The sequence below is a fragment of the Leptosomus discolor genome, chromosome 1, assembly GCF_034619465.1.
Source record: "Leptosomus discolor isolate bLepDis1 chromosome 1, bLepDis1.hap2, whole genome shotgun sequence".
Lineage (NCBI taxonomy): Eukaryota > Metazoa > Chordata > Aves > Leptosomiformes > Leptosomidae > Leptosomus > Leptosomus discolor.
Window position 1 is genome coordinate 116,661,627 of NC_141391.1, and position 71,507 is coordinate 116,733,133.

The 71,507-nt window shown below is 47.3% G+C and overlaps 3 protein-coding genes across 4 annotated transcripts; 1 reads left to right on the forward strand and 2 right to left on the reverse strand.

Moving 5' to 3' along the window:
* The first annotated feature begins 12,524 nt into the window (after positions 1-12,524).
* ACP6 (acid phosphatase 6, lysophosphatidic) lies at positions 12,525-20,374 on the forward strand. Its single transcript, XM_086463007.1, has 10 exons — positions 12,525-12,719; positions 13,554-13,682; positions 13,776-13,906; positions 14,559-14,638; positions 15,417-15,504; positions 17,060-17,192; positions 17,936-18,036; positions 19,411-19,506; positions 19,704-19,869; positions 20,208-20,374. Exons 1-10 carry the CDS (start codon positions 12,525-12,527, stop codon positions 20,343-20,345), a joined length of 1,257 nt encoding a protein of 418 aa, XP_086319133.1. The 3' UTR covers positions 20,346-20,374.
* A 6,956-nt stretch (positions 20,375-27,330) lies between these two features.
* Positions 27,331-38,711, reverse strand: BCL9 (BCL9 transcription coactivator). 2 transcript variants are annotated; one of them, XM_086463023.1, is made up of 7 exons: positions 38,659-38,711; positions 36,746-37,059; positions 35,638-35,827; positions 34,689-34,788; positions 32,019-34,248; positions 29,817-30,077; positions 27,331-28,448 (listed from the first exon to the last, which is right to left on the reverse strand). In XM_086463023.1, exons 1-7 carry the CDS (start codon positions 38,709-38,711, stop codon positions 27,331-27,333), a joined length of 4,266 nt encoding a protein of 1,421 aa, XP_086319149.1. The 2 variants fall into 2 exon arrangements, with proteins under 2 accessions (XP_086319149.1, XP_086319142.1); XM_086463016.1 differs by having other exon boundaries at positions 36,746-37,062.
* Positions 38,712-38,761: 50 nt separating this feature from the next.
* LOC147416267 (uncharacterized) lies at positions 38,762-38,953 on the reverse strand. Its single transcript, XM_086475435.1, has one exon. The coding sequence runs from the start codon at positions 38,951-38,953 to the stop codon at positions 38,762-38,764; it is 192 nt and encodes a 63-aa protein (XP_086331561.1).
* Positions 38,954-71,507: the final 32,554 nt, after the last annotated feature.

Here is a 71,507-nt window from a genome sequence, read left to right on the forward strand (position 1 = left end):
TCTTAATAACAGATTAGGCACTTCTTTTTTTCTTTCAGTTCTATATTACAAACTCCATTCAGCTGGCCTGTGACAAGCTCCTGTGAGGCAACAGCCCAACTGCAGCATTTGCAGGAGCAAGACGAAGCCCCCTGCAGACCACTGCTATTTTTTGAGAGGACATCTCCATCTCTTGAGGCTGGATCACAGCAGGAAAGTGTTCAGGGATTATTCTGAGCTGGGCTTTGTGACTCACTATTCATATGCAAGAGCTGCTCTTTATCATAAGCTTCCTTTAGACAGGAAGGGCCAGGACAGATGCGGCCAAGCTACAGATGAAAATGAATTGTTAGGGACCCACAAGAGAGTTAAATTTTCTGGTTCATGTCGGACATGAACCTAACCTTAAAAAGGCAGGTCGGCAATGGTCAGCTATATGACAATATAAAGAAAGCAAAGACACATCAAGCGATTTTTCTAGAAACTGGATATAGGTTGCTAGGACATGACATTTTTAACAGCAGCCCCAGCAAAACCTGACACACTCATATTCAGTTACATACAGGGTTTCACTAGAAATCACATTAGCCACCAGCTCCTACCCTTAAAAGGAATCAGATTAGCAGGGAGAGGCAAGCCTGGGGTCAGAAACTTGCTGCTATTTGTTTGGGTTTGTTTTTTAAGTAAATGCTGTGCCAGCTCTTCAGCCTGGGAACGAAGTTTGAGGTTGAAAAGTGCTGCTGACAGAACCGGTTTGATGGGTGCCAGGCTATGGGCAAGACGTTTCAGAAACAAGTACCTAAAATTAGCCATTGCCAAATCACACAGTCCAATGAAGCCCTGTTCAGTTCCCGCCTTGCTTTTCTTCCACTTCGGACCAGATTCAAGAAAACACTTTGGTACATATGTATAGCAGAAATTGCCATCACCTTCACTGCATAACATGAACTGTCAACCCAAAACCATATGTGGCTTGTAACTGGTATTCCACAGGAAAAAAAGGTCTTTTTTCCATTCATTTTCCCCTCACAGATCATGAGAACTCTTTTCTCACCATTTTTACCCCTGAAATTAGGGTTTGCATTATTTCGTCGCTCCCCTCTGTGGTCTTGTATTTTCTTAGGATACAATTATACTTTCCCCTCCATATTTCTAGTTTCTCCAGATACTTTTCATTTCTGGCATTTCCAGATAAATGCCAAAGTTGAGGACCTTCTGAAAAGTTCATTAAAGTGCCCGGCTCTAAATCAACAATAAAGACATTCATTAAATGAAAGAGAACTCAGAATAATCTTCAGTGATTCCTGATGGGTATCTCTGACCACACAAGCACATCACGGCTCCCAGCACAGTGAGGTACCTGAGAGCTTGAGAATATCCTCAGAAGCACACACGCTGAGATACTGCAGCCTTCTTCCTCTCCCAGTGCACACCTGGGAGTGAGGTGAACCGCCTGCTTCCTATGGCGCAAATATTCTGTAGCTGGTCAAATCAGGGCTGCCACCACCCCTGTGTGTATTTCTAAGCAAGCAGCCAGGCTGTGGTGCACATCCATATTGTCTCAGACCCAGAAACACAGACACAGCCGGGCCTGGCTGCACTGTACTTGGCACACAATGCCAGCTCCAATGTTACCCCCAGCATCGCTGCACCATAGACCGGCCTGCAATGGGAGTCTACAGCTTGCTCTACTTCGCTCACCAAGACAAAGTTAAGAAGCAAATACTTGCAATGGGGACAACACTTCTGACAACCGATTGCTCTTCTAACAGAAACACTCCTATAATGGGAATTATTATTTTAATCAACAGTTGGAAAGCACAGTCTAGGGATGAGGTAATTTCTAATTACTGCATGGGGTTTAAAAAGGTATGCACTGGTACTAACAAAAGTTACTAACCCCATCGGAAATTATTGGTTAAGGTCCTCTCCCCTACACTAAGCAGACAGTCAGACCAGCCACCTCAGCATCAAAACCTACAAATCTGTGAAAAATTCACTGCGGTCAATACACTGCAGTTCATAATGATTATTTTTTGTCCACAGTGCTGCTGTTTGCTTCAATTCATTTAGCAATATTCATTGGCTCCCTACTTCAAATTAGGGTAATTGAGAGCAAGAGAACATGTAATACAGTTTTTTCCTAAGGGAGACGTGCCCCATTCCCTTCTCTGATTCATTTGTCGACTCTGTTGACTCGCAGTCATCTTTTACCAGGAATCTTGCTTCAGAAATGCCAAACGCATCATGAAAAATGTTGTGCTGTCCCTTTCTTACAGTCTCACTGTCACTGAAGATTTGAAACCATACATTTCTCTCCCAATTCATTCTATTATCTTACAAGGGAAGGAAGCACCTGGGCCGGAGCAACTGCCAGTATCAACACAGGTTGGGAGAAGACATGCTAGAGAGCAGTTCTGTGGAAAAAGACTTCGGGGTACTGGTGGATGAAAAGCTGGACATGAGCCACCAGTGCGCAACTGCAGCCCAGAAAGCCAATCACATCCTGGGCTGCATCAAAGAGGCGATTCTGCCCCTCTACTCTGCCCCAGTGAGACCCCACCTGGAGTGCTGCATCCAGCTCTGGAGCCCCCAACACAAGAAGGACATGGACCTGTTGGACCATGTCCAGAGGAGGGCATGAAAATGATTAGAGGGCTTGAGCACCTCCCCTATGAAGACATGCTGAGAGAGCTGGAGTTGTTCAGCCTGGGGAAGAGAAGGCTCTAGGGAGACCTTATAGCGGCCTTCCAGTACCTGAAAGTGGCCTATAAGAAGGCGGGGGAAGAACTGTTCACAAGGGTCAGTAGCGACTGGATGAGGGGTAATGGTTTTAAGCTAGAAAAGGGTAGATTTAGTTTGGACATTAAGAAAAAGTTCTTTAATATCAGGGTGGTGGATCATTGGAACAAGTTGCCCAGAGAGGCAGAGGAAGCCCATCCCTGGAGACATTCAAGGTCAGGCTTGATGGGGCTTGGAGCAACCTGACCTGGTTAGAGATGTCCCTGCTTATTGTGGGGGGGTTGGACTAGATGATCTTTAGAGGTCCCTTCCAACCCAATACATTCTGTGATTCTATGACATTAAACTCTGATGCCAAGACTGTTTTGCCTCTGACCCTTTTTCATGGCTGAAACCACAGACACTAAAGCCCTAGAAAAACTCATGTGTGTCCACAATACTTAAAATAGATACTAAAAAACAGTCTTATGACAAAACTGATGCTAACCATACCATTGTCTGGGATACTCCAAACTCTTCCTCTCAAGGAATGTCAGTCACTCGGATTAAATGACTCTCAATTGAGACATGAGAACTGGCAGCAGCATAAATACTCACGGAGCACTGGCTGGTACAGCTGACAGCCAGATGGGATCAGAACAGCAACAAAACACAGCACTGAGTCCGGACAAGCATCTAAGGCACCAGCCTGAAACTTTGGAGAGTGCCCTCACGTTCCTACTCCAGCAAGTTTTGTGTCTGACAACAGGCAAGTCACTCGAGCTCTTCTTTGCCTGAAATTCCCATCTGGAATATGAAAATAGTGGCCCCAGCCTCCTGCTAAGGAGGTGCTGAGATACTACAGGAATGCAATGCCCCAAGACAGACAAGAGATTGACAGGGGAACCATAATAATAATAATAATAATAAACTCCACCCTTTTGTGTCCAAAGGAAAATCAGTTGCAGAGGAAGACAAATCAGGATTAAAAAAAGCTCAAAATCTGTGTCTGGAGCTACAGTAAAACACAGATATGGCACTGTGTGTGTGTACCCATGCAACATGTACAAAAGCAACAAAGGACTATTTCCATTTTGTAATAGCAGTGTTTTTGCAACCACGAGGGTCCAGAGCTGTCAGGCAAGACCTGAAGGAAAGGTCATATCCATCATTCAAACAGCTACTAATATAGTTTGAAAAACAGCTGAGCTCTTGCATATACAAAGCCTTCTGCATGTACTTTGCTACCTCACAGCCTTCCTGGTGAGGCAGGGAATAAGCGTTATTCCCATCTGCCAAAAGATAATCTGAGTTTGAATGGCCTACTGAACACTGCATGTGAAATTACACTGACTTTGATTCAGCTCAGGTTCCCAGTGCTCCCTCTGCAATTCTCATTGTGTGTCAGGACACAGTTTCGAGTTCATTACCTTCATGTTTTGAACTAGCACCTACCATCTGCATACAAACGTACTATTTGCAGCTAACATTTCAACAGCTTTCAAAAACTGTGAAAACTCTCAGAAGAGACACAGCTTGGTCCTTCCAGTACTGCTGCATGACTCGGGTTCCTGTGTGCTGTTCTCTGTTTTGCCATGGGTTCACAGCATCACCAGGGCACATCATTAAATCTCCTCACAACACTGTCTCTCCTGGGTGTGCACTACAAATCACAATGATGCGTGTACAACTTCACTGGGGAACGGTACAGATTAACGACTGTGAGCTCCTTTGCATTGCATGGATGGAAGACTCTACAGGCTTATGAACCATGAAGTTAATAAGGGATAACTATGTATTTCTTCATTAAAATGATCAGCTCCTGATTTGTACTAGATTTCTCTTGCTGATGCACATAATAGCAATATACACATCCTTCATTTATGAATGTAAAAAAACCCCATGGTATCTCATCTCTCTGCAAGTTTGTGACACAAGGAGCATTCACTCTATAATTCTGCAACTGGTATCACACCAGATCTGGAGACTGCCCAGCCTCTGCCATAATTTAGCTGGTTTTGTGCTTCCACATAGCTCATAGTGGTGGGGAGCTAACTGCTGTTGGGTCCCTACTGATTTACATCATTCAGTGTCTGTGTCTGATATGCACAATAGTTTTTCCATTTGACCATATGAAACATATTAAAGAGACATGCCACACATTTGCAATTAGGCACCGAAAAATAAAGTGACAAGACTCAACATCTGCTTTGAAAAAGCTCTGGTTTAGGCCAACAAAACTGATTTTCACAAACCTGTGGGGAAAATGCAGTTTTTAAAAAAGGGGTTTTTTTCCCAGGATACAAGAGCTGCAGGACCAAGAATAGAAGGATGAGTTATAAGCCTTTCAAAGCAGAGATTTATCATGGAAATTCTGACAACCGTCAATGTGAGCAATGCCGCCAGGCACCACTCACAATCCACAGCATCTTTCAAACCTGTCGGGGATTTTTAGAAAGGGCTAAAAATAAATGCAGAAATGCAGCAATATACACACACGCACACACACACATATATATATTATTGTTCAAAAAAGAACAGGTGGTCCTGCCAGCAGTGTAAACACAGATGACTTGAAAACAGCTAACAAATGCCCAGCTAAGCAGCCTTTCCTAGCCATAGAAGTAGCACATTCAGAGCTCTCCTTGAGTTCTCCCAATCTGAAAGCCATAGTCAACTGGGATCCTGACTCTCTGTCATGACAAGGCCTGAGGACTTTCAAGCGTCTTGATCTCCTTCACCCGACATATTCACACAATTCCACCCTTCTGACCTCCTGCGGATTATTGCCCTTCTGAAAATAACACACATGGAACAGCTGGTGGGGCCAGAAATGTCTTGAATGTAAATAGCACAGGTCCCTGAGACAAGGTTCAGGTCCCCTCTTCTGGCTCCCCATCACTTATCTGACCCCTATCCTCCTATAAGAAAGAGGAATATATACTGAAGGGGAAAAAGGATGAGGGCACTATGGACAGCCCAGAAGGACTCAAACAGCAAGCCTGGATGACTGCATGTTGAAACCCATCAAGTCTACCACCTGCTGGGAAGGCAAAGAAGAAAACTGGAAGCAGTTCTAGAGTCTCAACATTTATCCTAAGCCTGCAGCAAAATAAAAGGGTAACATTTTATCCCGTATCCCAGTTATGTCTCCTCAGCCTACCACTGGAAGAAGACTGAGGTCACAGGTTGTATCACACATAAATCCTACTGCTTGGTCACTTCTGTGTGAGTATGAAAGCAGAACAAAACAACTTAACTAGGAACCCACTGTAAGGCTTGACACGATCTCTTTGTAGCCCTTCTCCCCATGGCACCTAGTAAAGGAGATGGTGCAAGTGTAAATCACTGTTGCTTTTCTCTTTCTTATCATCCTGAACCACTTTGTGCAATATATGTTCACAAAAAGCAAAGGAGGTGGTAAAGATTAAAAATGCCAAATGGTTAAATGCTGCCACAGGGGAGCACATCTGCCACCACGTCAGAGCACCAAGCCCCAGGATGCACCATCTCAGCCGCAGTGAAAGGCTGGCAGCTCTCCCACCGCACCCAGACAGCTCCACCATACAGACACGGAGGGTCTACCTGATGTGGCTGGAAACAGCTTATCCAGCTTGCTTCTGGAGGCTCCTACTTTTCTCAGCCTTCATCTGCACAGGAAAAACACTTTTTCAAAGTTGAAGAGAAAACTGGCCTGCTGTTAAAACAGAGAGGCGCATAATTGAGTCGGCATGATGCCACAGACTACCAACTGCAGCAGATGGCTGTAGGCATCATCCAGTTTAGGATGACAAAGTTCGAACAAAAGAAAAACAGAAGGCAGGGAGCGCATCTTCTGTGCTGGCTTATAGGGCGGGGGATGAACCTTCATACAATCGGTATGTCGCTCAGCACACAGCCAGCTTCCAGCTTTCCTGCTGCCACAATGACAAAATGCCCAAGCCGGTAATTTAAAAGGAAAAGAGAGGGAAAATTATGTGGTCCCAGGCAAAAGGGACATGAAACAACTGACTCTCTGATACCCTGTTTCTAAAATTCACAGAAGAAAATCTCTGAAAATGTTCTCATGATGCCAACCCTAAATCCCACAACTCTGACTTCCAGGACTATCCCACAGAACCTGCAGGAATTCAGAAATAAAATTATGACCTGCAAGTATCGACACACACCATTTCATTGCTGGAAGGTAAACTGTGATGTGAAAGCATGCAGAAAAGGAGATGAGATGCGTAGATCTGTACATGGCACCATGAATGGTGCCTTGCAGGGAGGGCTTGGTCTGCAGTGGCATTTAGGAGTTATTTTTGCCAATTCCACCCCAAAGGATCACAGAAATTCAGAGTGGAAACATTCCTTCCATTTCCCCAGGCGCCTTGCTCACAACGCAGCTGGCTACAAAGTTCACGACAGCTAGACTGGAGTAGGCGAGAGCAATACAGCTCCACATGAAGCAATACAGCACACTCGAACAATTTATAAATAAATTTCTGCTCTTTGTGAATGCAATACAGCTTACGTGCCCAGACTGACTAGTTTATAATAGCCACTGTGGTCACCAGTCCTTGCAGGACAGAGAGACAGCAGCAGCAGCTCTACAGTTGGGAATAGTGAAAGCTCTTTCAGCCACAGGGTAAAGCAGCCTGTGATTCTGAACATGAATACTGCATGTTGCAAGAGTGGAGACCTGCCAGTTACAATACCTGAGATTTCAGTAGCCATAGTCACTTCAAGGAACCAGAGAGAAAGCACCTTAATTGTACACATAGCACCAGTCATGGGAACATTTTGGGATGGAAGTGGCATCTGGAAGGGTAGGAAAATACTTTGTGCCAGAGCAGAGCAGCAGATACTCCACCCAGAAGTGGCTCTGGCAAGCAAAGCACCTGGCCATTAAGACATATTCCATGCAACCCATGCAGTTCACGGAGCTGCCCCAAAACAGGCACATGCCCCACAAGACCAGGACAGGGAGACGTCATGCTTGGCACGAGCTGCTCATGGCTCAGTTTGGGCAGTCACACCAGCCTGGTTATGCCACCTTCCTGCAGCAGCCAGCATCACTGCCAGGTTCCCAGCGCAGCTGCAGCCTGTGTTGTATCAAGCTGCAGGAAAATGATTCCAGCCCGCTCCTCTTGCTGAGCAAAAAGCGCTTGGGAAGGAACCAAAGAAGTCAAGGCAATATAATTCTATTTTCTGACCCCTACCATTCAAGGGGGAAAAAAACCCCCACTTACCAAAGGGGTATCCAAATGCTATTTGTGTCTCTACCATGCAGACATCTTATGGTAAATCTCTGATTTACACCACAAAGAGCTATAGCCCTTTGTTCAGGGAGAAGGTGTTCACCTAATCCAAGAAACAATAAAACACTGGAACTCATCAGGCTAAACTGTTTCTTTGGTGGGTATTTTTTAAACATTATTTAATTTCAATCCATGTCGTGGGATAAAAACCGAATCATGACAGTTGGTCACACACTTGATCAACGTATCAGCCACACAATGACTGCGTGGCTTGATCAAACTACAAAACTCACTATGATTCAGTTTCCTCTTCAAGAAAATGAGGATGTCAATGCAAACTTACCATACAGGAGTGTTCTGAGGTGTGACACATTCATGAAGCACTACAAAAAGGAAAAGGATAGCAATAGGAATATTTCGCAAAGGTAGTAATCATTGTAATTTGGTTATATTCCAACAAGGAGGAAATTTGCACTCTGCTTTCAGAGTGGAAGGTTTCCTGAAACTTCCTTGTTCGTTAGAGTTCATTAACTTCCCTCAGCAGAATAAAACTCACCCACAGTGGCCATTGGATTAGCCTTCTGCTCCCCGTCTGGTCACAAAAAGCAACAGAAGAGTAAAAATAACAGGTCATTTGAAAATGTTTCTATAAAGATGATACATCTTAGAATAAATTTCTACACAGTTGGACAAAGAAAAAAAAAAGGGCAATACCATTTGCTAAAAAATTGACAGCCGCCTGCTATTTTGGAGAGCTCTCCTCTAATTGCATGCACCTGCTGTGGCATGGTGTATTCTAAAATATATCTCAACAGTAATGCTGCTTGGCAGCAGCCAAGTTCCCCCGGGAGGGACTCCGCAGTCCCAGTCCTCACGACTTCACAGGAACCAGGGTTTTCTTCCAAGGTAACGTTTGAATGGAAATTTAAATAAATTCACTGTGAGTCTCTTTCCTTGTTCCACCTCTGCTCATTTCTATCACATCACCTCTCACTCTCCCTCCTTCCCTCCCTCCCCTTAACTACATTTTCCTATTCCCTCTGCCCCCAGCATCCTTGCCCCCCTCACCCTCCTACAAGATTTAGGTTTGATTCCTCCATTTGTTATTTTCTTGTCTTCTGAAATATTTTTTCCTTCTCTCCCTGCTCTTGTCATGCCTCTGTGTCTCACATGCTTAAGCTTAAGCTCAGAAAACTGAGGTAACCCTTTCAGAACAGCACCACTTTAAGAGATACGAGGAGATCACCAAATCATCTGCACATCCTGGTGGCTGTGCCGACCTCTCACCACCTGCAGTGGCTCCTCCCTCTAGCCTTTGTGCAGGTCACCATCCTCTCCCTCCTATTGCTCCTTCACCCTTGTCCTGCTCCCTGTGACTGCTCTGGTGCCTCCTGCCACCACGCCTCCAACCAGAGGTCCTGTAAGCTCTGCTCGAATCAATGCTTGGTATTGCTCCTAAGAGACAGATAAAGGCATCCTCAGAATTGGCACTCAAAGGACTTGGTTTCTATGCCTGGGTCTTCCTCCCAGTACAAGGCAAATTATTCAGCTGTCCTTGCCACAGATTTCTATCTGTAATGTGGTATTTGCTCTCCAGAATGGTTTGAGGATACTTGCCTTTAAAGTCTGTGAAGCACTGAGCTGCTCTGGTGACAGGGGCCATAGATGAGTTTCCAGCAGCTTCCCTTGGGAGCAGGAGATCCCGAGTCTGCCAAGTGGACATTTACAGGCACGTGCATTCAGCCTGCACTGAGCTTCTTTCTCAGCCTAGATATCAGCTTGGCACCTGTGCCACATGTACACACACGGGGCTCCTCTTTCTCTCAGGGGAGACCTCACAGGAAACAATCTTGCCTCTCTTTTCAGGATTTCTTTAATCGCCTGCAGCAGAAAAAACAGAAAGCGGGACAGTTGGGAACCAGGGAGAGGTAGATGGGATGGGAGGGTATGCTGGGGATGGTGACACTGCCCTCTCCTCCTGACTGTCCCAGCTGGCCCCAGACAGCACAGGCAGCCTACAGGCTGCCTGCACTTGCTGTAGGTGCTGAGCTTTTGCATTCAATGGGGCCAAGAATAGGGTCTCTGCTGGCATAGAGGGCTGCTGATGCCAGGCCAGCAACCGTGACGTCAGCGCTAGCATTAAGTGTTAGATGTGGCTTTCTGATGTTCAACCTCTGCATCACCCATGGCGTGCCATTGGCAACAGACCAAAGGAAAAGCAGCAAGAAGCATACAGACACCAGAGATCTCAGAGTCTAGGCAGGCAACAGACCTGCATGTTTTAGACCAAGCAGAAAATCGAAGTCTTAGAAACAGAGGCAAGACCCTCCCCAGAGGAAGTGATGCACCGGATTAGGGCGGCAACAAAGTACAGAAGGGATTCTTTTACCCTCGTAACAAACTGCAGGCACTTTACGAGGCTCCAGAGACACCACGGCCTCACTGCAGCAATCTCCACTCAGTAGCTTTCCTGAAGATCTCACTTACTGTTGACTCTCTCTTTGGCCCAGTCCCCACAGCATTTTTCTGGTGCGCTACCTTTCAAAGACCATGATCCACCAGTTCCAGCATTTCAGGGAGTACTCCAGCTCCCAACAGGCAATGCCTACTTCTAAATGGGAAAATCGGAGGGGGGATGGTGAGTGCAGGTCAGCAATTGTCTACGGACAAGATAAAGAACCGACCTTTACAGACAGTAAAATAACTGATAGCTTCCATCAACATGCCAAATCTCTGTAAAACTTCCCCTGATCTCCTTGGAGAGTTTTAAAATGTTGACACCCTGAAAGAGTAAAGAAAAACAGAGGCGGGGAAGTCAGAAGACAAGGATAACCAGGAAAAGGGGGGCACCAAGAACCATCAGCACAAGTAGGAAAAAAGGGGGGGATAAAAGAGGTCCTGAGTAAAGTAGAGATCCAAATCTGCAGGAAAAGGAGTGCTGGAGCCTGTAACATACATAAGGAGGCATGATTGCAGACAAAGAGGAACACAGGAATCCCTAATAAATATAAGTCAAGCGGATGTGGCCTAAGGAACAAGCAAACTGCTTATTCCCTGATAAAAATATTACTTACGCCAGTCACGTCACCACCAAATCTTGAACCAGAAGGTTCACAGGAATCAAGAAGACATAAACCTGTTGATTGCTTTATGTCTAAGAAAGGTTTTATGAATGCACAGCTCTCTAGTTTTCACATATATCAAAGTTATCAGCTACTATGCTAAGAAGATGCCAAATAGCATTGAAGTGTTAATTTGTACAGACTCACTGGTCCTCCATATCACTGCCAGGAAAGTAGAAGCAATGGTTTGAAGAGACAAGCAATGGAACATGTACCTCCAGGCACTGGACTCACATTCACCCTGAGAGAGTTTCACCAAGTGCTGCCGGGGAATGCCAAGAGGCAGCTTCAATCTTACAAGCAACCCTGCACCCCTCCAGGTAACACCGGGTTACCTACATGGCAGGGCTATGCCTTCACCCACCTCACTGCTGCAGCTTATCTCCAGCCTTGGCATTGCTAGCGCTGTGCTGGCTCCCAAAGCCGTGGTGGGAATGAGAGGCCAGACAAGACTTGGGCAATGCCTACTGCTCCCTTTCCAGGGTGGGAAGGGCATCCAGGCTGAAAAAGACCTTGTTCAGCAAACTCACAGTGGGAAAAGCCCACATTTAAACACGGCCAACAAACGAATTGTCATTGCCACATTTAGCACCAACTGCAAACCTTTGCTGGCGAGGTTAACGCGATGACCGAGTACAGGCAGGGAGAGAAACAAGGCGCAGGGGCAAGGAGCAGAGCTGTCCCCTCCCTCGGCGAAATGCTGCTGTTAACACGCGAACTGGAAGGAACTACGAGGGGATTTCTGCCGCTGCTCATGCTACACCCACACGGGCCGCTCCAAAACCAAAGCGCTGAGCGCGGGGCGGCCGCTCCGTGGGAGATTTGAGCCGAACGCAACGCCCTCCCCTCTCCGAAACTTCCTTCCTCGTCAATGGCCCTTAACAGGAGGGCACAAGCAACCAGACGGGGAGGAACTCGGGGGCTCTCCTCTCTGTGCCAAATCCAACCCAACGATAAGCACCAGCGCGGGCTCTTCCACCTCAACGGCCGCTCCGAGCGGCCAAGCGCGCCCTCAGAGCCAGAAGAAACCCAGCCCAGGATTTCTCTCTCCCGGGAAGCCGCACACCTGCACCCAGTGAGTCAGCCCGCAGGGAGCGGCCACCCGGCCGCTTCCCCTCGGGAAAAGCACAAACAAAGACAGAGAGAAGAGGAAGAGGCGGCGACGGCAACGCTGCCCCCCTTCCTCACCCGCACCGGGGGCGGCGACTGCCGGGCGGCCCCGAGGCGGAGACGCCGCAGGTCCCACCTGTGCCGCCGGGCCGGGGCCGCACGCAGCCCAGCCCCACACGGCCTGCCCGGGAAGCCCGCCCCGCGGCGCGGTGCCCGCTGGGAGCTGTAGTCCGCTGCCGGACGCTGGCAGCTACCCGGAGCCAGCGAAGGACCCCGCTTCCCATCGGCCCCCGCGCCCCCGGCCGGCGCGGAGCTGCCGCCGGGTGCCGGCAGCGTCCGCGCTGCCGCCATGGGCTGGGCGACCCGCCTGGGCCTCCTGGGCGGACTGGTCCTGTGGGCGCAGCGGCGGCGGGCAGCGGCTGCCGGCGCCCAGGATGGAGGCGGCGGCAGCAAGGAGCGGCGGGACCTGGAGCTGAAGTTGGTGCAGGTGGTCTTTCGGCACGGGGCGCGCACCCCGCTGCGGCCCCTCCCGGGGGCAGCGCCGGTGAGGAACAGCGGGACGGGCGCGGGGCCCGGCCGGGCCGGGGGAGCAGCGGACGGGGCTGCGGTTGGCGCCCGCACCCCGGGCCGGCGGGGTGCGCGCTGCTGCCTCGCTGCCGTCAGCCTGTAAATGTTTTAGTTGTTTTTTTTCCCTTCCCAAGGTACTACCGAGAGTAAATTTAAGGAAAACGTGGGAATTCGGGAGTTAAAGTGGAAGGGCGACAGCAGGGTCCCCCTGTTAGCGGGAGGGGTGATGGCGGAGGGAGCAGCCTCCGCTGCGGCTGCAGAGAGCGCTCAAGGGAAGGAGGCGGGGATCCGGGCGCCCCGGGGCTGGCAGCAGCGGTAGCACAAGTTACAGCAGCTCCCCGGGGCTCACGCCTGGCGCCGAGCCTTCCCCTGCAGCGCTACCCGCTGCCGCCGGTACTCGGCAAGCGTGCGCCTGCTTGCCTCGGCGTTACGGGGATGGATCCGTCTCCGCACAGCCTCCGAGGCTGCCTCTTCAGCTGGCGGATTGTTGGTTCTGGTAGTTTGCTAAAGGAGCTTTTTGGTGTGTAACAAATAGCAGCCACAGAGATTTCCTACAGACTCTTCTCCTGTAAGGGGAGGGAAGCAATTATTGCATTTCATGCACATCGCCTGTGCACAGCACAGAGCGGATTGGCAAATCCAAGGTGTAGCAGTGCCGTCACTTCTGTAGGTGCTGTAAGAAGGGATGGGTTCTCTTTGGCTCTGGGATGGGGTGTTGGCAAGGCAGCACGCAATAACAGCACAGCATTGGTTTAATGCTCTTGAAGGTCCTCGTTTTCCACTGAAGTGCTGTTTGTTTGTTTTGCAACAGGTGGAATGGCATCCCACTCTTTTAGATGTACCTCCTCAGACTAAGTTTGATTACATGGTGACTGACCTAAATGGAGGACCTCGGCCTCCCTCACCCTATGAGGAGCAATACAAAAAGACCACATTCAAGGTGAGGCTGTATTTCATGGTGGCTTCACGTTCACTCTGTAGACTTGTTTATTTCCATATTCCACTGGAGCCCCTGCCTTTTCTTTGCACTTAGGGTGGTGCAATTGCAGGACAGCTGACAACAGTAGGGATGCAGCAGATGTTTGCCCTGGGGGAAAGGCTGAGGAGAAGCTATGTGGAAGAAGCCAACTTTCTCTCACCAACATTTAAGCCTGCTGAGGTCTTGTGAGTCTCTCAGTTCCCTCCTGAACCTTCCCTTGCTTCCTCCCTCCTAACAAGTAGTCCTGTGCTAGGGAAACTTTCTGACCAGCATACCCTTCTCCACACTGTAGCAGACTGCTGACCCCTGGGCCTGCCTCTTTGCTCAGTCTACAGAGCCCAGTACTAGGACTCACTCGTGACACAAAGCGCACGATTCCCCAGCAGTCGTGACAGTCAGGCCAGGGACAAATGTATCTCCCCTAGGTCTAGCCACAGACAGTGGTATTGTCCACTTTTACGGTGAGTGAAGAGAAACGGGCATTTCTGGATCAGAGTCTAACTCCCTGTAGATTAAATACGTAAAGTTCAGTGGAATGAAGTGCAGCCCTACTGCTCCTCACATCAGTAATGCCGTGAGTGTCTGATATAATTTTTATCTCATCCTAAAACACAGAAATGCCAAATTGTTATCTCCACTGAAGGGAAGTTAAAGGACAGTTCAGCTATAGGTGTCTATTTTAGATAGCTATAGCGAGGCAAGATGCATCCCACCACGTGTTTCCAAAGCCATGGTGAAAGCAGAACCCTCATCAGTTCCCGCAAGTCCTCCCCAGCTGCAGCCGCATCCATGTGAAGGAGAAAGTGCTGCCTCATGAACTTGCTCTCTCTCTTTCAGCATCCGTTCCACTAATATATTCCGGAATCTGGAGTCCACACGATGCCTGCTAGCTGGGCTGTACCAACAGCAGAAAGAAGGTTGGGGAGACTTCTGACCAGTGCCTTTCCTTCCTCAGTCTTCCCTAGATGCACACACCTCACACATCCTAACTCTCTCTGGCTCCTAGTTGTTACTTCTTCCCTGGTTCTTTGCACTTGGCCTTTCTTTCCTTCTTTCTTCCCCTGTACTCTCCCAGTTCTGTATGTTCTTCATCAAGCTGAGCTTGGATCTGTTGCCATGAATGCTGCAATTTCAGACCTCCTGAGGAGGTTAGCATTGACCCAGTTCAGAGTCAAGAGGGCAAAAAGTTGCAGGTCCAATGTTCACAAGATGCACATTTGAAAAAAGTTGCTCAGAGAAAACCCAAGTCTCTGGGCCAAGATCCTCTACAAGTTCAGTATCTAGAGTAACTTTCAGCTGTATTCTTCAGTTGACAACTACTTATACGTCCTAGAAATACGTTCAGGGTTTTGAAGATCTCACCTCTGCTCCCTCTGTATTCAGTTCCAGTAGAAGTGACTTGCCAGACCTCCTTACACCTCATGACACAGAGACTAATTTTTGGCACATACAAACACTAGAAAGGATGAAGACACAACTAGAAAGCTTTACAAGGTGCACAGCAGACATCCCTGGGGAATTAAACGCTGTGTGCACAGAAACAAGCACCGTGGGTTGTGTTGCAGGTGATAGCTCAGGGGGAATTGCTAGTTGACAACAATGGACTTGAGCGCAAAAGACTGTGGGAGTGATTAAAGCAATCTAAAGACAGACAGATGTGCTAGTGATCACAGAAGCTTGCTTCTTGTTCCACAGGATCTGTTGTCATTGTCACTGATGAAGCAAGCTCTGAAATCCTCTACCCCAATTACCACAACTGCCAGCGCCTGAAATGCTTGAGCAGGTAATTGCCAGCCGTACCTCCCCCTATGATTCCACTGCTGTTTCGTTTCAGCAGTAGTAATTGAATACAGCACGTTTTCTTCGCGTTTCCCAATTTCTTCCCCTGCCACTTACTGTTCTTTGGGAATGGTTAGCTAGTTGCATAAAATATGCAGTGAGCAGAGTCATATACCAAGCAGTGGCACCAGAAGAAAAAAAATAGAGACTTAAGACCACTTTAATTTAGCCTGTGTCTAGCAAACACTCATTACTAGCTCATGTATGGCATTGCCGCAGGGCAGAATTAATGTCATCTACATCCCTTAACAAGCCTTTCAAGTGTGAACACATTGGGCCTCTCTTCATATTCAGCTTCTGGTTTGGGGGTTATTACAACATCCCTGTCACATTTACACCTTGAAGAAACTGAACTATACTCAGCCTTGACACATTTAACAAAGACTAATGAAGTAAAATAAGGAACATCCTACATAGAAAGAACACTCATGTTTACAGAGTCAGGTACTCTAAATGCCTGTGCCAGGTTGGGCATGGGCTGGAAACTGAACAAGAGAGGCAAGTGTATTACAGTTTAGTTGGATTATACATTAGCGTATTTTTGTCCAAAATTCAAGACTTAGCAAAATTCATTTGCAAAAGCTCATGTTTAATGCTTGACTCTGCAGGCAAAGGATTGTTCTTGACAGTGGTGAGGTGACAGCCCATAGAAGCAGTACATTCAGCCTCTTCTGGTAACACCAACTGTCCAAAAGGAGTAAACTGCTGCTCCCTGCCTCCCAGCCCACCAGTGAGCACATTTTGTGACCACATCATGGTGAATTTTTTTTAAGCTGCAGTAAGCAGCACTGCCGCAGCTTACAGGCTACCTATGCCAGACCTTCTAGCACATTTGATTTCAAATAGAAACTAGAGCTGTTCCTAAAAAAAAAAACAAAAAAACAACAAAAAGCAAACTTTTCCCACATCTTCCCCAACAGAACAGGGTCAGAGAAAACAAAACCCATGTGACATATTTTGCTTGAAGTACAGGGCCAGCATGGATATTCTCAGCTAAACTTGTAAAAATAAAATTTAAAACAGTGTAAAGAAGCTTCTAACAAAGTGAGAGGCAAATTTAAGCTACAAGTGAGTATCTAGGTGTTTCCCTTTTCCCGCACCATACAGCAATCAGTTCAAAGCTTCTACCCTTTCTTCTTTCAACAGGCAGTTAAAGGCTACTCCCTGAAGACACAGACTCGTACTGTTCCAGTACGACCAGATCTGTTAACTGATACACAGCCCTTGCTTATGGGAACTACTTCTGAGGTGTTCACGTCTCATTTTTCTTAATTTGTTCCCCCGGCTCTGTGAGAGCAGATAACCAGCTCTGATCCTTGACATCTAGACAGTGTCTATCCACTCCCAAATTAGGAATCCCTCAGTATCCTGTGGTGCCTCTTCTCTACCCCTCACTGATGTGAGACAACTCCACTGGGCTGGGGTCACAAAAAAAACCCAGAAGATAGAAAGTCTGATGTCTGAAAAGTTTTTGTTTTGTTTTCTTAATTCCATGACAGGCATAAGTTGAAGAATGCTCTGCAACAGCCAGGTATCTATGATGACTTGAAAACAATTAAGGAGAAGATGGCAATTGATGGTGATAAGTCTGTGGATTTTTTTCTCCTCCTTGATAACATTAGTGCTGAGCAGGTGAGCTGAGCAGTTCTGTTGCACTGTCACAGAACGAAACATCCCTTTACCATGCGTATGGAGGAAACTGCAGAGTGCCAACACCTGCTGATACTAGTGGGTACCCCAGTACCTTTCTATGCAATCCAGAAAGTTTACAGAAATAGCGTGGCCTTTTTTGAAAAGCAAGACGTGGAGTCAGCCTTGCTCTAGGACGGATGAAGACTCATCACCAGTATTTTTATGTTATTACCTTGAAATCCAGTATCTCTTTCAAGTGCAGTGAAGCAGAGCCAAGAGAGTAGTTGGGCTTTGCTTACCCCGTTACAAAGCACTTTCCCTTTTTTTGGCAGTCAGCACCTAACAGAGTCATCTTAATCCTGGTTCCAGCATACTACCCGTGAGCCAGATTGCTTTTGTTACTGGAAGGGAGCTGGACATATTTGTACTGCCCTTAGTACCTCTGTTTTGCTGGAGCTAATGGTAATTGGTCTGGCTGTTGGCCTAATAGCTCAAGGTGTTGTGCTCCCTTCACATAGAAATGCATCCTCAAGAACAAACATCCATCCTTTTGGTACACGAAGCAAGTCTGCATGTTTAGAACCATCCTAGAACTCCTCACATGAGTTGTACCACAGTGCAATACTGTAGTACAAACGCTGTGACATGAACAGATGTTTTCTGTGGGCAGTCACCCCTGTGTCTTCAGGCTGGGTTCAGAAAGGGCCAGACCTGTATTGTTACGCTACATCTTCTCCTTCCAGGTGCACAATTTGCCAAGCTGCCCTGTGCTGAAGGACTTTCAGGAGACTGTTGAGCGTCGATCTGTTGACTCGCTGCTTTTTCTTCTAGAAGATGGTTCAAGGTGATTGCCTGTATCCATAGCCTTAGGGGTCGTCTTAGGTTTACCCAGGGTGGATGAGCTACACTGTGGCAGATGGAAGTCCTTTCTGATCTGCTGCATTCCCCCACCTGAGGCTACTGCCCCCTCATGAGGTTTGTGCCTCGGCCATCTCAGTGTAAAGTCCAGTGCCTTGAGTCAGGAACATGAGCTAGGAAAAGAGCCCACACTGAGGAGGTAAATATATGGGCTTACATCCTCTTTTGCTGGCAGTTGTGGAGAGAGTAGTCTCTGAAGAACAGTAGTAAGCCACTGATGTAGGCAGTGAACACCTCACTTGCCACAGTTGTTTAAGGGAACCCTGTGCCAAAGGCAAAAAGCAGAAGAGAATAGGAGATGCTTCCAGCCTGAACGCTGAGGCTGCACAGGCAAGGCTGCCCAGGCAAGGCTGCCCTTGCAGGTGCACAACTACAACCTGAATTCTAACCTGGGAAGTTTATCCCAGGGATGGCACCTGCACAGCTAGGCTGAGAAGTGTTGGTGCTAGTGGAAAAGGTGATGCCAGGCCCTGCCCACATGTAACTACTTGCAAAAGAATCTGCTGCTACATGCAGTTAATTACCCCCTCCACAGTTGCGTGGAAAGGTGGCTGAGTTGCTAGCCTAGCAGACGGTTTCCTTTCGGATTCATTCGCAGCTGCCATATTCACCAGCTCTTCTCAGGTGGTGGTATAGGATTGCCTTCTCTGTTAGAGCAGTTGCCCTTAGCCTTTCCTTTAACTTGTATTAGGGCTCTGAGGTACCGAAAGACTGATTTCTCCCACTCCCACAACACCTGGGAGAGCCACAGTCACGCTCATCCTCCATTTCCACTGATGTATTCATTAGGTAGATGGGAGTTTCTTCACACTAGAAGTCATCTAAAGATCTCCTCTTTATTGAGCACAGGGATAAAAACTAAATGTTAAATACAGTCACCACCTTCCTGATCCCACTCCTCCCCTTCCTGACAAAGACCCCAACCACTTCAGTTGCTGTTTTGCAGTCAACTAGTCATCTTCCCTAGCTGAAAACTCTGCATCCAAAAATCACAACTAGGGAAACAAAATAGCATAGAGAACATCAAGGAGTGTCTAGATTTCCCTTTATGTGGGCCACACCTCATGAGACTGCTTGTTAACACCTCTCCCCTCAAGCCCTGCACACACATTAGAATCTCTGTGGTGACTATGCAACTGCTGAAATAAAAAGTAACCATAAGAATTCCATTTAATAGTTCTTAGCTACACTCAATACTGTAATCAATTTGTAAGAGAAAAGCAGGTTCCCAGGTGTTTGCTTGACATTATTTAATTGATAGTTTGAAAAGTAGTAAGATTTATTTCTGCTTCTTTTATAGAGAAGTTCTTCAGATGAGTGTTGGTCTCCTTTTCTACACCTTACAGAAGAACATTACAGAAGCAGTAGATCCCTCATCTCCAGCTGAAAAGGCCAGGTACAGGGCAGATGTCTTCCTCTAATCATTATAAATTCTGACTTGCTGTCAGTGTGAAAAGCTGGTTCAGAAAAAAGTTGAATGTGTGGGGTAAAGATGAGTGCTCATCTGCTAGAAAGAGCATGAGTGCTACTGACTATCCACAGAGGAACACAGCTAACATTTTAGGTTTGTTTTTTTTCTTCCATTTTTATTAGAAAGCTCATTCTCTATGCTTCTCATGATGTTACCCTTATTCCTCTCCTGGTGGCTCTGGGCACCTTCGATCGCAAGTGGCCACCTTATGCTGCAGATGTGACCCTGGAACTGTATCAGCACCGGCAGTCCAAAGAGTGGTTTGTTCGCATGTCTTACCATGGAGAGGTAAGATCCCAGAGGAAACCCATCTTATAAACCTTGGGCTTTTGGTTTTGCCACACATGCATGTAAAGCTGTGAAACAAGACTTGTTCCAAGCACACCATCAAGCCAGATAACAGAGCAAGGCACCTAGAGCATATCCATGGTAGCCAAGGTATCTTTTCTGTTGAGCTGGGCATTGGTCTAAGTGTGGCTTTAGGCAAAGACTTTGAACCCCTGACTCTCTGTGTCTTTGCCTCAACTAGCATATTTGCCTGCTGCAGACTGCATCAGCAAAAAAAAAAAAAAAAAAAGGCTTTGGCAATGCACGAGATCTGTGATTTTGTCTCTTTGCCTTTGCAGGAGCAAGTGGTGAAAGGATGTAGAGGTCTCTGCCCACTTGAAGAATTTCTGGAAGTTCTTTCACAGTACTCAGTCAGTCCAGAGCAGTACAACCACCTGTGCTCCCAAATGGAGGGGAATGAGCAAACTGACTCGTGATTAAGTTGTCTTAAATTAAAATTAGTTTATTGTCACAATCTTTGGCTATTTTTCTTTATATTCCTGCCAGCCTTCCCTATTCTAAAGGTATTTTAGATGAGGGGACTTTTCCCTACCAGACACAGGGTGGCACAGTGTCACTTTTCACTGTTAGCAGCAAGATGAAAGAAGCTGCGTAGCAGAATGGCTCGAGTTCACTTCTGAGGTAGCCACACAAAAGCACAGAGAGGCTGAAAACAGCAAGGGAGAGAACAGACCTTTTTAAAATTGCCCTGCTGCTTCAGAAATAGGAGAGAAAACATACCTGTTCCTCATATGCTGGGACTGTGGAATGAAACCCAGCTTGCTCTGCGCTATCAGACTTGAGAGCTTTGACATAACGATTGCTTTTATGTATGGCAAACTGCAGAAGCCACTGTGCCTTTCCCTTCCTTTTGTCATGTTGGAGGGTTGCTCTGTAGACAGATGAACCTCCCAAATTGCATAGCATTTAGCTGCTCCATCTTCTTGAAGGCGTTTTTGTGCACACAAAACCTCTCCAAAGGGACAGAAAGCCTCCAAACCTCTTCCCTGCACTCCTGTAATTACAGAAATGCTGCTGCAAACATGCAAAACAACCACAGTGGGCCCACAAGAACATGCACTCTCGGTGAGCTTTGCTTAATGTGCTTTAAACAAGGAAGTCCAGGGTGCTGCTATGGACTTCAGCTTTGGGCAGTGTTGCACCTATTTTGCACTTGCTGAAACAGGAATATGCCAGCATAGCCAACAGCAGTACTTCTAGCTAGGATGATGTAAGACAGTACTAAGGATCACTATGTTGCCAAAATCCCCATTTTTCAATCAGTAAATAAAACCTGAATCCTGACCTACTTCCTTTGGGATATGTAAAGGCTAAAATAGGGGGACCACTTATTAAAATGGCCCTGCAGTTTTGGTTCTGTGTTACCCCTTCTCATGTAGCGAAAAGGGACTGCGGTGCTGTTAATGTAAGTCACTGACAGATATGTGACCGGAGGCACTACAGTACCATCTCCCTGAGAAGCGTGGGCTGGATTTACCTCTACTCTTTCATTAGCTTGCCCCCACCACAATTACACGTTGACACCATGCACAGTGAACAGAATAATTTGAACACTAAATACATTGCTGGAGGTCTCACTGAACTGCTATTAGAAGCTGTCAAAAACGCAAACAAAACATTTGTTATTTTCCGCCAAGTTTTTATACAGCCTAAAAACATAATGCCATTATATAAAAATCAATGGCCTACCCTTGCTGAAGAACAGCGTGTTCTGCTCTAATCAAGTGCTCTCTTATGCACGGTATAAAGTATTTTGAGAATGGCAATGGAAACATTAGGGATATGATTGCAAGTTATTTGTGAGGCATGGACTACTTCGGAAAAGGGTATCAAAGAACAGTATCAGAAGCTTTGGCCATACCAGTAGACAAAGGGGGAACTCACGTACCTTCTCTTCAACAAGAGTTAGGAGCACCTCCCAGCAAAACTCACCAGCGACCAGGTTAAAAACTGCAACACCGTCAAGACCCACAGATCTCGGCAGCGTGAGCTGTCCTAGTGCACGTAAGATTGTTTAAGGGCACCGCGTTCACACCAAACCATATCACTCTAGGCAGGGTAACATACATTTCAGTAACAGCAGAAGGCCCCAGAAAAACAGGCCAGCTTCTTGGCCATGGCTAGGAAGAAGTCCCTGCTGGAAACAGGTTACTTTATCACTGTCTCTTTAGGGGTTTCTGCAGTGCCCTCCGTGACCCGCTCCAGCCTTACCCCTGCCCTCGGCATGGAAGCAGTTGGGCCATACGTTGGTCTCATCCCACTGACCAACTCCATGGTAGTCATGGCCCACAGTATGAAGGACGAGTTATTTCTGAACAGCACCAGCATAAATAATGATTTCAGAAGAGGATTAGTGGGCCTGCAGAAGAGTTTTAAGACCAAAGGACACAGGTAAGTGAGAAGTGCTGAACTGCAAACACAGCATGGAAGAGCTGAGGCATTTCTGAACATGGAACAAAAATTTCCAGAAATTAACAATTTCCCAAGGAACCAGTGCATTTACATGAATAGGCAGAGTCTTTGCAAGAACTGGGAAAGACACAAATCCCAGGGGACAGAAAAAGAAATCCAAAACCTTCTGACCCTGGGCTGTTAATGAGAACTGCTGACATGAGCAGCTCAGGTTCCCTCAAACTTGAGCTGGAGCTGCTAACCCAAGTTAGTCTGCCTCCCTTGCTATTTTAGTCCAATGCAGTTAACGCAGGTTGGTTAACTTAAACCTAAATGACTTTTTTTTTTTTTCATTTTTTCATTGCAAACTTATCCTCATATAGTATGTTTCATTTAAAGCAACATTAGTATAGTAGGTAATTGGCAAGAAAGATGTCAACTTAAATTTAGGGGTTTGTTTTCTCCTCATGTAAAACATCCTCTTTTAAAGTTTCCAGTATCCCAGACAAAACAGCATCCCTTTTCTTTCCTGACTCATGCTCCGACTCAAAAACAATTGTAAGCTTAATACCTGAACACATAACGAATCATGAGGACCTACATCTCTCAGCACAAGATGTTTGCTGGTTAGAAGTCAAAAGGACATCAAGAGGACAGTCAGACTGGTATATTTGTCAATAAATCCAGCATCATAAAGCTAGCAGTGTGGGTTTGGGTCTTTTTAAGGCCTGAAGAATACTCCTGAAAATGCACTTTAACCTTAAGCAGAAAGAGCATGATAAAGCTAGGTGTTACACATCTACCACAACAAACAGCATTAACAGAAATGATTGGAAACAACGTGGACTGGCCAAAACCTGAAAAACCTTTCAATTAGAGGTCACCTCGCCAGAAAGATGACAGAGCACATATGCAAGACAACTTACCTTTTTTAGGTTAAGAATTACCTCCAAGCGATACAGCTTAGTGCTCTCTACTAAATACAGGCCTACATAAAAACATGGATCGTTTCTCCTTGAGAAGTATCAAAATAGGGAACAAGTTTCAGCCAACAGCCTGCCAAGGCTGCACAAGGAAAGCATTCACCATCACAAGTGCAGAAGAGCACCACCAATGAAAGGTAGCCTTTTCTGCTACCAGCATGAAAACTAGCATAGTAGATGGTCAGCATACCAAGCACTGCAAAATTAAGCCCTGTGTGTACACCATATTTGTAATAGCCTCAACACTCTGGCACAACAAATACTGCGTTTCAACAGTCTAAGAAGCGTGTTTAGGATTCACACTTACCCTGAGGAAGAGTTGGGCACCCACATCTACTCCAAGTCAGGATACATGTATTGTACCAGAAGCACCACCAGCATTCAAATCCCATCCAAGACTGATGCAGATAAATCCCCACATACTGTCTTCCGAAATGTTACCCATTAGATACCACTAGGAGGTCAGGACTAAACTCATAAGGCTGGCTACTTGCCTGTCATGTTCTTTGGTAGATTAGCTAGCCCATGATACAGGTACAAAGCTCGAGTTTATTTGGACAGTGCTTAAAACTGCCTGTGTACTTCACAGATGACCTGTTTGCAACAGTCTACTACTTTAAAACAAGCAGATTTCAAATATTTTAAACTTTTGATTTAGCAGGCATATTACTTTGCGTTTCAGAAGTTCACCATCTGCTGGGTTTACCTTTTAAGTCTCTCCGCACTCCGGCTGCGCAGCCATCTGGGATGAGATAATTTGAACAGCAGACTGTTTCCTCCCATGTTACTAGAGAGGAAGAGCAGCCAAGCATGTATGAATAAAGTCTATTTCATTCTTTCAAACAAAGGTGGAGGAGGATGATTTGAAAGTTTAAAAAAAAAAAAAAGAGGAGGGGGAGGGGAAGAAAACTAAAAACGGCAACCCCACTTTCCGTCTTCAGAACTGCACCATGACTACCAGCGCTGAGTCACAGTTACTATTGATTATAAATAAGCAGGAGAGAACAGAGCCTGACTTACAGATCCCAAGGTGAATGTGCAAGGCTGGCAGCTAGAAAGCTTTTTCATTTGCAAAGCAAAAATGGGAGAAGTAGAACCAGAGCAAAACAAAGAAGTTCGGTCTACATCTGAGTAGTTTTTCCACCTGGAGGCCGATAAGGCATTAGAATCTCTTGTCCATCAACTAGTGCAAACCAGGCAATGCCACTGAGGTGAACTACACCTACATAGCACCTGAATAGACTCAGGAGAAGCCATGTCTTCTGCATTTTCTGTGGGAAAAATCTTCTAAGTTACCAAATGCCAGCAGACAGACACAGAATTATCCAACATCTTTAAAATGTAACCTTTCGCTACCAGGTGGCTTTGAAACAGTGAATCCCCTAAGCTAATTTTTCTAGAGTAAGATGCAGTCACCTCAAGTCCTTTGCTATTCAAAGCATCTCAACAGGCATACGAGGCACTGAAAAAGACTTAAAAAAACCCCCAGCAAACCTGCAGGTTATTTCTACATCGATCACAAAGTTTGCTTTGTTCAACATGGTAAAAACAGTCAGGAGTCGTGGCAGAAGTGGCAAAACTTAAAACAGTTGCACTGTGACAATTTCCGTGCAAGGTCCTCAAAAGGGAGCTGTACGACCATTTAAAGAAGAGGTAACTCTGCTCTACAGAAATAACACTTACTGTGTCATTGTCAGCTCTTTCTAAAATCTTGACAAGCCCGTGCTTCAGGCACGCTGCTTGTCTTGTTAGAGGGAAGCACCACAACATACATCCTACACTTTGTCAAAAGAGTAATTCTCACCCAAAATCATTGTAAATTTGCATGACAGCACAAAGGTGAATTTGGAAGCAGGCAACAGAAGGCTCCTAGGCTTGCATGCCTCCAACTGTGCATGGCTTCACTCATTTTGTAACAAAACTTTGGTAAGCCGGCCACTGACAGCAATTCTTTCTCCACCTGCTAAGGACGAGTTAACTCCGAAAAATGCTCATGCACAAGCATATTAAAGATACCCGTTCTCCACAGAGTTTCACACTAGTAGCCAGCCCTTTGAGGAAACTACTCATTGAAATAATTTCAAGTAACAGTAAAGGAAGGAAGAACAGAGATTACATGCTCCATATACAGTGCTGGGGGACCAGAGAGCAGAGACCCAGAGAGCCCACTGTCCCACAGATCCACATCCGGCTCATCCTGGTCTTCTCCAGGGGTGGGGCTCAACTCTCAATCCACATTTCAGCATCCAGTCTTTCACTGCTCACAGACAAAACCATAAAACCTCCTTGCTGAAATTCTCTCAAAAGGCAAGTTTGAAAAGACAGGGGATTAGGAAGCGATCGATGAGAACGATGAGAACAGCAGCAAAGCAACAATTTACCCAGCAGGTAAAAATCTGCTCACTGATGATTTCTCTCTTACCTTTGTTATTTAAGTTCATCTACCCCCCACCATCTCGGCCTCTGAGTGCCAGCAGTCAGAGACCCTACCCAATCCAAAGCCCCCAGGGCGACATACAACCCCAGTGCCCCACACAGCGTTGGACTCCCATTCTCAGCAGATAAGACGATGTTAGGGAAAGTTCAAAACCACATACCTTGTAGTGCTGCAAACACTCACCAGGAGGAAGTAACGGAGACAACAAGTTTCATCTATTCCTTGACCCTCAACAAATTGAGGAAGAAAGACTGTAACTGTTTTCCCTGGGGTGTTCCAAGACAAGACCTTACTCCGAAGAAAAACAAGCTCAGCTCAGGACTAAGTGAACAGAAGTGCCTTGCAAGGAGCACACAGCTGCCTACAGACTAGACTTTTAGGAGCTGCCAAATCTTACCCCACCTGGTCTCTAGGCTGGCTGTGATCATAAGGAAGAGTAAACAAGTCATCTGGCCAGCTGTCTGAGGTACACAGAAACAACTGGACTGGATAAAGAAGACAGTTCATTTTTGTAAGAAACAATATATTTTATTTTTCTGACACCACAGCCCTGGCGAGTGGTTTTGTACCAAATTTAATGGAGGTTACACAGAACGTTTTACGCTGGGGAGGAAAAAAAAAAATAACCACAAAAAAAATCCTGGATAACTTTTAGTGTCTGTTCCACTCCCACATTAATAAAATCACTTGGGGTTTCTAAGAAAAGGAGAATAGGAAACGGTGAGAGAGACTACTGTAGTATGTAACAGTGTCCAAGTCCAGCCCCTTCCTAAAAGTGGGAAGAGTCCCCACATGAGGAGAGGCTCTCCTAGATTTACTCCCCAAAATAACACAATGTATTGCAGCTGCCATAGGAGGAGACAGAAGGGGGATGGAAAGAGAGAGAGAGAGAAGCCTATTTAATAAAGAGTGGGAGGGAGAGACAGAAGGTGCTGGACAGCACGCCATAATTTGAAAAATATGTCCTTAACTTATTATTTATTTCTTTTAAAAGATTCCCCTCACTGAACTTAAGTTCCTTTTTTGTGCTTTTCATTAATACTCTGCTCTGAGGTCGTAGTTTGGTTTTTCTATACATTGGAGTTGAAGGAAAATAGTCCAAAGTTCTGAAGATGGATTCTCCACCTAAAGTAAACAGCCTAGAATCCCATTCTCCTCTCACCCCAAAGACTAAAGTCTCTGCTAAAATCCCTTTTACAATATAGTACAGTACACAAAAAACCCCAAAAATAACCGAGAGTCCTGGGAGAAGCCAGTCCGAAGGACGTAAACATACAGAGAATGGTGCAACTTGTGACAAATGGCAATTCTCAAAATACAGCTACAGATTCTCAAAGCAGGTGCCGTCACGGGATACCCAAGTCCACAAAAATAATTTTTAAAAAATAAATCTTAAAAAAAAAAACAACCTGTTAAAATGAATAATATTTTTTCAGGTAATTCCATACATTCGAGATTTCCCAAAGCGTCCTCTGGTCTCTTTTCACCTATTGCATGGCCAAACTGTACTCCTGAAGCTCCCAAAAAAGCCCTCAGGACTTGGAATCTCATCTTGACAAGGATCAGAACATCCAGTCTTATGGTAGCAGCTTAAAACATCATGTTCCCTGGGTTTCCAGGGCCTTGGCTAAATCCTCCCATGCCAACGTCAGCAGCCATACCTCGGGGCCTCATCTGTGGGGGAATCATGATGTTTTGTTGGGGTCCCATCATGCCCTGCATTGACATCATCATACCAGGTGACCCTACAGGGCCCGGGTGGCTGTACAGCCCTGCAGGGGCTCGGTCCTTGCCTGGGATCATGCCCACGGCAGCCACAGGGTTACTCATTAGCGCGGGCTGGCCAGGCATCGCTGTTTGTGCTGGTGACATCATGCGGTGGTGTGGCCCCATCATGCCTTGCTGCAGGAAGGCAGGCGGTCTCATCGGGTTGTGACCTGGCATGGATGGAGCCGTCCCAAGGGGGATATCCGGAGTTCCCACTGGCCCGGGGCCCCCCATGCCAGGCAACGTTAGTCCCATCCTTGGGGTCTGCTCTCCTATCATCCCCTGCATGTGGGAGAACCCAGGCCCAGGACCCTGCGGCTGCTTGCGGCCTGGCACCTCCCCACGAGGGAAATACTGTAGTGTCTGGCTAGGCTTCTCTGACGGGATAATCCTGGACAAGTCAAACTCTGGTATTCCCGTGGCTCCAGGACGGATCACCTCCTGCAGCTCTGGATCAGTGAAAACTGAAGGCATATTGTTTCCAAGAACAGTGAAGGAGTCTGGACCGCCAGGGCCTCCAGTCTTGCAAAGTGCTGGATCTGTCGAACTTTGGGGCAGGTTGGTAGGACGCCCCAGAGGTCCTTCTCCGTGGAAGCCCATTCCTGCTGGGAAGTTGCCTTGTCCACCGCTGGGCCCATTGTGTGGAAATGGCACCTGCTGTGGAGGGGATTGTACGGGAGGGAACCCCTGTGGGAAGCCCAGGCGTCCTTGAGGTACCATTGGAGACTCCTGGGAACCGTGCCCCATCATCGGGTTGTGTGACATCAGGCCAGGTCCCACAGGGACCCCATGAGGAGGTATATTGGGTCCCATAGCATTTGGAGAGGGCATCTGGTTGTTATGGGAAAGAGGCTGGGTCATTCCCATTGGGCTAAGGGTTGGCATTGGACCGACTGGGTTTGGACCTGAAATTCGAGGATTCTGAGAATTAATGCCCATGCCTAGAGAAGAAATAAGGAATCACATTTAGATAACAGCCAATAATAATCAATAAAGCTATCAGAGAGGTTTCTGCAAGGTTACCAAGTCCGCACACACACACCAAAAAAAATAGAGCTAGTAAAAAAACATCAGTAGTGGTTCTGCAATGTTATTTTAACAAATAAATTTATTTTAACAAAAAAATTGATGCCACCTGCACAGCTGCCTCCGCAAGCTTGTCACTGCCCTATCAAAAAGTGACTAAAGCCTGCTCTGTAAGTAGGATCTCAGTCTCAAACCATAACTACTTCCCTGGCAGTCTAGATGACACAAGCAATAACAAATATGTCTGTGACAGATTATCAGCATATGGACACTTGTCCACTGGGAAGTGACTGAATTGCCTTTCAAAACTCAAGAAGGGATAAATCAGGTAACCCTCATAAGTCTAGGGGGCAGCAATCAATAAGGTTAATGAGCTATGATCATGAACTTATTCAATTAGCCAGCTTCCTCAGGTATATTCAGACACTCTGATCATTACTGCGTGAAACACACGGCAAAGCTACAGGTAAACTCATCAAGAATTCATTACCAATTGCTGCTCTCATGAAACATCCACTCATCACCCTCTTTCAACTATGTTAATTCAATTGGGTGGAGGGGCTACAGCCTACTTGTGTATTAAATATGTACCACAAACATTAAGCAGCAATTGGACTTCTCATATAAACATGCTCACCCACAAGACACAAAAGGCCATGTTTTATTTTACTTTTCCTTTAACTCTCTCAGGCAGTGACCAGTTTCCCTCAGTCCTGCCATTATACATTCTCTATACGAAAAGATTTATGTTTTGAGAAAGCGTCCTGCACTCTCTTCTGTAACAAAGGCAATTTACAAACCCAAGAAAAGACCAGATGATTCAGCATCAAAAAAACCCAACCAAACAAACAAAAAAAACCTCACCAACCCCCCCCTGCCATGTATCTTCTACGGCACTGCCTTATGACAGGGGAAGAATGGTTCCCTGCGGATAACACATTGTAGATCTGACCCTTATTCCCATAAGCAGCCTTCACTCATACAAGTAATTCCAGTCTGCCTGAGTGGAAATCTCTCCCATACATAAGGATTTTCCAGATTGGACACTTTCTGAAGAACAGACACTTTCTGGACACAAAAAAAAAAAAAAAAAAAGTGGTTGCAAGGAGAATTTCCATTTCCCCATTTCAGAGAATTGCCACCCCCTTTCTCAAAAACAACCCATGGTTATATATTCTTCAAGGTTTTTCCCTCTCACGATCTTAATTTGATGAAGCTTCCACAAAAATCACCCTCACTGTACTGCCTGTTAGCTTGGGCTAACGTTTCTTTGAGTTTCTCACCTGGTACACTGTTCATAGGTGGCAAGTTTGGGGAGCGTGCTGGAGGGGAGTCATCATCCGAGCTGGCCACAGTTTTGATGGCATCATGATAGAGCGGTGTAGAGCTGGGCATGGCAAATTTGGACATCCTGGACATCATAATGGAGAGGGGATTCTGGGAGAGGGTCGGCTCTGGAGGCATTGTGTAAGGACTGCTAGAGGGAAGATTTCCAGGCAGAGTCACAGGAGCAGACTGGCTGACTGTGGAAGGAGGTGGACCACCTTAAGGAAAAAAAAAGAAAGAAACTTCAAATTTTTTTCCTCCTTACAATTTTTTCCTTAAATCCCACCCTCTTCTCCTAGAAATCTCAAAAAATAGAAATCCCTTTTACTGCAAGAGACCACCTGACTAATACAGTCAATGTCTATGAAAGGTAACCAGAAAAATAAGCCTATTGGTCAAGATGGTTGACATTTGTGATCCTGGATTCTGCACTTCTGCTAGAACTATCTTCAGCCTCTACAAATCCATGTAAAGAATTATCAGGCAAGTCTGAAAATCCCACTATTCAACTTCCATACACTGAAGACAGACTTAGGTACCAGATCTAGCCATAAAAATCAAAAGCTGTAGTCAATCAATTGTTCCTGCACCCACCAAACGTCCACCGTAACTCCTCTCTCTTTTTCTTTAGGAGGCATCAAACAAGCACAAAAGACACGGGCAGCACAACAAAAGCTGTAGCAGATATTATGCTAAGACATGTGAGCAGATTTCTGACAAGCTGCATCAGCAGCTACAAGTAAAATTCCCTGTTTATGTTTTATAAACAGATATTTACTCTTCATTCCACTTAAAGCAGAATTCTCTGCATCTATTGGCTTAACATCATCCTTTGCTCTCCCCAAACTAGAAATAACTGAACTACACTTCCAATCTTCTTTGTTCTTCAACAATGAATTTTGTGCCACCCAGACCACATGTGAAGGAAACATGCTAAACCAAAGTTGTACTGTCACTGAAAATTCACTGCACGTCCCTCAGCCAGCCTGCCCGCCCCCCCCACCCGAAGAAGGAAAGGAGAACAGAGCATACAAAAATCCTGCAATGCCAAAACACCTATGCTTTGGAAAAGCTGCACGTAAAAAGCGTTCATTAAGCACGACGTCAGGCACGGACTAAAGCACTTGGTTTGACTTGCAGGCGCCTGGGCTCACGCCGGGCACGGCCTCAGCAGCCGCGATGGGCACTACTGCCCAGGCTCCCTTCGCAAGCGCAGAGCCGCGGCCAGCAACCACGGCAGCTGCTGCGAGGGTTTCCCTGCCCGCCGCCGCCGGTCCCCCGGCCCCGGCCGGCACGTCCCGGCTGTTACCCGCAGCGGCACTAGAGGGCAACGTGGGCAAAGGGCTCCTCGTCTGCCGGCCAGGAGACCTTCCCGGGCGGGCTGCGGCGCTGGGAGCCCGGACCGGGGGGCGAGCGAGGGTGCTGCGGGGCGAGCTCCAGGAGGGGGAAGGAGAAGAAGGAGGAGGAGGGCAGAGGCGGCAGTGCCGCCCGCAGCCCAGAGACGGTCAGGAGCAGACAGGGCAGTGCCAGCACCTGCACCCCAAGGTGCCAGCCACGGCACAGCCCCGGCATGCAACCGAACACTACGTACGGTGGTGTACAGCTCTCCCCAAAATGGTTGAAGCCTGAGCAAATGCTAGCACACCTCCCCATCTGTGGTGGCAAACGCAGAAAGCACTAACCATACCTGAACCGTACCTACATACACAACTCACCAACTACACTCAGCACGTCTTCGTAGGAGCCTTTTATCTCAAAGCGTTTTCGTAACATCAGCAGGATCTTTTCCACAAAGCTGTGATCACCAGGAGCTATGGCAGAATGGCCAAAAACCCCTCTGAGGGGAGGCTTCTCCCATCAACACTCCAAATCTTTTCACACCTCTTGCCCCCACTCTTTCACTTTCACATCCTCTGAGCGACCAGGTCTCACCTCAACACACGGGAGGCACGATGCAAACCCACAAACACAACAGGAGGAAAAACGCTTGCATTCCACTCGCATAGCCACCCACCAGACCTCGGCACAGCCTCCCTCAAACAGGCAAAGCGCAGTCTAGTTCAGTCACTCTGCAAGAAACCTTCTCCCTCCCCTTTCCTGCACACCTCTGGGTAACCTGATGTGAACCAAAGAGCCTGGCTAGCAGAGGCAGCACTCACCCGACTCCACGTTCCCTAGCATGGCTGGAGAAGACATGGTGAGAGACGCCTTGTGGTTCGGGGGAATCCCAGGGCTCTGCAAAGGAGGCTTTGGAGACGAAGTCCATCCGGGAGAAGGTGCGGGGAGAGACGGAGACTTGAGGTGGACAGGAGAAGCAGCAGCAGACCCCAAGACAGGGGGGGACTTAATGGAGGCAGCAGCAGCTGCGGCAGTGGGGCCCGCAAGCATTCCTGCCAGCTGGGAGGGCGTCTGAGGGGACTTGAGGTTCCCCGAGGGAGACCCCATCATGGGAGACTGGACCTGGCGCATCGTGGGGGACTTCAGGGGGTTGATTCCTGGCGAATGCACCTGACCAGCTGCAGAGATATCCAAGGGCTTGCGGCCGAGGCTGCGCTGCGCAGGGGGAGCAGTGTTGAGGCTATTAGGGTTACTGGCGGGATTGAGAGGTAGTGGCGGCATGTGGCTGAGCCGGTTGTTAGTCCTTTGGTCAGGCCCAATCTGTTCTCTGAGATTTCGGAGACCGACTCCTGGGCCTTGAGACATGGGAAGGAAAGGCCTGGGACCCATGCCATACTCCTGCTGCGGGTGCTCCCCGAACGGCAGCGGCACCATTTTCTGCTGAGAGGAGAGCATCTCCGAGACGCCAGGGCGCAGTTTCATCATCTCTTCCGGCCCGACTCCTGCCTCCCTCAGCTTCTGAGGGACCAGGGGTGGGTTGGAGCCCATGCTGACATTCATGCCCATGTCCCCCTTCATGCCGCCAGGGCCCATCCCAAACTCCAGCTCCCTGCTAGAGGCCATTTGTGGGGGTATTCCTTTTGGGAAGTCCCCCCTGGAGGGGCTCATTGGCCCTTCTACCGGCATGCGAGGGAAGATAGGGTTGTTCCCAGGCTCCATGTGTCTCTGGGAGGGCATCATTCTGTTCATCTCCATGCCAGGCCTGATGCCTTCCATGTTCAGGCCAGGAGGGAGGCCCATCTGTTTCTCAGCCAGCTGCTGCTGATAGAGCTCTTCGGGCAGGCCCTGCGGATTGGGGAACCGCTCTCCTCGGCCAGGGCCGCTGAAGACACCCTGGCCAGGAGGGAAGTTTCGGCCATCTGGGATTTTTGGCACATCGTCTGGCCAACTAACTCCCGAAAGCCCAGGCCGGGAAGCGGGATTCGGGACACTGGGGCCCTCCATGTCAGGGTTCATCATTCCTGCAAAACCAGGCAGGCGCATCTGGCTCCCGGGCACATTGGGATGAGGGGCCATGCCCCTGGGGGGCAGAGAGTGCGACATATTCATGCCTTCAGGGAAGGGCTCTGGACCCCCAGGTCCCCAGCCCTCCCCAGGGGTCATCTGGTAGGGAGGGGGAGGGCCTCGGACCACCCCACGAGGCCCGTGCTGATGGACCATCATGTCCTGCAGTGAACACTGCTGCACGACCACCTGCTCTTGCTTTCTTCTCTTCTCCTCATAAAACTCCTGCTGCAGCTTGAGCCAGGCCACCTGCTCAGGAGTCATATGGTCCAAGTGGTCTGGGCCTATGGGTCCCGACTGAGAGTTCATTGGTGGTGGCCCCATTTCATCTGGGGAAAAAGGTATGTCCCTGTGTCCTTGAGGGCCAAATGGAGCCCCTCCATCTGTCCGAGACCCTGACCCTTTGCCTAAACTTTGGGATTGAGCCATCATGGCCTGTATCGGCCCTTCAGGTTTCTTTTGGGGACCATCCAGCACCCCAGCATTTGGGGGTGGCCCCCCACTTTGCCCTCCCGCAAACTCCTTCTCATCAGGGAAAAGCATGCGCTGTATGTCTCTCAGGGTCTGCAATGAGCGCTCTCGATGCTCCAGCTGCTCCTGTGACAGTCCATCCGGATTCTCGCCCAAACTGGATGGGTCCCCACCAGACACCTGCTGAGGAGGACCTTTGGGGTCTGCAGCAGAGCTATTGCTACCTTGGGAAACTGGGCTAACTGCTCGATTATTTGGGGTCGAACTCTGCCCAAATCCTTCTGTCTGCAACGGGGTAGAGTTGGCAGGGCTGCCCACAGACATCACTTTGCTTTCCACGCTGGGACTGTCCTGATCTATGGGACACGGGGGGGCAGTGGATTTGGGTACTGGTGCTGACACGGGTGGAGTCGGCTGCATTTTGGTGTTCTGGGGAGGGTTCTGGTCCTGGGCAGCTGGGGGCTGGGGCTGCGGCAGGGGCTTGGGTTCAGTCCGAAGTGCAGTGATCTGGGGGTTCTGCAAGAGAAAGCCACACTCTGTCACTCACTCTTCTTGCAGCCATGTCACATAAGCAGCGGTGCAACCAAAACATCCTGTCTCAACCCCACCAGCCCACACTTTGCAAGGAAGGGTAGCCTTCATGCAGCGATTACAGAGAAGTACCTTGGCCATGCAGAAACCTATTTTGCTCAAGCATTACAGCAGGTACCCCTTGCTTCTGTGCTAGCTCTGCAAGAGCAATTGGTCAGAAATATACTACCCAAACACTCCAAGACTCAAGCTCTTCTTTGAGTGATCCAAGACATTTATTCACAGAAGGCCGGAACAACAACTGTCTCTCTCTTTTCCACTCTAAAACTTATTTCAGAGTGTAAATAATAATCCACCTCTCTGAATCACACACACACAAGCACATTTACCATTTCCCTTCCCACCCACATGCAGGTATTCCCTACCAAGGGTACAGTGTTTCGTTCCACCTTGCTGTTTGAGATGTTCTGGATATGAAAGGACACGATGGTTTCCACCTGTCCCTTCAACACAGCTTCTGCAGCCCTGCAAAGGCAAACAGATGCACATACCCAGTTGAAGCTAGGAATCAATTTTTCTTAACCACCCTCCCTTCTATACTTCAGCTGGCAGAAAGGAGAAAGACTTAACCACACATAGAATCATAGTGTCTTGGGTTGGAAGGGACCTCTAAAGGTCATCTAGTCCAACCCCCCCACAATAAGCAAGGGCATCTCTAACCAGGTCAGGTTGCTCAGAGCCCCATCAAGCCTGACCTTGAATGTCTCCAGGGATGGGGCTTCCACTACCTCTCTGGGCAACCTGTTGCAGTGATCCACCACCCTCATATTCAAGAATAATAAGAATATTTTTTTCCTAATGTACCACCTAAATCCACCCTTTTCTAGCTTAAAACCATTACCCCTCATCCTATTGCTACCAACCCTTGTGAACAGTTCTTCCCCTGCCTTCTTATAGGTCCCTTTCAGGTATTGGTAGGTCGCTTCATATTTCACTATAGATGAGTAGCAAAAGAAAAACGCTTACATCTACAAACTCATCAGCATTCAGGGTTCATGTCTCAGTTTACACCATCCTGGCTGCTACTCACTGTAAGGATTGCAAAACTATTTGCCAAAAAAAAAAACCAAAAACCAAAAAAACCAACCAAACCCACCACCAAAACCCCACATCTTGAGGAATAAATAACCACTTCTCAGAGGGCAAGAGGTAGTGATATTCTCCCCTCTGGCCCTTTCAGCATCCCCAAAACAAGTAATGACTTTTTGCTACACAAACGCACTTGATGGAGAAAGTGTACTTGAGAATCTCTTAAGAAGGGAGCATAAACGTAAGCCCCGCTCCCTGAAGACATTCAAGCCTCTACCTACTTACTTGTTGGCCATCTCAGTAGAAAAGACGTAAACCACTTTGGATGGAGTCTTCTGTCCACTTGCTGGCTCCAAAGTGGCAGTCAGGCCATGGGAAGGTGTGGAAGACCTTGGGGCTGAAGCATTTGAAGGAGTCATGGAGTGTGGTGTATGCTGAGACTCCTGGGACTTCACATGATCAGCAGAATTGCAGTCTGGAAGAGGAGAAAGAGGAAAGAGGGGAATCACTACCTTGGGAGCTCTTTGGAAACCACTTCTGGAAACTGATCAGAGCTTTTCCTCCTCTGAAACTTCCCACCTCTCCCTCAAGTGCCACTAAAGGCAACTTTTCTATTACACCATGTATCTTCCCTCTAATGCCATGCTGCCCTTCAGGCACCACTAGGAGAAAGCTCATCTTGTCCCTTTCCAAGGCAAGTGGCAGTTCCCAGAGCTGATCCCTTTGAATTCTCTAAATACCACACAGAATAGCAGAAAAACTACATGCTAAAATGAACAAATACAAGCATGTCTGTGTCCAAGGAGAACACTCCATGCAAAACTTTACTTTTTTTTTCCTTCAGCCACCTTATCCAGGTGACCTAGCAAACAGACAACAAAGGAAAGACGGACAACTGCACATCTAGTCTCTTTTTGCAATGCCTCACAGAGGCAATGTTGGAGCCAGGAACTGAACACAGAAATTCCAACTCTCTGGCTTGTGTTACTAGTCAGGGTGCTAAGGGTTATGTATCTGTGTTGACAAAACAGACTTGCATATTGTTCAAAACCCCAGTTACAACAGAGCAGTTCCTGAAAGGCCAAAGGCCAGAAGGAAACCAACAGGTTGCATTTGTACTTTCAAACCCTCTGGGGGAGTTTCAGAGTTACAAAGAAAATTTCCCACCAGATTCAGGTCTGCACTTAAACTGACCGTGAACAGGATATTTACCAATGCCAGCTATGACCACCTCTCCTCTTCACCCACTCTCAAGACCTTTAGACTTCTTTGGCTGGAACTTACAGAACCCCAGACAAATAAATATTTCACTAACACTTGCATAGCGATTCTCCATCTCACAGAGGACTCAGACCAACTGCCTGCACTTGCACATGAGTCCTAGCAAACTTACCTTTGATTTCAGGGTCGTCATTAGGAGTCCCAGCTTCCCTCTGTTCAAAGGAGTCTGCCGAAATGCTCCTCTCTCTCTTCCCCTTCCCCTTGGCACCATTTCCAGCCCCATTCTTCAGCCCCATGCTCCCACCTGGGCCAGGGAGCACTTTGGGGGGGTGACCTCCACTTTTGGGGTCACAGGGAGAGGGCTGGGATTGGCTGGTTGAGCCCCCTTGTTTGCCCTGGTTGGAAAATTTGGAATCCAGCTGGGGGTTGCCAGATGGAGACATCACTGTAGGGGGACGGACCATCACCTCCTGCTTTGATTTGGGGCTACTAGGGACAGAGCAGGGGAAAAAAAAAAAAAAAAAAAAAGGAAAATAAGAAAAACATGCCAAAACACACCACGGATTCAGTCAACCCTGTAGGAACAGATTAGAGAGAAGCAGAAACAACCACTGCCACCTTTGCAAGCTAAGACAATTGCTAACAAATAAAAAATGCCTGCAAGCTTAGAGTCATGCAGTTGCTTTTTCAAACATGCCCTGAAAGGGTTATTATCCAAGATGGGATCTCATTGCTCAAGAAGGCACCAGGGCAAGCTACAGACCTGCCAGATCCCAGGAACTGCTGTCACATGAGGACCTATCTCTGGGGCTTCTGTCAATAAAGACAACGGTTTCTATGTGCACAGAGAAGCGCCTCACACCAAGACCAGCTCAGAGTAAACAAACAAGGCACAATAAAGTTCACCTTACCACTCTCCTGGACCCCAACTATATGCCGCAGCTCGGATCACAGCAGACAACCCCCCCACCCCCCCCGCACCTCCCTATCCAGTTCTACAGGGAGCACAAGGAAAACCCAGCATTACTGCAGCATTCATCATATGCTGGGGCGAGCTGCCAGGAAAACACAAACCTCTGACCGTGAAAACAATTAAACCAGCTACAACCTGCCTCTGAATAAGGAAAGAAAAGGATACTATCTCCCTGCACACTCCTGCAAAACGGGGCAGATGAAGCTTCTTTAATTTGCCAAAGGAGATTCAGTGTCTTTCCCTTCCTCTTCCATTCAGCAAATTGCATCCTAAAAATATTCTGCTCCTCTGGGGTTTACAGACGTATTAGCCACCCCTTCCTCCTCGCCCTTGAGTTACTCCATTACTACTGGATCTTCTGCATTGTGTTTTCCCATCATCACTGCCACTTCCAACAGGCAGCACTTGCTAGCATCCTCAACGGGACTCACACAAGCCGTTTCCTCCTTTGGACAGATATCTGACTGAGAGGCATTCCCTCTGAATTACTCTTAAGCTCCAGATGACCTCTAGGAGTAAATAATCAAACTCAAGAATGCTGTCAGTCAGACCATTGTAAGTCCCTGGACACTGCTTCGCTTCCATATTTTTCCTCTTCCAAATTAGCAGAGGAGATATGCTGACCTGCTGCACTGACAGGTGAATGATGCAGAAGATCTCAGTGCACAGCTGATCGGTTCTCCAGGCTGTTCAGGCCAATGATACGGAGGAAGCATTTTGGATGAAAGTACAGACAGACAGACCTTCTGCTGCTCAACTACCCCTCAGGGAAACAGATAATTAGAAGAGGGGGAAGAAGAAAAAAATCCAAGATAGAAACAGCATGTTTACTCTCCTACAGCCTATTCAGACACCTGATGGGAGGGAGGAGGGTGTGAGGAACGGAGAATGCACACCTCACAGGTTTACAGCTTTCAGCCCATCCTGAGCCTAGCAAACATGGAGGCTCATCAAGCACTGTGCAGCCAGTGCTCGGGTACTCAGTGGGTCTGACAGAAGCATAAAGGAGGACCAGTAAGTCACATGCACCAGTCCTTGGCTAATCCTGCAGCAAAGCAGGGACAGCATCATGCACCAATCCAGAGCAGCTGACTGCAGGCTCTTCCCCTTACCTCTGTGTGTTGCCTGACGGGGAGTTCCTCACTTTGGGGTTACTGGAATGCATTGACAGAAATCCTGAGCTCACAGTCTCACACGCACGCAGATGGGCTTTCGTCAAGTTCCTCTGGGGAGTGTGCCGCCAGAGGCAGCGTCGAAGCACTTTCTGCCACCCGCTTGTCTCAATGCTGGCTGTCTGCTTGCCTTTTTCCTCTTTGCTCCTCTCTGGTTTTGCACTGGGCGCTTCCCTCCTGCAGCTCCAGCATTCTCTAGATGCGTGCCTCCTGCTGCCCAGGGGAAGTCTCGCATCTCCAGGGCACACTGTTAAAACCACCCCACAAGAAAAGAAAGAAAACCAGTGACTTTCCAAGCAGATGTGTCTGGTGTGAAGCAGTAGACGGCCATTCTTCCCCTGTTACTGAGAAGACACAGCAGAAGAGCTTTCAGGTGGCTCACTACAGCTGTGTATTTCAAACCAGAGGATGCCCTGGCTGGCAATTCAGTTTACAGGCAGCGAGGCCATCTTCCCTTCATCCAAAACAAATTACTCTGGAGTCAACAAAACAGAGAAGTGCCTCGTATCTGGACACTTTGATTCCGCATCTGTGCCTCAGCTTGAAGACACCTCATAGCAAGTCAGCAGGAAGCCAAAAATACAAATCCCCAACATGACTTAGCTATCCAGAATTCCCCTGTGAGTGGCCATTACCTGATATTTCTTAAGAACAAAAACTCTGCTCAAATCTTTTCTGTCTCCTTGGACCAATATAACTAGACATACGTTCAATGATGTGTGCTAAGCGTCGCACAAAAGGAGGGAAATAAAATAAAATGCCTTCCTGACCACCTGTAAGCAGTCAAGTATGCTGTGATTACTCTGAAAATACCAGAGGTTAGTCACTCATTATATCTATTAGAAAGGCCAAAAGATCAGTAGAGAACTACCCCTTTAAATTTGCTCAGCAACACAACACAGACTATTAAGATTTTAAAAAAAAAAAAACAAAACCACAACCAGAAATAAGCACTTTTTCAGCTTCTTTCTAAGAAACTACATGCATGACACAGGCAATAAGGCACATAAAACTGTTTCTGGAGGAGGAAACTATTGAACATTACTGTTTACGTCCTTTGGGCTAAATTATTTTGGAACAAATTTCTGTCTTGTTTATGTTTCAACAAAATCTCTCCTGTTCATCTCACCTACTCAGATGCAAATCCACTTAATTTAGAATCTAACCAAGATTTATTGTTAATGTATTAAGCATTGCTAGTTAAATATTATTCAAATGTAAATATTCCCGCTATTCCTTCTCAGCACCAAAGAAGCAGTTTCTTCCTGTGTATATCAAATGAAACAAAATAAATCTCCCCAGCCTGGGAGTGTCTTGAATTTTATGAAGAAACTACTGTTCAAATTGCATTTAGAAAACAAAAATTGGTTTGCTTATGTGCTGACACCAGAGGATTAAGAAACACGGGCACTATATGACCACGTCTGGCCAAGGCAAGCTATCAGTAACTTGTAGCACTGAGCATCAAGGTTTTCCAGTCCCCCAAATTTATCTTGTTGTGAAGTTGTGCCATTACACTTTTTAGTGACTTTGCACTTCTGTACTTTAACATTCTAGTGCTTCACACAGCAGTTGTTCCATGAAGCTCTGCATCATCTCCAAAAATTCCCTCTAGCACATGCCTCCTTCATGAGCCACAAAAATTATCCTGCTCCCTATTCTCACTTCCACTGTGCTGTGCAAGCCCATTAACGTGAGGAACGTTTCTGCAATAAAGGTCTCATTTTTAATGCCTCCTATTAGGCACAATCAGATGAACTCCAGTCTGAGCCACACACTCCACAGGATCCACATGCCTCTCTGGGGCTGTCAGCTGGCTAGCCCACTGATTTTGAGAACAATGCTGGAGTTAATCTATTACTATTGTTACTCCTATCATGCTGTAATTGGAGCTGGTGCTACACAGATACATTAAAGACAAGACAGAATATCTTCACAAGTATCTACATTGTACCATCTTTGCATGCAAATTTGGCTCCTGTCTGTTTTGACAACAAAAGCGTAACATTATCAACAGCACCTAACTCCGCTTTTCAAAAGAGATTTATGCATCTCTAGAAGTCCGTTGAACTCAGTGATACTTCAGGGTCCTCACTTAAGGTGAAGGTATGACTGAAAACACCGTGAATTTCAGGTAAAAAAAATAAAAAAAGGAACAATAGCATTAAAGTGAGCAGAGCTCAATGCTAAAAGCAGGATGCAGATGCCCGTGTGATTAACTTAAGTATTCTAGTTGTGTCATCCTCTGCTTTTTCACTCTTCATATTTATGTATTATCAGGTTACCTTTTAATCTAAGATGAGAATTTTCTCAGACTCCCAGTCTCGCACAGTGCAATGAGAAAACATGAAGAACAGAATCAGGATCACACTGGCTGCACAATATTTCTGACATCACCAAACTTGCAAGTACTTCACAGAGGGGGAAAAAAACCTCCAACTTTTTAACCCTACTTTTTTATTATCCTATATACATAGCTTCCATCTATTAGAATTGATATGCCCTGCAAAGGAACTGTATTTTCCAATCTCAGTTTAAATTTTTTCTTAGCTGAGAGCGCTATAAAGAATACATCAATATATTCATTGGTGCAACAACGGCAACTCAACTTCCTCAGCTTCTCATTTCTGTACGCTGCGAATGTACCATCTTTTATAATGTGAAATGGAATGCCTCATGATTTTTCTAAATGCACTTCTAACACATGTATGTCTGGGAATCGAGGGTTCAATAATGGAAAAGCTCTAGAGAAATGTATTTTTGCAGCTGGAGTCTGCCTGCCATAGCAAAGCCTTTATCATTGCTCTAAAATTAAAGGTAGGGTCACTGACAGTGAATGGTCAAGCCACTTTTCAAGACATTTTGGCAAGCCACATCCAATGCTGTATTTTCAAGACTGCTTTAAGGTATGCCAGGCAACAGCTGCAGGGAAAAGGGGTGGTTCAACTGGCTACTCATTCTCATCACCTCTCTGCTGACCACATCAGGGAAAGATCTGAATGGAAACTAACCCAAGGGAAACAGTAGAAATCTCCATTCATCTGGATTAGTCCCCCTGATCTGGTTGATCACATAACCACATCAGTGCCACTGCAAGCTCAAAGGAGGAGATGAGAACAGGTGAAAAGCAGCCTCACCCCACTTGGTTGCAGCTTACAATTTGGATGGCTTAAATGCTTAAAATTACTTTAAACCTCAACTGCAGAGACAAAGAGAGATGGAGCCGCATTTGTGGAGATACAACAGGTCCTTGCCTTTCCAACAAGCAGCTTACCGAGACCCCTGGTGTCACGACACTGCAGTACTCATTGTGAAGGCCATGAGTTGTGAACCACTCGTCTCACAAGAAAAGATCACCTGGAAAAAGAAGGGAGAAGAAGAGTTTCACCGACAAGAATGCACAGCCAAGCTGTGTGTCTCCCACATGCAAACGGCCACAGAAGCAGAGGAATCAAAACTTGCTCTGAACCACTGACAAGGGGAAGCCTGTGCTCAGACTGACAAGATTTGTCAGCACTGAAAAAGCCACCATCAGACTGGAAGACCTGTGCTGCACATGGAGGGGAAATAGGTCAAACCTGCTTCAGCACTCCCACATTTGAGCTACCTGGATTCCCATGAGCTCATTTGTGCTTAGAGAAACTGGTACAAAGCTTGGACATGTAACCTCCCCTTCTCTGCATCCATCTCTCTTCAAAGGCTCACCTTCCCCTCACTGTGTGCCCAGCAACTTCTGCCAAACCCCTGTGCTTCATATATACAACCTCCTCCACAGCCAGACAATGTATAAATAAAAACACCAAGCACCAGGTAAAGCCAGGCAATCACATCTAGGGGAAAACCAGGCAGGTTTGAGAAGTAAGAAGAACTAGCTACTGTTCTGGCAGGTCCTACTTCACATCATTATGCTACACTACCGGGTGAAGGGAATCCAACTGCAAACCTTCGCAAGTAAGGCATACTGCAAGTTTGATCAAGATAGAGGGGCTAGCCCCACCTTACACTATGGTTATTTCCTATAAGGCCAGAAGAGTTCATGGCCCAAGAACCCATCAGCCACACTTTCAGTAATGGAGACAAACCTGTGTCAATTAATGTTCACTCACATGTTAAAGCACATTTAAGTGTCTGAAAGTTCCATAATACAAAGAAACGCAGACTCTGAGGCATGGCTCAATGGTAAATTTGAGGTCAGTAAAGAAAGAGCAGATACCCGCCAGCTTCTCCCTCACCCACTGTGAAAACTGGAGACTCTGCAAGGACAGCATGAATCCAGACAACATTCACACTGTCATGGCCAGCGTGGTCTCTCGGAGCACTCTCAGCTATTTACACAGCATGGACAGTCTTGCAGTTAAAGTACAACTGCAAACTGAAATCACTACCAGAGGTTTTCTGCGTAATCTTAATGCGTTCTACTGACCAGATCTCCCAACAGGAACACAGGAGCTGCTGTGAGGCTCAATTAGTTACGCATTGTGAAATCCTGTGCATATTCTCTTCACTCCAACATTCTCAAACCATTATCTGCTGCAGCTTCACCTTAATAATGTAGCAATGCGCTGCCATGTAATCCACTTCAACAAAACCAAACTACAAAGCTAGTCCCAAACAATGCAGCTATTCTCCACCCAGTCCAGCCAAATCAAACAATGAAATCATCAACGTGATAGACCATCCTTATCTAGCCAAGTCACACCTGCAGACAGAAGCTGAAACGAACACCTATCGCAACAAGCTGCTTCATCCAGTAAAACCTACCATAGCAGCACAATCATCCCCGAATCCAATTACCCAGTTATATCTTCTCTCCCCTTTCCCCCGCCCCACCCAACAAAACAATACAGGCTAAGCCATGCCAGTGCCAATACTGACACACCTCTACCAAAGCAGAAGCAGAAATCACCTTTTCCCTTGAAAGGGAAAACATGTGAAAACCAGCACCCATCAGGATGGAGAGAATCTATCACAGCAAACGGTCAGAGCACTATTGCTTGAAACATTCAAGTCCAACTTGGCAAAGCACCGGAGCAGGGCAGCTTTACAGTCCATAGCTCAGGAATGCAAGAAGAACACAAATGATGAGACACAATCCATCTTTAAAGCTACCCAGATAGTTACTGCAAGTAATTCCATCCCCTAGTTTACCATCTCTGCTGCTCACCTGCACGGTCATAGCCCACAGTCGGTGCAAGATAGCTTGCTTCACAGTGAATTTAAGAGCAAAAGGGTGAGAGCATGTACACAAGCAGCCACTACAGAATAACTAACGAGACACAAATGTACATCTTAGTTTTACCTTTTGGTAAAGTATTCATGAACCATCCATGTACTTCTATGAACTAGGTACCACATTATTGTAGTGCAAACGGAAGGGAAAAAAAAAAACCAAACCCAACATCCAGACTAGCCTATTCCTACTTTATGCCCTTAAACTGCAAAAGCTTGATAGTGACAAGTGGTCAGGTACTTGGAGGTATACAGCAGTATGGCTGCTTCAGCAGGAACAGCTGCAGTTATCACTGATTCACTTCAGTCTTTTCTCCCTCTTTGAGACAGAGAATGTGGAGAGATGAAATAAAGGCATACCAAATAGATAAAAGTATCAAACTTGTGGCCTTACTGTGACACGAAGCATTAAAGGCAAGAAACCTCTTTCTCTGTGTACAAGAAAGAGCACACTTCTTTTTTTCCCTGCAGCCCTTCTGAGACTGTCAGTCTGTACTGGACTGAGGGTGGCGAGAGCCCACAATCAGCATGGAAAAAGAAAAAAAGACTAGAGACCTGCTGCTATAGAAAACAAATTATAACTTTGAACACAAGCTGAGCCAGCACCCTGAATTGTAGCTGTGATAGTTGAGTGGGCAAGAAAGGAGAGAGAGTGAAATAAGAGACTGCTCTGGGAAGAGCAGCAGCTTCAGGAGGGACCAAGAACAACAGCACCAGCAGCAGGGGCTGTTTGAGCAACTGCTCATCCTGGCAGCCACCAGGAAGCAAACCTCTGCATGTGCATCCAGCAGTGGATTCCCTGTGAGACCTGAGAGGTGGGGTAAGAAAATGAATCAGCTGACGCGCTCCTTCAGCACAATTTTATTGGGAAGGGCACATCCTGTTTCTCCGACCCTCATTCAACCACAGCTGCACTGCCAAAAGGTGACTCCACTACACCCCAGACACCCCAAGAGCTACCATTGGTTTTCACCACGTGCTGCACTTACCAGTTTTGTTAAGCATTTGCTTATTTTGCACACTTGCAGCTGAACTGCACGTTACTTTTTAATAAGCTGTTGTTTAACACAGTACTTGATCACACACCTCATTGGTAAAGACTGCAACTGGAAAACAAGGAGGACACAGGAAGTGTTATTCAATGCTTTTATTGAACCATCAGACTCCCTTAAGACCATAAAAAAGGAAAAGTAAACAGATAAATTGACATGAGTATTCTACACCCCACACATCCCCATGACACTTGAGGATATGGGCAAACAGGACACTTCAGTCCCTTGAACCAGTCCCAATTTCTAGATATGGCCCCTACCAAGGGCTTTGAACTACACCTGTAAATCTGCCCCTACCTCTTAGCAAAAGCTGTCCTCCTCATCCTTTCCCATGAATGCATAATGCGTGTGCTTGTAATACAACTAGTATTGGACCCACCAGCATTCAAACAGGTTTGTCAAAAATGCCGCCTTACCTTCAGCACACCAAGTGCATGCTGAACCCATGAAAGCAGCTTCAACCAGCCTAAGTCTATCCAACTCTGTCCCTTCCAGCCATTGCTAGCGCTTGCGACCCAGCTGAAAACCAACTCTAGATAAGATATGATTAATTGTGAGGAAACAAGCTTCCTGTTTCAGCCAACCAGGTGGCCACATGCTCACTGGCGCTGGCACAAGTAAGGCAGCAGTGACTGATGGCACAGGCACGAATAGGCTTAAGCCGGTTGTTCAAACACACTTGCATCCTTCTCCTGCCAGGTCCCTCTGCTCTTTCTTCAACAAGGGCAGAAAATACATTGGGTACCTAAAGAACTGCTGGAGCTAAAGACACAGTATGAATACACATGTCACCTGGACACAATACAACTCCGCTTGTCCAAGTAAGTCATCAGTAGATGGCCTGACTACCTATTGCCCCGGCTCTTTCCATTGCAGTGTTTGCAGACCTCATCCTTTAATCAAACTACACAGTTAGCACACAGCAGACTTCCAGCTTATTTTCTCATGTGTCCCATCTGCCAGAAAGGCAGTGGCCACTTGCACCAGGGGCACCTCATGTGGTACACGGACCACACTCTACCCAAAACAGCTGCTGATTTGCAGAAAAAACCATGTTCTGTCATTCCTCAGTAAGCCACAAATCCCATTTACTTATAAATCATTTGCCCAACATCAAGACCGAACTTGTTAATACTAAGGTGATTAGACAGCAACTCGCAGCCAGTCACCAATTTCTAGATGGTGCTACCTTATCTTGGAACAATATGAACTTTTCTACATTTGTGTCTTGGCAGTAGAAAACAAAGGCATATGCAAAGTCCTCACATTTTCCCAAAGCCAAGAATTCCTCGTTATGCACGTCGGAGAAATCACTGCTAATCCCAAGTCTGCACTGCATTACCTCTTTGCTCATGGTCTTGTAACAGAAGCAACTCTCAATCAAAAGAAGAATCAAGAAAATTGAGAACTTGTCACCTAAACTCATTTTGCTACGTGAATGTGGGGACTACACAACCTTCACCAGGCTCATTACAACCTCCACAGAGAAAATAACTCCTCTTGTAAACAGTGTACATGCACGCCTCTGCTAACCTCTAAAAAACAGGCAGGTTATTGCCCGCAACTACCTCCACTCCTCGAAGCACAGAGAAAGGGGCTGAGCAAAGATAGGTTCACTTAAAATTAACACCTTGATGACCTACAAGCACATTGACGGGGAAAGAGCGGTCAATACTCTATGTCATTATGAGGAAGAGAAGTTCCTTCAAGTAGCTTAGATTAAGAATTTAGGACCACATAAACCTCACAGAAACTACAAGAATACACTTCACGCAAATTCGGAATATGTGGTCATATAAATTTACCTCTGCTGAGCCTAGTGTGCCTGCCCATGCACATCTCTTATGACAGTGGGGATACTCTTTCTCCCATGTTTTTCCCCCCCAGCTCCTATTACCACACACACCCATTTCCCAAAGAACCAGTCTCTCCTGAAGTCCATTTAAAACACGGACAAAGATGGAAAGTCCAACCTTTTTGATCTCCATCCTTAAAAAGTGTAGTCAAGACAATCACTGACAAAGCATAATACAAACTGAAGGGTCAGAGAATAAAGTGTTTAATGACATTTCTCATATAACCACCCCTTGCTCTCAGACAATGGTATCTCCACTGGCTATTCTCTTCCTTCCTCCTTCTGACAAGCACATGGATAACCACCAGTAGCCATGTTGTAAAGGCTGTTTAAGTAATTACTCTTTTTAGGTATTTACAGAAATCATTCTAAAATAATCTTTTGCAACAGGCACGTTGTTCACTCATAACCATCACTTTTAAAAGCTGTAACACTAACACTTTTTGTCAAAAAGACAACTACATGTCCGTTAACTTTATTTTTAGTACATCTAACAACACTTCAGTGTGTTTCTAATACAATGGGGACGAACAGCTTTCCTAGACAGTTTCTGATTTTGTACAACTCTTTTCGTAACTCCTTCCCCGACGTAATAGGAGACAGATACTTATGGACACTAGTGAGCAGATTCAAGGTGTATACAGCCAGACACATGAAGTCCCTTTCAATTTCCCAGCTGCTATCATGTTAAAAAAAAGAAAAAAAAAAAAAAAAAAGCCTTGAACTACTTGGTCCACCTGGGACTAGAACAACCTCTTAGCAAATTCTGACACGGTTCCAGAAATCAGTTTGGGGGGAAAAAAAGCCAGGATAAAACCCCTAAAAACACCCAAAACCTAAGCTACAACTATCCAGTTCTGTACAGGAATGCTATGAACACTTCCCCTTGCTGCTCACGCCATTTCAGCTTCGCCAGTATTAGTGGTGTTTGCAGGTGCAGGTCGGCCAGACTGCTGCCAAGGCGTTAGGCATGCTGTCAGGTAACACGTAGCGTGCCATGACATCACACTGACCTCAGCTCAGCTGCCAACATCAGTTCAGCTCCACCTATGTTAGCAGTGCTGGGAGCAGCCTATGTACATTACAACTGGAGTTTTAAGCACTTTACATGGAGCGTCACTTACCTTAGCAGCAGCCTGTCTGCTCTAGAGTTCCTATTGTTAACACTGATAAAGATCAAAAGCTCTAGCAATAAGGGCTTTTTCAAGAAATGTTTGAACAGTATTTCCCTAATATATGACAGACTTCTGCAGCTTACTACATCACATTAGCAGTTACCAGCCCCAGCATCAGTCAGCATTGCATGCAGGAGTCCAGTGGATAACGCTAGGACTGCTTTCATAGCTTTGCCTTCTGTCAAAACTTCATCTACTTGTTGGGAAGTCAGTAATGTGTTAGGAGCCAGAAGCAACCTCTTTTCCCTTACTTCTCTGGGTTTATTTTTTCTACAAGTTTAATAGGGACATCAGCATGAACAACCATAGCTAAGAGACACCTGTATCGAGCTTGCCAGCAGCCCAATCTTCAGAAACTAAGGGGGGGGGGGGGTGGGGGGGGGGGGGTGGGCAGGAGGGTAATAAAAATGCAGAACTAATGGATGGGAAGACAGGACTGAGGTGACACCAGCTTGTTGTTTGTTCTTCAACATGTAGTTACACCACACTGTTTAAGCAGAAGGCTTGGGAGAAATAAGCCACCTATCAGTTCAGCATGGAAAAAAACAAGTGCTTTTTCCTTTCATTTCAGCATCCCTTCACTAGGCTTCCAGAATGAAAGATAAGAAACAGTCCTCAGGCATAACTCCTCAGGCTGCAATCTTGTCAGTTTTCATAAGCCAACTGGGGCTGCGATGGGTCAGTACAGGACAGACCTCCTCAGAGGAAAAGCCAGTGCTACTGCAAGCAGTAATTCCCCAGTACGCTGCAAGGGGACATCACACACGATGCCTGTCATTGCTGGGGGCAACCCACACACCTTCCTTCATGTTAACCTTCATCTTAACAGGTGTCTGGTCTCTCTCATCCCAAACAAGTAGTTTTCCAAGGCTCCCCTAAGCACTGCTACCTTCCAGCACTGCCCGGGAGACCAGTTTCCATTCAGAACTGCCACCACCAGCTATCCCTCTGCTCTTCTCCCTTAGACAAACTCACCTGCTGTTTTATAGCACCAGGCACTCGCACCTGGGGAGCTGAGCACTGCAAAGCAGGCATTCCCACGGGGGCAGAGCTGAAGAACTACTACATCCCATGCAACTTACTGCTGGGTGAGATGTGTGTCAAGGGGTGTGCGTTCCCGGTGCATTGAACCTCTTATTTCTATGCTCGAGACCCACATTAGGCATGTTAGATGTAGCACGACCTTCAGCAACACAGTGCAGTGCTTCCGTATACTGGTTTCTTAGTCATTAAATGTAGGATCTCCAACAGAGCAACGACTTTTCTAAAGAGTAAGGCACTTCAAAGAACTCCAGCAAGCAAAGACTGCATGTACACAGTACTCCACAATGCTACACGATTATACCAAAGCTGCTGGGATGAAAAACTGACATTTGATAAATAACATGAGGTCACCTAGACGATTTCAAAACACTGCATGTAAAAATGTTATTTTGACAAGAAATTAAGCAATCGTGTAATCAGGTCTATTATCAAATCTACTGCTTTGACATCATCTTATAAAAGTATGAAGAGCATGCAATTCCAACTGCTGCGGGATCCTCCCTCACTCAACACAAGATGTACACGTTTAATATTCTTCTAGTTAGCCACGCATGTACAGCAAATCCGAACGTACTTCAAAGTATTTACTGTACTGTATAAACAGAGCGCTATTTTCAAAGACTCATAACTGTCAAATCAAAGCAAGCTTTCACAAGAACATTCAGAAGCATTTCTGCTGGCTGGTGGCTATTTGCCTGACAGTTTCAACTTTCCATCCCCAACCACAAGAAGGTTAAAAATTATTATTTATTTATTAGAGACAGAAGAAAGCATTTTCTTGCTAACAAGCTGTCAAGCCATTTTGGCCTGAATTTCTTTACTCCCTTCTCACACATACACATAAAACGCGCTGGAAAACTTCAATTCCACTAGCAGAAGTTCCAAGAAGAGTTTCTGCATGCATAAGATTGCCTAAGCTCTCCATCGTAACAGCTCTCACTGTAGAAGCTGTGGCTGCTCACCTCGACAGGCTACAGCTTTGTTTTATATTACACTGCAAATACATTTCTAATCAATCCTCAAACAAAACCAGATTGGTACATAGATAAAATACTGCCATTTCACAAGCAGTGGAACAGTGATATCAAGACACCTGAAGAAGTCAGTTTAGCAAAATGCAGAAAGCATAGCTCTGAGTAACCTGAAAAAGGATCTACTGCTTGGTCTTACCCAGTGTCTTTAGCAGTGACCACTAAGCTAGAATTTTCCTTCAGGTTTTGCATAATTCTATACACACTGCAAAGGTGGCAAAGATAGCTTCATGCGACATACACGAGCAGACTCGCAGATTTAAAGCAATTTGTAGAGCGTAAGTAACATGGTCAAGTAGACAAATCACAGGCATATCGAGAGCCAGGTTCTTTCTCAAGTTTGCCACCAAATCCAACTGAACCTGGTTTTAAAAGAGCCCATGGACCCCAGCCACCCTACTGATAAGGTAAAACAGATATCCGCACCCTTTGTTCAGAAGGCATAAAGGACAACAACAGGCACACGGAGACCATCCAATGACAAGATGGGTCAGCAATTTAAAGCTCCCTTACTGTGCTGCTATGCAGACAGCCCCACCAGAAAGCTAAGTAGCAAGAATACAGTGGCACTGCTTTCTTAAGAGGCCAAACAGCTATGAAAACAGGACAACCAGTTCAGAGTAATTGCAAATGCCAGGAGTTGAGCAGGCAGCTGCATGGCTATCCGTGCCCGAGTCACAACTGCTCTGCATTCAATACAGAAAGCAGCAAGCTCTCCCTCAATTCTATATGCAGTTAAATTATTGCAAATATCATTCACACTTTTTTTGCCATAGATTGTACCACTGCAGATCACCTAAAATCAGTATTGTTTTCAAGACTACAGCACCCAATTCTCAATGAACTCTCAAAGGATATTGCTCCACCTCTCAGCCCTGCTTTGTTCAAAGAAATTATGTCACTGGTAAAGCATACTTTCCATTTTCCTTCCTTCAAAAGCATTTCATTGATTCTGCCTAGGCTTTCAAAACAAAGAAACAAGCCAATCACCTTACAGTTCCATTTTTCATCTCTCTTCCCTATTCCACAAGCTCCTTCTCAGAGGCCAAACAAGGAAAAGCTCACCCCCACTTTTAAGTCTAAAAAAAAAAAAAGGGGGGGGGCGGGGAATCTTGGAGCATGTGTATTTATTCTAAAGAGATATTCATTCTTCAGACATAGCAAACCAATTCCATAACAGTCTCTAAAATAAATTCAACAAGTGTTGTCAAAGTAGATCAAAACCAAGCGCTGAGATCTGACTCTGCCAAAGAGCACGTAAGAACAACCCACAAAAGCAGGAGTAAAACAAATGTAAAAAGGCAGGTAGCAGCAGTTCACTTGGCAATAGCCACGGTTTGGTAGCTCAGACCAGATTTCAGGATGGGTCACCAAGATCCAACCACAAGTCTACACAGTTTAATGGCACATCATCTCACATGCTGGTCTCAGTCAAGTTTCCAGAGAAGCGTGTGAGAACCCCGCAGCAAACCCAGGCACAACAAGCTATTCCCTCCCTCTCTTTCCCAATATAGAAATAGAAGCACGTCTATTAGAGCAGAATAAAAATCAAGGTTTAGACCACAGGCTTAATACCTCTTCCAAAATTTCTACTGTCAATGATTATGATAATTGAATATTCTTCATATTCCTACAGACATCTGATCCTTTTTAACTCTTGTTGAATTCTTGCTCCTGATGATTCTCACAGCATGAGTTTCACTACTTAATTGCAACCATACTAAATAGCCTATCATCAATTTACACTACATGTTCTGTATCATCAGTCTTGAAGCAGCAGAAACTTTTCCATAGCTAAACCACCATACTCTTCTTTTTGCCCTGTTTAAAGCTTCTTAAAGAGGGTTTCTCTCTTTATACGTTGCATATATGTTCAGAGATGAGACACATTTTTGGCAAAATAACAAGGTAAGCTGAAGGAACTGTTCTCGGGCAAGGGAAGCTGTAACAAATAGGTGTAAATAATATTTAGCAAGTTTATCAGACTCTTAGGAGTATAGTTAGATGAGCATTACTTTTGGCAGCAACGCCAGCTCAAAAAACTGCTGCTACCAATATTTACTTCCACCCCTTCACCACACTGTCTGATGTGCTCGTATAACCATTTGTGTGGCCAAACAGTGAACCAGTCTGGCAAACCGATGCAGGCTACGTATAATCATTTGTTTTGCCAGGCTACTTATAATCCAGATCAGTTCCTTGATCCATTTCAGCACCACAGCTGCTCCAGCAGCAGTACCAGCACACACAGAGGGGTGGTGCAGAGTCAAAACGGGTAAGTGCCAAGGATTCCTCAAAAGCCAACTCTAGCACCCAAAGAAATGCTCACAGGCATAGGAACAGAGGGCAGCTAGGCCTACAAGTGGAATCCCGCTTCTTCAAAAATATTAATCAAAGTCAACATTGGAACAGTTCGTTTGGATTCACCACACATTAAAGTATCACCTTATGTTTTGCTGTTCTTGCTAACTAGAATTGGTAAGACTGCACAGTCTTAAAGGCAACTCTCCAGAAATATCCCAACAGATGGGTTTTTTTGCTTGAGTTCTTCAGGATTAACCAGAAATCCTAATTATGAATAAGGTCCCTGTTCTTCTGCACTTGTATAGTCCCTACCACAAAGGAGGTCCAGCTCTAAAATCATTAAACTTTTAAAACAGAAAAAAAACTATCAGACGAGTAAAGGTACAAGGGGAAAGCTGTTTTAAATACAATAGGCAGAGCAGTGCTCAGACAAAAATTCACCTATGAAATCTCCTTCCATTCACAAATTGCTCTGAGTACTTGAGTTAACACCTTTCATTTTGCCAGCAGAAAGACTAGAGGGACTCCAGCAGAGCTTGTAAGCAGGAAATCCAAGCCCATAGCAAATCTTGCTGGGTTAAAGGACTTCATATCTATGTAAACAGACCACAGACCTTAGGGAGGCACAGAGATGTCTGTGAAGTCCAAGGCCACACGAACTAGACAGAAAGATTTTATGAAGGCTGCCTGCATTGCTCTGCAGAAATTCTGGTAAACTTCTAGAAAGCAGAAGAGATCAAACCCTGCTAGGTGGCATAGCTGACATTTAAGATGAGAATTAGTTTGAATACTCACTTGAGTGTAAATTGCTCCACAGGATAAGGTTGTTGCAGGTTTGGGTTTTTTTCCATTGTATTTATAAAAGACCAACAAAATTCATACGCCATAGGCATGGTTTGCAAGGCAATAGGATTGATACAGCACATCAGACTCAAGAAAAAAAAATCTAGAAAGAAATATGTAGAAATAGGTATAGGAAGTCAACATATTAGAGCAGCAAGCCTTTGAATAGCTAGCAAATACGGATCAGAGGCATTCCATTCCACCTCAAACATATAAACTGTTCAGAAAAGCTGTTGCATACAAATATTTTAGCCTTGTGGCTTACAGTTGCCTTAGTGTCTATATTTGGATACTTCGTGACAAATGCAGTTTCTCTGGCCACGGACTAACCCTAACTGAAAACAATCCAAGTACATGAACTGTAAAGATGAAATGCAAGATGGGGGGGAAGGAAGGAGGGAAGCAGAGAGAAGACAGAGTCCACACCCTTTGTATTCATAATATACAGAAGAGATCTACAAAGTTTCTGGTTGTATGAACAGAAACCTATTTATTTTCTTTCCCATTAAAATTCAGGTCCTGCCTAGCTTAGAAGACTGTGCTGACCAATAAACAAATTAACTGATCACAAGAGAGGAAAGCAAAACACCTCCCCAAAACCACAAAAACCTAAAAAGACACCTATACACACACCCCTAGCCCACAAAAAGACGGTTACAACAGTACTGTCATAGTCTAGCTACTCCCCTCACACCAGAGCAGACCACAGTTTCTCCCAAAACATCTTTATTGCATCTATGAGCTAAATAATCTGTATTGGGAAGAACTATACTGGGAAGTCAGCAACTGAACTTTTACCAAACATTGCCAAAACTAAGTACATATACACGCACACAAAATACATCCCCAAAAGAATTTCTAATGTTAATCTGACCAAAGATGAGCAGCTGAATGGGAGGGGGATTTAGACAAAAACTTGTTTAGGGTGGGGTTTTTTTTGTTTGGTTTTGTTCACACTTATTTAACATCAATGATTGATTAACATTTTGGATAAAGGACGTCTTTGTTAGTGATTCAGCATCTCCACCCCTTCAATTAAGGTGTTAAGAGTTCACAACAGTGCAGTGAGACCCAAGATCCCCAGACCCCTCTCCATAAATAAAAAAACCAAACAAAAAAAACACCCAAAAAAAAGATCAACAAAAAAACCCACCCACCCCACTGGGAAAATTCAAAAATCCCAAAACTGACATCGTTGCTAACTCCAAGTTTAAAAAAAAAAAAAAAAAAAAAAAAAAAAAAAAAGCTGCCTTTCTTTTGTTGTTTGAGGAGGGGCCAGCAAGGGAGACTGGGAAAGAATATGAGCCCTTGAGCCATTTTTATGCTCTGAGTAAGAAAAAAGGACACATTCATTAAAAATAATCTCTTTGGAGATCACTGTTAAAAAAAAACACCCACCACACCACAGAACAGAGCCATCATGCCAATTTGTCCAAAATGGCTATAATATCTCACCAAAACAACTCCTGTGATTCCCAGGAGAAAGCATATCGGTCTGCTATGGGATATGGCATGTGCACTTCTGCTAGCACAGCTCTGCTGCCAGTGCAGGATGAACACAAACCAACTGCGTGTTAGCCTCTATTTAACTGCACCAGTTCAACACCTGTAACATCCCACTGTAGACAACAGTTAGGCATTACAGCTCTAACACAAAGCAGGAGAGAGGCAAACAAAAAGACAACACAAAGCTGTTTAGGTATGTTAATTCTTTCATTTTTCATCCTGTGGTTTTTGGGTTTTTTAATTTGATTTCATGTAATGCCTTGCCTAGCTTTCCAACACTTATTTTTGTAGTATTTTGAGCAATCGCTGACCAAATACTATCTTCCAACATAACAGAAAAAAAAAGTCTACATCACTTTCTTCTTCCTGCTTTTAAAGCTTGATATATTTTAAGGATGCTTCAGAGCATCCTATGATGTCTGTGTGGACTTTTTACAGAGGCATGGAGGAAAGAGTGCACTTTCAAGGAAAATAAAAATGTTACTGGAACCTCTCAAAACTGGAAGAACTCTATCCCCTAAGTACTCCAGCTGTATTTTGACAGTGGAAAAACTAGTCACCAACAGGGAGACTTGATACAACCTTTTCTTCTCTGCCCCAAACTCAGTGAGGCTAATGCCTAAACTAACGAGAAGATGTTACGTTACAAGGTAAGAGCTACAAGCCTTGATGCTCCTTTCCCAGAAAGTGAGGTTCATGGTTATTTCCAGACCAGTTTTGGAGTCCAAGTCAGGTTTGCCATCTGGAGAATAAAAGCATCTTCCCTTTCACATTGGTGGCTTGGAACTGCTCCACAACTGGCTCCCTACTGCCACTTACTATTCCATACTTTCTTTCTTTGTTGCATGATAATTTCCTGATTTCTCATTGTGTTTACATGGTTAGTGGTTTAATAGTAATCATCCCACCTTAATATTTTATACCCAAACAGCAACACACAATTGACTGTCACATCAGATTCTTCCCATCTGTGTCCTCATGCTTTGTCCACCTCCCAGAGTAACATCCACCTTCCACATCCCAAATATTCAGTCATCTGAGGCGTTTTTAGTCCCATCATTTCATTACCAACACAGTAGCCTCAGGGACAGAAAGTTGGACAACACAGAATTAGAGGGTGCTCTCTCTCACTGTAGAGTGGAGCCTTGCTGCTTGGCATGCATCCACCTGCCCCATCATTCCCCTAAGAATGTGGGGTCTCCAGTATTGGGTTTCCCCCCGCCCCATCATCCAACCCTTAACCTCGTGAACTTGCAGTGTCTCTATATCTCTACTGATTTAACCTCTCTCATCCCACTGAGAGCCTCCCATGCACCCCTTTGCAGTAGGCCAGGGCACAGACTCCCTCTCAAGTGCACACACACAGCGCCTCTTCTCTACCTCGCAGAAACATTTCCAAATAAACACATTTCCCCTTCCTTGTCAGATACTGCTCTTCCCCATGATCCCTATACACAAGATCCCCTCCCACACTCTTCATATCCCACAAACTCCTCTTGCACAACTATCCCACATACCAGTTCAACACTACATGCTTTGCTTCCCTGGATTCCTGCTCCCCTGAACTACCTACATTGCTTCCCAGCTTTGGACCCCTACAATTCCCTTTATAACCATGTGCACCGCCTCCCTCATGCTGAAAGCACTTCCTACCCCACATTCTGACTCCCAGTGCTTTCCCATACCACAATCCCACTCCCATATCCCTTTCTCCCAATCACTCAAGTCCCAGTTCTTCACACTCTCCCATCACATATTGACTTATTTCTCCCCAGCACACCTCATACTCCGCATTTCTTTATCCACCTCTACACAGCCCTTCCTGCGGACACCTGCATTTCAGTTCTTCCTGCAACAAAGGCCCCCATCCCTTCCTCACAGCACTTCCCACACAACCTAATGTCCCACATACCATCTCCCACCCCCCCACACTACGTGCTTCACCTCGTACCCCACTCCTTACATCCCTACCATAGACCTTTGTGCCCAAGCCCCTCACATCAGCTCCGCCAGAGTCCACATACCCAACTCTCACCCCACTTGCACCACCTTCTTTCTCCTAGGCTAGCCCACACCCCCAATCCCAACATCCTAGCGGTGGTGTTGCTGCCCCTCCTATCCTACATCCCAAACCCTCACTGAGATTAAAAACTTGGAACTACCTCTCTAATCCACCCAACACCATCCTCTCCATACAGCACAGCCCCTAGGGCACCCCAAGCACATCAGGGCACCTCAGCGCAGCACAGAGGACTCCACACAGGTACCTACACAGCGAGGCCTCCAGAGCACCCTAGTGCTGCAACCCACAGCACCCCACACCCCTCCACACAGCACGGCCAGGCGGGCACCCAGTGCCCCCAGTGCAGCCTAGGGCACCTCACACAGCACAGCCACGTGGCCATCCCACGCACCCCAGCGCAACCTAGAGCGCCCCACACATCCCTCCACACAGCAGAAGCCTTAGGGCACCCCCTGCACCACAGAGCATCCCACGCACCCTTCCCGTGCCGCACCGCTCTTCGGGCATCCCATGCACCACAACGCAACCCAGGACACCGCACATGCCTGTCCACACCGCACCACCTCTATGGCATCCCCTGCAAGCCAGAGCAAACCATATACCCCTCCATACTCAGGTCCCAGGGCATCCCCTGCACCACAATGCAACGCAAAGCACTCCACATGCCCCTCCATACGGCACAACTTCCAGGGCTTCCCGCGCACCCCAAATACCCCTCCACAGAGCACAGCCCCCGGGGCATCGCTCTGCACCACGGAGCGCCCCCCACCCCTTCATTTGGGGCACCCCTCAGCGCACCTCCTGCACACCGCGGCACCCGCCATGGCCCTCCATAGAGGGCAGCCCGGGGGCACCCCGCGCACCCTCCACCCCCGCCACGCAGCGCACCCCCAGGGCACCCCACGCCCCTCCCCTCAGCGCAGCGGAGCCCCCGGGGCACGCCGCGGAGCCCGAGCAGAGAGCCCCGGCCGCCCGGGGACCGACAGCAGAGCCGCCGGGGCGCCGCCATCCCGGGGGCAGCGCTCCTCTCAGCCGTCGGCGGCGCCCCCTCCCCGCGGCGCCCCCCGCCGCCCCCGGGCCTCCCCCAACTCTCAAACTTTGGGCGGGCGGCGGCGGCCGGTGTCGGTGGTCGCCCGGTGCCGCCGCGCCGCCTCCCCCTCACTCACCGCTGGGCCGTGGGGGAGGGGCGGGGGCCGAGGCTCCTCTCAGCCCCGGGCAGGAGGGGGCGGCGCAGCGTCTCCCCCCGGCGACGGCGGGTCCTTCCCCCTCCCGCAAACACACACAGGCTCCATTGTCCGCCAGCGCCTCCCCCCCCCTCCTTCCCGCACACATGGTACCGCCTATCGCAGCCCCTCTCGCCCGCTCCCCCCGCCCGCTCCCCCCCCCTTCTCCCCCCACACCGTTTCCCCCCCCCCCCCCGCCTCCCCCCTCCCGCCGCGTCCCGCAACCCGGAGAGAGGAATGGTACCGCCCGTCGCGCGCGCCCCGCCCCAGGAATGGTACTGTCCCCTACTCACTCCGTCGGCGGGACCGCCTCTTACTCCCCGTTCCGGGCAGTGGTCTCGCCCAGCCCCCCGCCCCACCCCTCCCTTCCCTTCCCCAGCGAGAGGGCGGAGACTACATCCCTTCCCCCTCGCACACGCTCTCCTCCCGCCTTCGCCTACACAGTGGTAGCAGCCGGGCTCTTAAAGGGACAGGCCCGCCGCGGCGAGCGGCCCCCGGACCCGCGGAAGCACCACCTCCAACCCCCCCGCCCCAGCCCCGCTCACCGATGCCCCGCCCCCTCTATTAACATAGCCTGTCCCCCGCCTCGGGGCGGCCCCACCCCCTCCTCCCCTTTTAAAGAGACCACGCGCCCAGGGCGGTTCTTCAAGGCACCGCCCCTCCCGCGCGCCCCCAGCTCCCCTCCATGGAGTCGAGCGCCCAGAGAAACCCCCCCGTCTCCGCGGCGGGGGCGGGGGCTCCGCGTGTCCCGGTGCCCACAGCCGCAGGGGAGGCGCCCGGTGAGCCGGGGAGGGGCCGGCGCGGGCCCCTGTCAGCGCGGGAGCCGTCGCCGTCGCCCCCCCGCCCCGCCAGCATCTCGCGCTCCCCTGAGGCGGCGCGCGGGGCCCGCCCCCTAACGGCACCCCTAACGGAAACGGCGCGGGCCCCGCGGGGATAAGGGGAGGGGGCGCCCGCCCGCCGCCAAGCCCTGAGGCCTCGCACGGCCCCCGAGGGAGGGCTGCGGGAAGGCGGCTGGCCGGCCGGCCGGCCGGCTCCAAGCGGGTGCCCTGCTAGCCTCCCCTCAGCGCCGTCCGTGCCCAGAGCCACCTCGGCTGCCGGGGCGGCTTGTGCCACGGCACCTTCGCCGGGCACCGCCTCAGCCTCACGGCAGGAGCCAGCTGCCCGCGGAGGAGCTTCGACGCACCAGGAAGCCGAGGCGGGCACGGGGCATTGCAACCAGCCAGGGGCGCAGCCGTCATCCTCAAAGGGGCACAGCCCCGAGGGTGCCGACTGGCGGGCAGGCTGGACCATCACGGAGCAGCAGGCTCGCTCGGCCCGCTGACACCAAGCCTGGAATTTCCTTTCCACGTTATTTCTAAAGAAGGAAGGGGACGGCTGGCCATCGGCAGGGCAGGAAGAAAGCGGGAGGGTACTTCTGGAGGAGAAGCATGTTTCTCCTACCTGGTGGCTGAGCAACTTGACTGCCCACCAGCTGCCAGCAGGTTGATGGAGCCGCTCTGAGAGATCTGAGGGCCTTTCCTGATGGGAGAAAGCACTGGGTTGAGCACCAGCTTGCAACTAAACAGGGAGGAACCAGACAGTAATGACAAACAGACACAACCTATCAACTCCTAAATATGCTCAAGGGCCCTATCCTCAACAAATGCTCCATGTTTGGAGGATTAAACATCAACGTAGTTTGAAAGCGGCTGGCAGTTAAGAGTTTTGAAGATTTGTAGCAATCTCCTGCCCTTTTCAGTTGGCGACTCGCTCTGTGAAAAGCGCGTTTTCAACATCCACTAATCCTTCTCCTTCATCTCCACAAAATATTCTTAAAATGGGCGATCTTGTGGGTTGTAAGGAAGAGCTTTCCAAACCACCGGTGGCACACAGATGCACAGAACTGCTGCAGTCTAGCGAGAGAAAGCGGGCTGATCGTTTTTGCATATCCGCAATGCCCAAATAACCTGTTTGGCCAATGCAACATAAGTGAACAGAAATGTGGAGCGTGCTCTCCCGCTCCCTTTATCCTCAAACGACCCACTCTTCACCCTGTCCAATTCCCACTTTTAAACAGCCCAGCTCTTTGGAAGAAGACCTCTTCAGCACTGAGCATTCACATGGGGCGTAGCTCTGGCAGATAAAACCCCCTCCTCTCTCTGCTCAGCCCTCAATCCCCAAGGGGCTTTTCCTCTTTTTGTCCCTCTCTTCTCCTCCCCTTATCATAGCACCACAGAATGGTTTGGGTTGGAAGGGACCTTAAAGATCACCTAGTTCCAACCCCCTGCCATGGGCAGGGACACCTTCCACCAGACCAGGTTGCTCAAAGCCCCATCCAGCCTGGCCTTGGACCCTGCCAGGGAGGGGGCAGCCACAGCTTCTCTGGGCAACCTGTGCCAGTGTCTCACCACCCTCACAGTGAAGAATGTCTTCCTTACATCTCATCTAAGTCTCCCCTCTTTCAGTTCGAAACTGTTACCCCTCGTCCTGTCACCACACTCCCTGATCAAGAGTCCCTCCCCACCTTTCCTGTAGGCCCCCTTTAAGCACTGGAAGGCCACTGTAAGGTCTCCCTGCAGACTTCTCTTCTCCAGGCTGAACCACCCCAACTCTCTCAGTCTGTCCTCACAGGGCAGCTGCTCCAGCCCTCTCTCATCATCTTCGTGGCCTCCTCTGGACCCCCTTGAACAGGTCCCTGTCTGTCTTGTGCTGGGGGCCCCAGAGCTGGACGCAGCACTGCCCCATGCCCAGCCCATGCCCACTTAGTAACATCGTTAAAGAAATCTTTACAGCTTCCTGAGCACTGCAACAGTAGTTAATTCACACCTTACCCCACAGAGACACTCTTCCTTGAGGGGGATACTTCTTAACAGCGGTTCTCAACCCCTTTTGATTTGCAGACTGGACCCTCTAAACATTTCCCACTGGACAGACTTTCAGCGCACTGATGCCTCTTTCTTGCTTCTCTCTGCTACTTTTTCCAGGTAAGTTCCTCAGGCTTTGAGTTCCCAGGATGCACAACCCAAAGGTGAAAACCGTTGGTCTGTGGCCAGTCCTTCCCACTCACTTACCGGCGCTAGCCCTTCCTGCACCTTTCCACGGAACACGGCAGCACTTTGTAAAGCTGAAGTGTTGATGAAACCTGACTGATCGGCTCCACTTGAACCACCACCTTTGTTGACATCGGTTCAGCCCACTCCTTTACCTGATGTACAAACCTCCTCTATTTTTACATTGATATGGATGGGTCTTTCTTTACGTAACACCTAGAATTCCCCCTCTCCTTTCCACATCCCACACCAGGGACGGCTTAGTGGACTGAGCCCAGGAAAGCCTGCAACAGCAGTAGCTCTGTAGAGTAGACCGGCCAGGCAGCAAAACACGGTGGAAGGAACAGATATGCCTCGTGGTGCTTCAGATAGAAGATCCAGTCCCACTTCCACTGGCATCAGGGACCCATCGTGGTTTGCTTAAAAGGAAGTTTGTTTCCCCTGGGCAGGAGAGGCTGGGTCAGACATCCAGCTTCCGTCTCCTGAATGTACCTCTGAAAATCATACCCTGTGCTTCAATCCTGACACATACAACAGCAGCGATAAAATACGAGGTGTTAGCGGACTGCCTTTTTTGTTCTCCTCCCTCCTCTGACCCGGTACTTTGCTGTCTTGTCCCTTGCAGAGTTAGACCAGGGCAAAGGAGCATAAAATGCTACTAGTTCGCAGATGCTGTGGTTCCTCCAACTCCCCTCCCATCCCCCCAACCCCATCCCCCCACATTTCAAACAGTTATAAATGACTGTGCAACTCTGCAGGCAGCGGTCTCAAATAACCACACCAAGCCTCTCCCCTCCTAACGGCTTTATGTCTCTTCCTTCCTCTCTTTGGGGCTCCGGATAGCAACTATCAAGGTGTTCTGCTTCACCCTCAAGAGTTAAGCTGCTGCTTCACCCACCACCTTTGGGAATCTGCCACAGCAAACTGCCACCAGCAGTGAATTCCCAAGGCAGGGATTCTCAGCTGAGAAATCCCTCATGCTGTCCTTGAAGGGTTTTACCATGGGAACTGACAACAACAGGCTCCCAAATTATCTTAACTGCAATGACAGGTTGTAAGGCAGGATTTCAGGTAGCAGAGCCCCAGACCATGGGACCGCCACTGCCAGCCTTGAGAGCATGCCCCTGTTTTGGGGCCTTGCCCTCCCTCGGCCAAGCTCATAAAAGCTATCCCGGAGAAGCCAGCTGTCCCGGCTCTTTAGAGCGCTCCGGCAAATCCAAGAACATCTTGGAAACATTACAGCTCTCACCACACTGTGTACACTCTCCTCACAACTCCTTGGCTGCAGCAGGGACAGAAGATCAGCCTTTCTGTTAAAAAGCAGGGTCTTCTTCCATCAGAGCAAACCAAGCCTAAGGAAAGTCGCTACAGGAGCGCCGGTTCTGCAGAGCAGACAGATCAGACAAGATAGGACAGCCAGCAAAATACATTTGCATTACACTTTCTACGTAAGGTTCAGAGCATGGCACACCCCAGTCACGGCTTTTATTCTCTTTAAGGGCCCAGCCCTGCAAACACTTAGTTTTACATGTGTAAGTGGAGTCCCACTGAAACACAATGGTGCTACTCATGCAAATAACGTTAAAAGCGTATAGGGCTGTGGCTCTGTTTCACCGTTCCATCCACAGCAGACTCAGTTTAAGAGGATTCTGCCGCGCTCTCTCACAGTTATTGTCGCTCACTTGTGCCAGTTAAACCGTTTATGCAGCCACACTCACAGGTGAGCTGTTTAAACGATCCAACCTTTTTTTAAAAGCCCTCCTAACAAGAACAAATCCCTAATGCCAGACCAGCTCCGATGTAGATTTCATCCCCACAAGTGGCTGAACTCGCACAACTGGAGAAGGTGGAAATATCTGAGGAACAGGAACTTTTGAAGATGGGATTGAGGGCAGGCGAAATGGTGACATGGAGCCCTAGTACGTGAAGGCTGGAGACACCACTCTCTTCTGAAGTTACACCCTGCTCCTGACCATCCACTCCCTGAAGCGGAGCCTCTTCCCCAACCACACCATGGTTCCACATGAAACAAGTCTCACCTCAAACGCAACAGCAGATTGAGCTTTCTCAGTCATCAATGCTTTAAAACCTTCCCTCAAGGAAATCTGTCGCCATTAACAAGATCTGCCAACAGTCGCTACACCCAGGACCACGGCTGTGCGCTCCTCCCTGCAGGTAAAGGATGTAGCCACAATGTGCATCTGTGGCCAGTACACCACTGCTTCTGCAGTCAAAGGATCCCTCGCTATTAGCTTTGACATGGCACATTTGGGCCGTGCAAAGTGTTCCCCTACAATTTTTTTTCACTTTATGGGCTATTTTATCTCTAGCAACTCTGTGCTGAGATTGCATCACATATTTCCTGTCTGCTGAGGCAAGATTTCCCTCTTTCAGTGTGATTATAACCTTCCAGCAGGGAAGCTCCACTAACTCCTTAAGAGCTTTGCTCTCTATACTACCTCCCGCCTTCTGCATTCACATACACCTGCGCAAAGTGGGTGTAAAACACTGTCGCTGTTGGAAGTGAAGAACACACATCATTGGGAGGATGTGTTGCTTTGTTTGTTTGCTTTAGGTTTGGGGGGTTTTTGCCTTCCTTTTGCTCTGGTGTAAATGATCAGAAGAGCTGCAGGACAAGAGAGAAATCAGGCTCTACGAAACCTTTTTCTTACAAGCTTTGAGTTTTACATGGCTGCGTGCTCTAATGAGCCTTCTTGAAAGGAAACAACCCATTTCTGTAAGGAATCCAGGTGATTATGGTTCCCATACTGCCGTGATCTCTCTGCATGGGCACAGGGGAGCTGCCTTCATGAATCTGGCTGCAGGATGAAGAATAAAGCTGGACGGTGTGAAAAGAGATGGGAAAGGACCACAGGGAATGGTAGTTTAACATCCACTGTTAACTTGGGAAAAAAACCTTCTTTCAGAAGGTCTGTTATTTATTGTAAATCATTCCTAAAAGATTAGGAAATCAGGCCTGGGGGAGGGGGAGAGATTGCTGTGGCTTCCTTTCTAGTTCAGTGTCTTTTGGTATTAGACATTACCCTGATTCTCCCCAGTTGGGCCGACCCTCAGTCCTGCAACCACCACAGGACATGCGTAACTTGGTTTGGGTGAACAGTCCCTCTGCACCCTGACTTGTGTGGGACTCCACAGGCTCACAGAGGAAGGAAATGCATATATATCTGTATCAGTGTCAGTATCCATATATATACACAAATACACATATCTCCCCTCCAAAGCATGCATGCACACTCCCCTACCTCTGCCCCACTGCTGGCACAAGACCATCACTACTGCCTCACTGGCTGCACAGCGCACAGAGCTCTGTTAGGAAGGAGACTGGCTGATGGATCTGACCAGCGCTGGCTGCACAACATCATCCTATGGCAACACCATACAGATGACAGCAAATTCAGCTGGGCAAGAAAGGCCTTGCTCCCATTTTTCCTGGCTACACTGAAAAGAGAGGAACAGTTGATCTTGTGTTTTCCTATTCACATATGAACATCCAAAAAAATCTGAGTCTTCATCAGGTTCGGGCTGGAGCATGGAACTAGGCCTATAGTTAAAATACTCCTCTGGATCTCCAGAGAGCCTTCTAGTTGATTTGCCCTGCTTCAAGACATTATCCCACATCAAAACTCTGACGCAATGAACAAATCCCACGTATTATAACATTCCAGTTGCAGGAAGCTCTTGCCCTATTTAGAAAGTCATCTCTCAAGTCAATAAGCAGGTATGAGGCAAATACCACGCAGCCATAGAGATAAATGCTCAGCTTTATCTCCTATGATTAAAAAAAAAGGGGGAAGAAGAAGGAGGAGAGAAAAGATACTGAATCAGAAGGGAAATCAGGTAAACAATCTGGGGAAACATATGCTCATGTAACACATGAAAAATGTGAATACATACTAAATAAAGGTGGGAAATTTTAGCATACAGGAGGCTCCAAAATCAATGTTTGCCCAGGAACACTGCTCCCATTACACTGTCTCCATGTTTTACGGGAACCGCTAACACACACCGAGTGCTGTGGCGCCACCAGGAGAATTTGGCTGTGGAATCGCCTGACCCTTGAGCCTCTTAAGATTCTCAGCCATGACTTTACACTCCCTTTGTATGTGTATGTCCATCTTTGACTTCAACGAGAAAAGACATGGCAGCAGCTCAGAAAATTGCCAGATTGACCTCCTGCTTCCATTCAGCCACGTGCTGAGCCTAGTCCAGGACAGCAAGCACCCTTGCACAGCCACACAGCTACGTTCTCTGTAATGCCTGCCCCACAGCACCGGAGCACACACACGTGCACTTCCGTGGTGTAAAACCAACAAAATGAAATTTAATTCCTAAAGGAATATTTCTGAGAAACCCATGACCAGCTCAAAAAAGCACCTTTCATTAGGAGCATCCTTCTCACGGGATAAGTAGAAGGAGCTAAGTCTGCCCTCAGACAGACAGAAGAAGTCATCTGTTGCCAACACATACAACAGCTCTCTTGGCATAACAGGCTTTTTGTGCCTTCCAGTGCTGCTCCTCCAGCATCCGGCTGCTCAGGGCACCCGCCTGCTGTACAACCAGGCAGCAGCGCAGACGGGTTACACTCATGGACTACAGGTGCCCCTACAGTCAGCATACAGGTGTTTGAGGGTAAAATTTTGCTAAGGTCTCTCCTGCAAGGCTACAAGAAAATAAAAATAACTTCCCCTCTAGACTGCACAGAAAGAAGAAACCAAGCCCCCACTGTACTGCAGACTGGCCCGTTAAAGTGAATGGTTAAGTTCTTGCTATGAAAAAGTAGGCGTTGTTGTCTGTTTTGTGAGGCAGAAATCAATATTCACGCCTCCTCTCCTTCTGTTATTTCACCTTGAGATACTCATGCTCAGATAGATGAGATCTGAATCTTACTCACTGTTACTGCAACTTTTCTCTCTCCAGCATTTCACAGGGTCACAGATGTTCTTGGAGTCCTAACCTGCCTGTAATTTACCACTCAGATCCCCAAACTGAACACCACTGGTGACTGTAGCAGTGACTGATTTTACTTCCAAATCACACCACTGTGGCTATTTCTAACTATTTATCTACACCCTCTATCTCAGTCATTTTGCTCCCTGTGTCCTCCAATAACAACCCTCTCTCTGCCACAGCCTCTTTCTTCTCTGGACCCCTATAATTCACTCCCTGGTGCTAGCCTCTTCCATACCCCGGTCATCTCATATAAATGATGTTTTATTGTGAAACGCCCCTTCTGCTCTCTCTCTCTCTCTAATCTAACTGTGGGGGGTACCTTGGTTAGGTCTATGAAATTGGGGGCGGAGGGCGGGGAGGGAAGGACCTGGGCGACTGATGCTCAGCCCAGGCAAGCCTGAAGCAACATTGGCTGGGGAAAGACAACCAGGGTAAGACAAGCTAGCACCATACCTCAACAGCTGCTCCTTCGACTACGTTTCCCTTCGGCAGTTCAGATTCAGGGGCCTGGACCGATTCCCACAGATCAGGTAGCAATACTGCCAGGCTGACTGGGCTGTTCTGATGAGTCCTCTTGGATGCAGCTCTCTCTACTATCATGCCTGCCTCTGTCACCTAAGGATTAGACAACTGCAATATGCTCTGTTTGGCACCATGCTTTAAATCCATTCATAAACTGAAGGCAGCGCAGAATTCAGCACTCTGTTAGATAAGCCGTGTCTCTCACCTACGATCATTCTCACATTTGTGCTCCATTTTTATGCCACCTGACCACTGGTTCCCAGACAGGTTTTAACATGTTCCTGTTGACCTCCAGCGCCCCGCATTTCAGAACCCTTCCCACCTGAGAAATCACCTCTTACATTTCCTAGAAGCTGTAAAAAAGACATTGGGTATTCTCGCACAGATACCTAGGAGAGTAGAGTTGAGGGTTGTTCAGTCTTTAATTTGCCATTGTTTGCTGGTGACAGTCTGATGAAATTGCTTGAGTTATAATGAAGACAGTTTTCATTATCTGTCATTTAAAAATGTCAAGGGAGCTTAGACTGAATGGATAGGTGCTACCTGTTGTTTCAAATAGCTTTTGATGAAGGAAATACATTTCAAAAGTACCAGTCACTGATTTACAGGTGCTGTACAAAGATTACATAAAACAGTGAGATCCTTCCAAAGAAAACAAGCAGAATTCCCCCCTTGCTCTTTAGTTTAGACACTGGCTTATCATTAGTGTGGTGCTGGCTTTCTGCTGCAGTAATCATTGGCGGCTTTCAGATCTGCAAGATCCCAGATGATAGAGGACAACACCAACAAAATCTTCATTATTAGAGGGCACTTGAGAGTTTGGGTTTAGCTACATAAATGCTTCAGTTCTTTTGCATTTTTACTTGTGCACTTTTATGGTGCACACTCTGGACCACTTTAGCAACAGATGTCATGACTGGACATACTTCTGCCCAAACATTTTGCTTGTCCCTCTCTGCTGAAGGTGTTGGCCTCTCACAGCTGAACTGCAATAACAGACTGTGTGAATGTTCCTAGTCCATCTGAGCACAAAATCTGCCAGCTTATTTTAATCATATCTGTTTATTCCCTAGCATGAATACATCTGCTTACAATACCTGCCTTGTAGGTCCTGAGAGAAACCTAGGACTGCATGTTTCTTTTCCATCTATATCCTTATATTTTAGAGCATCCATTTAACATGTGAGATGGTGCTGCACAGGGGACCTGCCTTGGTAACGTAATTCTGATGGGATACACTCCCTGTGCCTTGGCTTGCTGACAAGATGGGCCATTCCTACACACAACCTGTACCTTTTGCCTGTCGTTTCTGTCAAAGCAAGACAAAATGAATGCCAGCAGTCCAGCCAGCATGCAAGGAATGCAGGTAATACTCCGTCTACAGTGTGTTTAAGAACCACTTGCATTTTTGGTAATTGCTTCTATATGAGTATCCAGCATCAAAGACTGTAGCACGAATCTCTTGTAAACATTTAAATGCTGAAGCACTGGTACCTTCCACTTAAGAATCAGATAACAAAGATTGCTGCTGCTTTGTCCAGTAACACAACTTCAGCCTGCCTGGGTCCTACGCAAGTCAGCTGCCTTCCTCATCCAAGTCCCCGTTTCCCTCGTGTGCAGAGACTGCAGTGTCCCAGCTCTTGGTGGTGTATATGATGTTCAAAACTAAAATTTGATGGTAATGAGGAAGGAGATAAGGACTGAGCCTTAGGATGATAGATGTGGGGAAGTCACAGATGTGGGGAAGAAATAAGAGTTGTCCTGAGACACGATCGTTTCTGCGTCTTGTTTCCATTAGGACAATGCTTCCCAGGCATTTAGTTGAGCCATCCTTACAAAGCATCTCCCAAAGAAAAGGGTTTATGTTCCTGGCAACACATTCTAAAAAAACACGTCCCCAGCTCCCTGCTGCCATAAGCAAGCACAACTCCAATGATTTCAATAAAGCTGCACTTTCTGTGGCCCTAAGGCTACAACACTACAGTAAACAAAGCCAAATACCGTAAGCCAGATGCTTTAAGGTCTGAATCCAACTCTTCAATGCCTTACTCGTATGATCCGCCAAAAGATGGCTGAACCCACACCCCCAGCTGGCTCTTTCACCCATCAGCAGAACATGGACCCGAGGGCCTCATCCTGAAGCAGAGCGATGGCTGGTGGACCTCAACCTGCTCCTCACAGGCCCTTCCCCCTGAAAGGGCAGCGCAACCTCGCTCCTTTAGGCTCTGTGCTGTTTGGCAGTCCCAGCCTCCCTGCTGAGTCCTCTGCCCTCTCCAAAACGAAACCCCACACCCCACTCTAATGGCAAAAAGGATGAGGTCGAGCAATAAAATGCTGATACCAAAACCAAACGACCTTACAATTTCAGCTGCTTACTGCTCCAGTTTCTTGACTTCCCCATCATACAGCTTGTTTTCCCTTTACACTCAAAACATCCAAACAAACGCCGCTCACTCCAAGCAAGGAATGCCTCAAGGCTGTTGCCAGACTAGGTTTGGGATCCACTGGCACATACTGGAAGCAGACCTACAGCTCCGTTAGATGACAGTGTACATCCTGAAGTAAGAAGGATGTAATGCTGGATAGTTGCTCAGGACTGAGAGAACACAGCAAATGAATGGTCCTTTCAGCTTCAGAAGTGGTCCCTGAAGTACAGCAGTAAGGGACTTTGGCTTCATAATATAGTCTGGGGAACGTACTGCACACAGATCCAGTGGGTAATGTTGAAAATCCATAGGCAAAGGAAATGTTTTAAAACAGAGGACGAAAATCTACTTGAAATCAATACCGTGAAGGTCTCTAAAAGGAAACACTCTGCAAAAAAGGACACATTTGCCACATATAAATCTTTAATGATACCTTGTAGTTCTAAAAAAGCCTTTTTAAAAAAAAAAAACCAACAACAAAAACAGATACTGTAATACACTTGATAGAGCAATCATCCTCACATGGCAAAATATGATTTTCACACCTGGTAAATGAAATGACTCTGCTGCATCCCGAGGCCAGGGTTAGGGGCTAAGGTGAGCTGTTAATGGAAGGTTAGAGACCACATAAGGGCTCTTCAGGGAGCACCTTTCAGATGCTCTTTTCATGTACAGCAGTGAACAGCGATCAGAAGGCACTGGTGGCACATACTAAAGTCACTGTCACTGACAGTGGTTCTAACTGTGCAGTCGGCACTTAATAGCTCATGTTAAGATAGCCGGCTTGCATGCCAGGGCTCCTCAGATGCAGCATAAGGCCTGCTCTCTTGTAAGACCAATCCTGTATTCTTTCATCTCCCTCCCGGCATGCTTTCTGCAGCACACTGGGGTTAACCACTCTCTCTCTCTCCTCACAGGCGAAGAGTGAAGCTATAGAACCAAGACAACAAACTTTTCGACCGCAGACAGCTAGAGCCTCTGAGCCATTGAAAGAAAAGCACACAGTGAAAATCAGGGAAAATACTGATCACAGGCCATGCTGGTAGGAACCCGATGGCATTCAGAATCTGCCCTGTATCGGGACGTGAGACTGCTAGATCCAGGCAGGATGGCTATGCAATTTGCCAGTTGCTCAGGAACAAGAGAGAAGTGAGACCTCTGCGGAGCCAGCAGGCCCCGGAGGTACACGTATTTACAACAAAAAATCCAAGTGGAATCAGCAAGAGGAAGATGCACAGAGAAATACATTACATGCTCTAGCACCAAATAAGACACATGGCTTAACAAGATGCTTTGGTGTATCTGGCTCCATAAATTAGACTGTGAATCCCAGCTCTTCAGCTCCCAGCTCCTGCTGATTTCTATGGATAAAGGGGATGTTTGTCACTCCCAAGATCAGACACCAGATCGAATGCTTTTCAAGAAGTACGCAGACGAGTATGTTCCTGGGGAAGAATGAGCTAGAGCTAAGCTTTCAAATGAGCACAAGGAGAACCTCCTGCCCACAGACAGGAAAGTGGTAACCTCCTTCACTTCCTTTGTGGCTTTAACCTAAACCACAACTCCTCCCTTTGGGTTAGGAGTCTCTTCCACTCATTCACATGTTTGTCAGCTTGTCTCCCTCTAATACCCAGCATCCGTCGCTGCCACATAGGAAAAAAAAGCTCTCTTCTTTTTTCCTCTCTCCCACACCCCTTTTGCTGTTTCTTTCCTAAACAAGAATGGCTTCAACGCATGGCAAAGCAAGTCTAAACTACAGCTCTTCAGGCACAGGCACAGAAATTGGCAATTGCAGCATGAGGGAGCATGGAGAAAGGAGATGTTGGCATACAGGCTACACCAACATTTGGGAATGCTGGTGGTGAGGAAACGTTGCTGCCAGCAGGAAGAGCGACGCCAAAACAACTCACAGGGCTTTTCCATGAGCATGAGCACGAGCACTTCTTCCCAGCCCTGGGCACAACAACCCTCCTTCTCCCCCAAAGAGCTTCAGAGCATGGACGAGGTTCTGAAAGCAGGAGGCAGAGGGGGGTGAGTGCAGAGAAAAGCTGTGCTGCCACATAGCAGGCCCTCTGCCCGTGCACACAGAGGTGGGAAGGACAGGTCCCATCATCCCTAGTGTGCCACGTAATTAGTGAGAGGCAGCGGCTCCCCCCTCACTGAGATCCTATCATCTGCTGAAGGGAGGTTTAACAGTGTGAGAGACAGTGGCTCCCACCCAAAACCCTTCTGAACCAAAGGCTTAACCTTATAACACCCAGGTGATATCATGTGGTTTTAGAGAGAGGTGGACCTTGCAAAATGTTCAAGCAGTACTGCACAGGTATTTTTTTCTACCTTACAATTGCCTATACCATGTTACCGGGCTGGGGGGGGGTAACCTCTCCCGCTGCTCCCACTGCAATGCACTGGGCAGCCACACACGGCGTTGAGTAATGCAGTCGCTCCCTTGTCACCCCCCACTTCCAGGACAGTTCAGGACTATGTAGGGTGAAAGGGAATGCTTTATATTCCTTCAAGATTTTCAGAGATTTCAAATCATTTTTCTATATCTGA

Excerpts from the sequence above, each read along its gene's own strand:
- BCL9 (XM_086463016.1), bottom strand. The coding sequence starts at position 38,711 with ATGCATTCCAGTAACCCCAAAGTGAGGAACTCCCCGTCAGGCAACACA. Across the intron at positions 37,063-38,658 it reads CCGTCAGGCAACACACAGAG|TAGCCCCAAATCAAAGCAGG; the intron begins GTAAGGGGAAGA and ends CTCTGTCCCTAG. Across the intron at positions 34,789-35,637 it reads TCTACTGAGATGGCCAACAA|GGCTGCAGAAGCTGTGTTGA; the intron begins GTAAGTAGGTAG and ends TTGCCTTTGCAG.
- ACP6 (XM_086463007.1), top strand. The coding sequence starts at position 12,525 with ATGGGCTGGGCGACCCGCCTGGGCCTCCTGGGCGGACTGGTCCTGTGG. Across the intron at positions 19,507-19,703 it reads TCTCCAGCTGAAAAGGCCAG|AAAGCTCATTCTCTATGCTT; the intron begins GTACAGGGCAGA and ends CATTTTTATTAG. Across the intron at positions 19,870-20,207 it reads GCATGTCTTACCATGGAGAG|GAGCAAGTGGTGAAAGGATG; the intron begins GTAAGATCCCAG and ends TTGCCTTTGCAG.
- LOC147416267 (XM_086475435.1), bottom strand. The coding sequence starts at position 38,953 with ATGCGAGACTTCCCCTGGGCAGCAGGAGGCACGCATCTAGAGAATGCT.